Here is a 72,089-nt window from a genome sequence, read left to right as displayed (position 1 = left end):
TTTATTAACAGTTTGCAGAATTACAGTACATTTCAAGCACAAACTCAATACAAAGGCTGTTAACTGTGAGTGGACGACCCAATTAAGCATTACACTTGTTTCCAATAGGGTCCACCATGTTCAAATCATCAAAACATTTAGAGACGTACAAATAGACACTTCTATAGACAGAACAGGAATTCATCATAAAGGAGGTAAAAAGGGAAAAGAAATATATACAGTGAGGGGAAAAAGGGGGGGGGCAGTGGGGGGGATTCAGATTTTACGGGGTCCAGTTTCGAATTGCAGCCATCCGTAGGTGCCCTTTGAGAGCGGTTTTGAAGGAGTCAAGGGATTCGCATGTCTTAATGACAGTTGGTAGGGCGTTCCACATTTTGGTGGCATAGGAGCGAAAATAATTTAGTCCCTTGTTTGTGCCGAATCTGGGTTGTACATGGTTCGTTGCACTCCCTCTGGTGTTGTAGGTGTGGACTTCGTTAACATTAAGGAAGTATCTAGACAGGTACATGGGTATCTTGGTGGTGTATCGAATCTTGTGGACCAGACCCATTGCAAGATGCTGTACTCTGTCGTCGACCCTAAGCCATTCCAGCCTGTCGAAGTGGGCAGGGGTGAGGTGGGTTCGGGGGGCTAGATCAAGTAGGAGCCTGACCAGTTTGTTTTGGGAAGTCTGGAGCCTGGTTTTAAGGGCTTTTGAGGTGCTGTGGTACCAGGAGGTGCATGCATAGTCAAAGAAACCCTGTACAAGGGCTCCTGTTAAGGTCTTCAAGGTGTTTTTGTTGACCAGTGAGGAGATCCTGTAGAGGAATCTTGTTCTATGGTTGACTTTTTTGATTACGTTGGTGGCCATTTTATCACCGGAAAGATTAGCCTCCAGGATGGAACCTAGGTAGGTAATTTCATCTTTACGTGTGATAACATTGTCACCCACTCTAACCAAGAAGCCATTTGCCTTGCTGAGATTACTAATAGAGCCAAAGAGAATTGATTCAGTTTTTCCCAGGTGTAAAGATAGTTTGTTATCAGCGAGCCAGGTGCAGATTCTACCGAGTTCAGAGCTGAGGGCATTTTCAACCTTCAGTTTGTCCCTGTCCGAGACCAGCAGTGCTGAGTCATCTGCGAACAGGAACAAGTTGCAGTCACAAGCTGAAGTCATGTCGTTTACATATATTAGGAACAGTAGAGGCCCTAGTATGCTTCCTTGTGGACCGCCACAGCTCACTGGGAGGGGGGGGGGACAGTGTTCCGTTCACTTCCACCATCTGTTCTCTCCCCTCCAGGTAGGATTGCATCCAGCTCGCTGATGTGCTATCGAAAGCAATTGCTTTTAGCTTGTTAACCAGTATGGAGTGGTTCACGGTGTCAAAAGCCTTTTGGAGGTCCAGCATGACCATGCCGCAGTATTTGCCAGCGTCCACCTCTTGTTTGATGTGGTCGCTCAAATAGAGAAGGCATGTGTCAGTGGAGTGGGATGTTCTGAAGCCAGATTGGAACTCGTACAATAATTTATTAGTGGCAAGATACTTTTCAACCTGTTCATAGACTATTTTTTCCATCACTTTCGAGATGGAACTAAGAATAGAAATAGGGCGGTAGTTGCCGGGGTCTAAGTTACTCCCTTTCTTGTGCAAGGGGCCATGAAAAATAACACTGACATCTATGAAGTGACGAAAGCTTGCCCTGCATAGCAACAGTTGCTAAACTATTTGGATTGCCATTGGACAACCACTTTTGGGGTGGGGTTTAGCAAAGGGCTAATTGCTCCCGATGTGCAGGTGTGTTCCTTGCATGGTTTCCTCCACCATCGCTGTGTGAATGGATGAATGTAATGCACAATCCTAAAGGCGCTATATAAATGCAGCAGTTACCATTTTACCATGTCCACTCACACTTCATCCTCCTCTCCTTATGCAGGAGCTGAACTTCCATCACAAGACTCGACTAACAAGGCTAACGAGGGTGAGTCATGAAACAATCTGGACGGAGCCTTTTGTAAATTAGGACCTACGGTGCAAGACTTATAAGGCGAAATGTAAAGTGGGCTGTTATAGCGCCACCATGAGGCCGACTGATGTAATAATTATTTACATTCATTTTAATAATTATTATGAACCTCCCCTCCAAGTGTTGTAACTGTAGCTCCAGCGGTTTTTGAGAGAAAAATACTTGATGTGAGGTTTCGCATTTTCCCAAGTAAGTGGGTGGGAATTTTTAATTCACTAATAAATTATTTATTAATCAACAATTTGTTAAATTGAAAAGGGGGCTTCGTTAAGACCTCCGTAATATTATGGTCAATGTCTGTGTGAGAAGTCGGAGCGATTGGTGCAGGCAGTGAGGAGCTACGACAGTGTTTCAGACAGACAGGCAGACAGAATTATAATATGATGATGATATGATGATGTGTGTGTGTGAATGGCTGAATGTAATGCACGGTCTATGAAAAGGGCCTTGGATATAGGCGCTATATAAATGCAGCAGTTACCATTCTACCATGTCCACTCACACTTCATCCTCCTCTCCTTATGCAGGAGCTGAACTTCCATCACAAGACTCGACTAAGAAGGTTAACGAGGGTGAGTCATGAAACAATCTGGACGGAGCCTTTTGTAAATTAGTTAAACAGTAAGGAGAAAGGATGGATGGATTATTTCTGTATTTACTCCAGCAGTAAATGAGTTAAGGATCTATAACATAAAGGACACATGTCTTCTAAATCTAGTCAACCAGGCCTGCAGTAGGCTATGCACTGGACACATGTCTTCTAAATCTAGTCAACCAGGCCTGCACTAGGCTATGCACTGGACACATGTCTTCTAAATCTAGTCAACCAGGTCTGCAGTAGGCTATGCAATGGACACATGTCTTCTAAATCTAGTGGACCAGGCCTGCAGTAGACTATGCACTGGACACATGTCTTCTAAATCTAGTCAACCAGGCCTGCAGTAGGTTATTCACTGGACACATGTCTTCTAAATCTAGTCTACCAGGCCTGCAGTAGGCTATGCACTGGACACATGTCTTCTAAATCTAGTGGACCAGGCCTGCAGTAGACTATGCACTGGACACATGTCTTCTAAATCTAGTGGACCAGGCCTGCAGTAGACTATGCACTGGACTTATGTCTTCTAAATCTAGTCTACCAGGCCTGCAGTAGGCTATGCACTGGACACATGTCTTCTAAATCTAGTGGACCAGGCCTGCAGTAGACTATGCACTGGACACATGTCTTCTAAATCTAGTCTACCAGGCATACAGTAGGCTAAGCACTGGACACATGTCTTCTAAATCTAGTCTACCAGGCCTGCAGTAGGATATGCACTGGATACATGTCTTCTAAATCTAGTCGACCAGGCCTGCACTAGGCTATGCACTGGATACATGTCTTCTAAATCTAGTCAACCAGGCCTGCACTAGGCTATGCACTGGACACATGTCTTCTAAATCTAGTCAACCAGGCTTGCAGTAGGCTATGCACTGGACACATGTCTTCTAAATCTAGTGGACCAGGCCTGCAGTAGACTATGCACTGGACACATGTCTTCTAAATCTAGTCTACCAGGCCTGCAGTAGGCTATGCACTGGACACATGTCTTCTAAATCTAGTCTACCAGGCCTGCAGTAGGATATGCACTGGATACATGTCTTCTAAATCTAGTCTACCAGGCCTGCAGTAGGCTATGCACTGGACACCTGTCTTCTAAATCTAGTGGACCAGGCCTGCAGTAGACTATGCACTGGACACATGTCTTCTAAATCTAGTCTACCAGGCCTGCAGTAGGCTTTGCACTGGACACATGTCTTCTAAATCTAGTCTACCAGGCCTGCAGTAGGATATGCACTGGATACATGTCTTCTAAATCTAGTCGACCAGGCCTGCACTAGGCTATGCACTGGATACATGTCTTCTAAATCTAGTCAACCAGGCCTGCAGTAGACTATGCAATGGACACATGTCTTCTAAATCTAGTCTACCAGGTTTGCAGTAGGATATGCACTGGATACATGTCTTCTAAATCTAGTCGACCAGGCCTGCACTAGGCTATGCACTGGATACATGTCTTCTAAATCTAGTCAACCAGGCCTGCAGTAGGCTATGCACTGGACACATGTCTTCTAAATCTAGTGGACCAGGCCTGCAGTAGACTATGCACTGGACACATGTCTTCTAAATCTAGTCTACCAGGCCTGCAGTAGGCTATGCACTGGACACATGTCTTCTAAATCTAGTCTACCAGGCCTGCAGTAGGATATGCACTGGATACATGTCTTCTAAATCTAGTCTACCAGGCCTGCAGTAGGCTATGCACTGGACACCTGTCTTCTAAATCTAGTGGACCAGGCCTGCAGTAGACTATGCACTGGACACATGTCTTCTAAATCTAGTCTACCAGGCCTGCAGTAGGCTTTGCACTGGACACATGTCTTCTAAATCTAGTCTACCAGGCCTGCAGTAGGATATGCACTGGATACATGTCTTCTAAATCTAGTCGACCAGGCCTGCACTAGGCTATGCACTGGATACATGTCTTCTAAATCTAGTCAACCAGGCCTGCAGTAGACTATGCAATGGACACATGTCTTCTAAATCTAGTCTACCAGGTTTGCAGTAGGATATGCACTGGATACATGTCTTCTAAATCTAGTCGACCAGGCCTGCACTAGGCTATGCACTGGATACATGTCTTCTAAATGTAGTCAACCAGGCCTGCAGTAGGCTATGCACTGGACACATGTCTTCTAAATCTAGTCTACCAGGCCTGCAGTAGGCTATGCACTCGACACCTGTCTTCTAAATCTAGTCTACCAGGCCTGCAGTAGGCTATGCACTGGACACATGTCTTCTAAATCTAGTCTACCAGGCGTGCAGTAGGATATGCACTGGATACATGTCTTCTAAATCTAGTCTACCAGGCCTGCAGTAGGCTATGCACTGGACACCTGTCTTCTAAATCTAGTCAACCAGGTCTGCAGTAGGCTATGCACTGGACACATGTCTTCTAAATCTAGTCTGCCAGGCCTGCAGTAGGCTATGCACTGGACACATGTCTTCTAAATCTAGTCTACCAGGCCTGCAGTAGGATATGCACTGGATACATGTCTTCTAAATCTAGTCGACCAGGCCTGCACTAGGCTATGCACTGGATATGTCTTCTAAATCTAGTCAACCAGGCCTGCAGTAGACTATGCACTGGACACATGTCTTCTAAATCTAGTGGACCAGGCCTGCAGTAGACTATGCACTGGACACATGTCTTCTAAATCTAGTCTACCAGGCCTGCAGTAGGCTATGCACTGGACACATGTCTTCTAAATCTAGTCTACCAGGCCTGCAGTAGGCTATGCACTGGACACATGTCTTCTAAATCTAGTCTACCAGGTCTGCAGTAGGCTTTGCACTGGACACATGTCTTCTAAATCTAGTCTACCAGGCCTGCAGTAGGATATGCACTGGATACATGTCTTCTAAATCTAGTCGACCAGGCCTGCACTAGGCTATGCACTGGATACATGTCTTCTAAATCTAGTCAACCAGGCCTACAGTAGGCTATGCAATGGACACATGTCTTCTAAATCTAGTCTACCAGGCCTGCAGTAGGATATGCACTGGATACATGTCTTCTAAATCTAGTCGACCAGGCCTGCACTAGGCTATGCACTGGATACATGTCTTCTAAATCTAGTGGACCAGGCCTGCAGTAGACTATGCACTGGACACATGTCTTCTAAATCTAGTCTACCAGGCCTGCAGTAGGCTATGCACTGGACACATGTCTTCTAAATCTAGTGGACCAGGCCTGCAGTAGACTATGCACTGGACACATGTCTTCTAAATCTAGTCTACCAGGCCTGCAGTAGGCTATGCACTGGACACATGTCTTCTAAATCTAGTGGACCAGGCCTGCAGTAGACTATGCACTGGACACATGTCTTCTAAATCTAGTCAACCAGGCCTGCAGTAGGTTATTCACTGGACACATGTCTTCTAAATCTAGTCTACCAGGCCTGCAGTAGGCTATGCACTGGACACATGTCTTCTAAATCTAGTGGACCAGGCCTGCAGTAGACTATGCACTGGACACATGTCTTCTAAATCTAGTGGACCAGGCCTGCAGTAGACTATGCACTGGACTTATGTCTTCTAAATCTAGTCTACCAGGCCTGCAGTAGGCTATGCACTGGACACATGTCTTCTAAATCTAGTGGACCAGGCCTGCAGTAGACTATGCACTGGACACATGTCTTCTAAATCTAGTCTACCAGGCCTACAGTAGGCTAAGCACTGGACACATGTCTTCTAAATCTAGTCTACCAGGCCTGCAGTAGGATATGCACTGGATACATGTCTTCTAAATCTAGTCGACCAGGCCTGCACTAGGCTATGCACTGGATACATGTCTTCTAAATCTAGTCAACCATGCCTGCACTAGGCTATGCACTGGACACATGTCTCCTAAATCTAGTCGACCAGGCTTGCAGTAGGCTATGCACTGGACACATGTCTTCTAAATCTAGTGGACCAGGCCTGCAGTAGACTATGCACTGGACACATGTCTTCTAAATCTAGTCTACCAGGCCTGCAGTAGGCTATGCACTGGACACATGTCTTCTAAATCTAGTCTACCAGGCCTGCAGTAGGATATGCACTGGATACATGTCTTCTAAATCTAGTCTACCAGGCCTGCAGTAGGCTATGCACTGGACACCTGTCTTCTAAATGTAGTGGACCAGGCCTGCAGTAGACTATGCACTGGACACATGTCTTCTAAATCTAGTCTACCAGGCCTGCAGTAGGCTTTGCACTGGACACATGTCTTCTAAATCTATTCTACCAGGCCTGCAGTAGGATATGCACTGGATACATGTCTTCTAAATCTAGTCAACCAGGCCTGCAGTAGACTATGCAATGGACACATGTCTTCTAAATCTAGTCTACCAGGTTTGCAGTAGGATATGCACTGGATACATGTCTTCTAAATCTAGTCGACCAGGCCTGCACTAGGCTATGCACTGGATACATGTCTTCTAAATCTAGTGGACCAGGCCTGCAGTAGACTATGCACTGGACACATGTCTTCTAAATCTAGTCTACCAGGCCTGCAGTAGGCTATGCACTGGACACATGTCTTCTAAATCTAGTGGACCAGGCCTGCAGTAGACTATGCACTGGACACATGTCTTCTAAATCTAGTCTACCAGGCCTGCAGTAGGCTATGCACTGGACACATGTCTTCTAAATCTAGTGGACCAGGCCTGCAGTAGACTATGCACTGGACACATGTCTTCTAAATCTAGTCAACCAGGCCTGCAGTAGGTTATTCACTGGACACATGTCTTCTAAATCTAGTCTACCAGGCCTGCAGTAGGCTATGCACTGGACACATGTCTTCTAAATCTAGTGGACCAGGCCTGCAGTAGACTATGCACTGGATACATGTCTTCTAAATCTAGTGGACCAGGCCTGCAGTAGACTATGCACTGGACACATGTCTTCTAAATCTAGTCTACCAGGCCTGCAGTAGGCTATGCACTGGACACATGTCTTCTAAATCTAGTGGACCAGGCCTGCAGTAGACTATGCACTGGACACATGTCTTCTAAATCTAGTCTACCAGGCCTGCAGTAGGCTATGCACTGGACACATGTCTTCTAAATCTAGTGGACCAGGCCTGCAGTAGACTATGCACTGGACACATGTCTTCTAAATCTAGTCAACCAGGCCTGCAGTAGGTTATTCACTGGACACATGTCTTCTAAATCTAGTCTACCAGGCCTGCAGTAGGCTATGCACTGGACACATGTCTTCTAAATCTAGTGGACCAGGCCTGCAGTAGACTATGCACTGGACACATGTCTTCTAAATCTAGTGGACCAGGCCTGCAGTAGACTATGCACTGGACTTATGTCTTCTAAATCTAGTCTACCAGGCCTGCAGTAGGCTATGCACTGGACACATGTCTTCTAAATCTAGTGGACCAGGCCTGCAGTAGACTATGCACTGGACACATGTCTTCTAAATCTAGTCTACCAGGCCTACAGTAGGCTAAGCACTGGACACATGTCTTCTAAATCTAGTCTACCAGGCCTGCAGTAGGATATGCACTGGATACATGTCTTCTAAATCTAGTCGACCAGGCCTGCACTAGGCTATGCACTGGATACATGTCTTCTAAATCTAGTCAACCAGGCCTGCACTAGGCTATGCACTGGACACATGTCTCCTAAATCTAGTCAACCAGGCTTGCAGTAGGCTATGCACTGGACACATGTCTTCTAAATCTAGTGGACCAGGCCTGCAGTAGACTATGCACTGGACACATGTCTTCTAAATCTAGTCTACCAGGCCTGCAGTAGGCTATGCACTGGACACATGTCTTCTAAATCTAGTCTACCAGGCCTGCAGTAGGATATGCACTGGATACATGTCTTCTAAATCTAGTCTACCAGGCCTGCAGTAGGCTATGCACTGGACACCTGTCTTCTAAATCTAGTGGACCAGGCCTGCAGTAGACTATGCACTGGACACATGTCTTCTAAATCTAGTCTACCAGGCCTGCAGTAGGCTTTGCACTGGACACATGTCTTCTAAATCTAGTCTACCAGGCCTGCAGTAGGATATGCACTGGATACATGTCTTCTAAATCTAGTCGACCAGGCCTGCACTAGGCTATGCACTGGATACATGTCTTCTAAATCTAGTCAACCAGGCCTGCAGTAGACTATGCAATGGACACATGTCTTCTAAATCTAGTCTACCAGGTTTGCAGTAGGATATGCACTGGATACATGTCTTCTAAATCTAGTCGACCAGGCCTGCACTAGGCTATGCACTGGATACATGTCTTCTAAATCTAGTCGACCAGGCCTGCAGTAGGCTATGCACTGGACACATGTCTTCTAAATCTAGTGGACCAGGCCTGCAGTAGACTATGCACTGGACACATGTCTTCTAAATCTAGTCTACCAGGCCTGCAGTAGGCTATGCACTGGACACATGTCTTCTAAATCTAGTCTACCAGGCCTGCAGTAGGATATGCACTGGATACATGTCTTCTAAATCTAGTCTACCAGGCCTGCAGTAGGCTATGCACTGGACACCTGTCTTCTAAATCTAGTGGACCAGGCCTGCAGTAGACTATGCACTGGACACATGTCTTCTAAATCTAGTCGACCAGGCCTGCACTAGGCTATGCACTGGATACATGTCTTCTAAATCTAGTCAACCAGGCCTGCAGTAGACTATGCAATGGACACATGTCTTCTAAATCTAGTCTACCAGGTTTGCAGTAGGATATGCACTGGATACATGTCTTCTAAATCTAGTCGACCAGGCCTGCACTAGGCTATGCACTGGACACCTGTCTTCTAAATCTAGTCAACCAGGTCTGCAGTAGGCTATGCACTGGACACATGTCTTCTAAATCTAGTCTGCCAGGCCTGCAGTAGGCTATGCACTGGACACATGTCTTCTAAATCTAGTCTACCAGGCCTGCAGTAGGATATGCACTGGATACATGTCTTCTAAATCTAGTCGACCAGGCCTGCACTAGGCTATGCACTGGATATGTCTTCTAAATCTAGTCAACCAGGCCTGCAGTAGACTATGCACTGGACACATGTGTATGATATTATTTCAGGAAACTAGAAATACGAGGAAGAGAAACAGTATCCAACAATCGACTTTAATGACCGTCTGATGGGAGTTTTCATGTTGCACGGTCAGACTACAGTCAATTAGTATTATTGCATCACCTGGGTGGGTCAGTCGTGTAACTTTCTGGACGTTAAGCTGTGTGTGTGTTCAACAACACAGCCATGACGTTAGGCTGTGTGTGTGTGTTCAACAACACAGCCATGACATTAAGCTGTGTATGTGTTCAACAACACAGCCATGACGTGTTCAACAACACAGCCATGACGTTAAGCTGTGTGACGTTAAGCTGTGTGTGTGTTCAACCACACAGCCATGACGTTAAGCTGTGTGTGTGTTCAACAACACAGCCATGACGTTAAGCTGTGTGTGTGTGTGTGTGTGTGTGTGTGTGTGTTCAACAACACAGCCATGACGTTAAGCTGTGTATGTGTTCAACAACACAGCCATGACGTTAAGCTGTGTGTGTGTTCAACAACACAGCCATGAAAAATAACACTGACAGCTATGAAGTGACGGAAGCTTGCCCTGCATAGCAACAGTTGCTAAACTATTTGGATTGCCATTGGACAACCACTTTTGGGGTGGGGTTTAGCAAAGGGCTAATTGCTCCCGATGAGCAGGTTGGTGCCTTGCATGGTTTCCTCCACCATCGCTGTGTGAATGGATGAATGTAATGCACAATCCTAAAGGTGCTATATAAATGCAGCAGTTACCATTCTACCATGTCCACTCACACTTCATCCTCTTCTCCTTATGCAGGAGCTGAACTTCCATCACAAGACTCGACTAAGAAGGTTAACGAGGGTGAGTCATGAAACAATCTGGATGGAGCCTTTTGTAAATGAGTTAAACAGTAAGGAGAAAGGATGGATGGATTATTTCTGTATTTACTCCAGCAGTAAATGAGTTAAGGATCTATAACATAAAGGACACATGTCTTCTAAATCTAGTCAACCAGGCCTGCACTAGGCTATGCACTGGACACATGTCTTCTAAATCTAGTCTACCAGGCCTGCAGTAGGCTATGCACTGGACACATGTCTTCTAAATCTAGTGGACCAGGCCTGCAGTAGACTATGCACTGGACACATGTCTTCTAAATCTAGTCTACCAGGCCTGCAGTAGGCTATGCACTGGACACATGTCTTCTAAATCTAGTCTACCAGGCCTGCAGTAGGCTATGCACTGGACACATGTCTTCTAAATCTAGTCTACCAGGCCTGCAGTAGGATATGCACTGGATACATGTCTTCTAAATCTAGTCTACCAGGCCTGCAGTAGGCTATGCACTGGACACCTGTCTTCTAAATCTAGTGGACCAGGCCTGCAGTAGGCTATGCACTGGACACATGTCTTCTAAATCTAGTCTACCAGGCCTGCACTAGGCTATGCACTGGATACATGTCTTCTAAATCTAGTCAACCAGGCCTGCAGTAGGCTATGCACTGGACACATGTCTTCTAAATCTAGTCTACCAGGTTTGCAGTAGGATATGCACTGGATACATGTCTTCTAAATCTAGTCGACCAGGCCTGCACTAGGCTATGCACTGGATACATGTCTTCTAAATCTAGTTGACCAGGCCTGCAGTAGACTATGCACTGGACACATGTCTTCTAAATCTAGTCTACCAGGCCTGCAGTAGGCTATGCACTGGACACATGTCTTCTAAATCTAGTGGACCAGGCCTGCAGTAGACTATGCACTGGACACATGTCTTCTAAATCTAGTCTACCAGGCCTGCAGTAGGCTATGCACTGGACACATGTCTTCTAAATCTAGTCTACCAGGCCTGCAGTAGGATATGCACTGGATACATGTCTTCTAAATCTAGTCTACCAGGCCTGCAGTAGGCTATGCACTGGACACCTGTCTTCTAAATCTAGTGGACCAGGCCTGCAGTAGGCTATGCACTGGACACATGTCTTCTAAATCTAGTCTACCAGGCCTGCACTAGGCTATGCACTGGATACATGTCTTCTAAATCTAGTCAACCAGGCCTGCAGTAGGCTATGCAATGGACACATGTCTTCTAAATCTAGTCTACCAGGTTTGCAGTAGGATATGCACTGGATACATGTCTTCTAAATCTAGTCGACCAGGCCTGCACTATGCTATGCACTGGATACATGTCTTCTAATTCTAGTCAACCAGGCCTGCAGTAGGCTATGCACTGGACACATGTCTTCTAAATCTAGTCTACCAGGCCTGCAGTAGGCTATGCACTCGACACCTGTCTTCTAAATCTAGTCTACCAGGCCTGCAGTAGGCTATGCACTGGACACATGTCTTCTAAATCTAGTCTACCAGGCGTGCAGTAGGATATGCACTGGATACATGTCTTCTAAATCTAGTCTACCAGGCCTGCAGTAGGCTATGCACTGGACACCTGTCTTCTAAATCTAGTCAACCAGGTCTGCAGTAGGCTATGCACTGGACACATGTCTTCTAAATCTAGTCTACCAGGCCTGCAGTAGACTATGCACTGGACACATGTCTTCTAAATCTAGTCTACCAGGCCTGCAGTAGGCTATGCACTGGACACATGTCTTCTAAATCTAGTGGACCAGGCCTGCAGTAGACTATGCACTGGACACATATCTTCTAAATCTAGTGGACCAGGCCTGCAGTAGACTATGCAGGTGACACATGTCTTCTAAATCTAGTCTACCAGGCCTGCAGTAGGCTATGCACTGGACACATGTCTTCTAAATCTAGTCTACCAGGCCTGCAGTAGGCTATGCACTGGACACATGTCTTCTAAATCTAGTCTACCAGGTCTGCAGTAGGCTTTGCACTGGACACATGTCTTCTAAATCTAGTCTACCAGGCCTGCAGTAGGATATGCACTGGATACATGTCTTCTAAATCTAGTCGACCAGGCCTGCACTAGGCTATGCACTGGATACATGTCTTCTAAATCTAGTCAACCAGGCCTGCAGTAGGCTATGCAATGGACACATGTCTTCTAAATCTAGTCTACCAGGTTTGCAGTAGGATATGCACTGGATACATGTCTTCTAAATCTAGTCAACCAGGCCTGCAGTAGGCTATGCACTGGACACATGTCTTCTAAATCTAGTCTACCAGGCCTGCAGTAGGCTATGCACTCGACACCTGTCTTCTAAATCTAGTCTACCAGGCCTGCAGTAGGCTATGCACTGGACACATGTCTTCTAAATCTAGTCTACCAGGCGTGCAGTAGGATATGCACTGGATACATGTCTTCTAAATCTAGTCTACCAGGCCTGCAGTAGGCTATGCACTCGACACCTGTCTTCTAAATCTAGTCTACCAGGCCTGCAGTAGGCTATGCACTGGACACATGTCTTCTAAATCTAGTCTACCAGGCCTGCAGTAGGATATGCACTGGATACATGTCTTCTAAATCTAGTCGACCAGGCCTGCACTAGGCTATGCACTGGATATGTCTTCTAAATCTAGTCAACCAGGCCTGCAGTAGACTATGCACTGGACACGTGTATGATATTATTTCAGGAAACTAGAAATACGAGGAAGAGAAACAGTATCCAACAATCGACTTTAATGACCGTCTGATGGGAGTTTTCATGTTGCACGGTCAGACTACAGTCAATTAGTATTATTGCATCACCTGGGTGGGTCAGTCGTGTAACTTTCTGGACGTTAAGCTGTGTGTGTGTTCAACAACACAGCCATGACGTTAGGCTGTGTATGTGTTCAACAACACAGCCATGACGTTAGGCTGTGTATGTGTTCAACAACACAGCCATGACGTTCAGCTGTGTATGTGTTCAACAACACAGCCATGACGTTAAGCTGTGTATGTGTTCAACAACACAGCCATGACGTTAAGCTGTGCATGTGTTCAACAACACAGCCATGACGTTAAGCTGTGCATGTGTTCAACAACACAGCCATGACGTTAAGCTGTGCATGTGTTCAACAACACAGCCATGACGTTAAGCTGTGTGTGTGTTCAACAACACAGCCATGACGTTAAGCTGTGCATGTGTTCAACAACACAGCCATGACGTTAAGCTGTGTGTGTGTTCAACAACACAGCCATGACGTTAAGCTGTGTGACGTTAAGCTGTGTGTGTGTTCAACAACACAGCCATGACGTTAAGCTGTGTGTGTGTGTTCAACAACACAGCCATGACGTTAAGCTGTGTGTGTGTTCAACAACACAGCCATGACGTTAAGCTGTGTATGTGTTCAACAACACAGCCATGACGTTAAGCTGTGTATGTGTGTTCAACAACACAGCCATGACGTTAAGCTGTGTGTGTTTTCAACAACACAGCCATGATGTTAAGCTGTGTGTGTGTTCAACAACACAGCCATGACGTTAAGCTGTGTATGTGTTCAACAACACAGCCATGACGTTAAGCTGTGTATGTGTTCAACAACACAGCCATGACGTTAAGCTGTGTATGTGTTCAACAACACAGCCATGACGTTAAGCTGTGTATGTGTGTTCAACAACACAGCCATGACGTTAAGATGTGTGACGTTAAGCTGTGTGTGTGTTCAACAACACAGCCATGATGTTAAGCTGTGTGTGTGTGTTCAACATCACAGCCATGATGTTACGCTGTGTGTGTGTGTTCAACAACACAGCCATGATGTTAAGCTGTGTATGTGTTCAACAACACATCCATGACGTTAAGCTGTGTATGTGTTCAACAACACAGCCATGACGTTAAGCTGTGTATGTGTTCAACAACACAGCCATGACGTTAAGCTGTGTATGTGTTCAACAACACAGCCATGACGTTAAGATGTGTGACGTTAAGCTGTGTATGTGTGTTCAACAACACAGCCATGGAAAATAACACTGACAGCTATGAAGTGACGGAAGCTTGCCCTGCATAGCAACAGTTGCTAAACTATTTGGATTGCCATTGGACAACCACTTTTGGGGTGGGGTTTAGCGAAGGGCTAATTGCTCCCGATGAGCAGGTTGGTGCCTTGCATGGTTTCCTCCACCATCGCTGTGTGAATGGATGAATGTAATGCACAATCCTAAAGGTGCTATATAAATGCAGCAGTTACCATTATACCATGTCCACTCACACTTCATCCTCCTCTCCTTATGCAGGAGCTGAACTTCCATCACAAGACTCGACTAACAAGGTTAACGAGGGTGAGTCATGAAACAATCTGGACGGAGCCTTTTGTAAAAAACAGTAAGGAGAAAGGATGGATGGATTATTTCTGTATTTACTCCAGCAGTAAATGAGTTAAGGACCTATAACATAAAATTCAACTTTTGAAAATAAAATAAAAAAAGTGTCTATTGGGCTCCTCTATGTATTTTACTATCCCCACAAAATACGCAATTTGGAACAATCAGGCTTTCTCATCATATTGGGGTTACTCTCAAGAACAGCTCAACTGATTTGGTCATATGCGTGATGTCATCAGTAGCACCCTACTTTATATAATTCCTCCACCTCTTCAGTCTTCAGTTCCACTTTGTTTACATTGTTGATTTTCCAAGCTGGCAGGGAATGAAAACAAGCCTAGGTTTATCTAGCGTCAGTATTATAATGACTCAAAGATTGTTGCATATCAGCGCCCCCTCCACCTCAGGACATTGTGGTACTGCAGCTAAAACAGCTGGTCAGCCTGCAATGACATGCATAAGATCTGGTCATCCCAGCTTAGTAAGATGTTAAAAGTAAAAATATTTAGGACGACGTTGAGCCGATTCTACTCTATGGCTCCGAGACATGGACACTTTCAAAGAAATTAGAGAAACGGTTGGATGGCACTTACACCCGCCTTCTAATGGGAGCGCAAAATCTGTCTTGGAAGAGCCACCCATCGACTAATCTAATCTATACGGCAACCTTCCCCGTGTTTCTACACTAGTCCACCCATCGACTAATCTAATCTATACGGCAACCTTCCCCGTGTCTCTACACTAGTCCGATCCAGAAGAACACAGTTTGCCGGCCACTGCTACAGAGCTGACAATGAGGTTATATCTTCCCTTCTTCTCTGGAGTCCTGCCTCAGGGCGGACCAGAGGTAGAAAACTGTCATTCCCTGATGTCATCACTAGGGACACATGCATCAGTAAGCAGGAACTGGGGATGGCAATGAAGGACCGGAAAGTCTGGCGTGGCGTTGTGACATCCATGATCTCGACCGCGGTCGAAAAATTATGATAAACAGCTTCAGAAGCAAAAAAAAAGAAAAAAGAAGATGGACTGGTTCTATCAGAGTTAAACAGTAGGGGGCAGTATCATACTGGTTCTATCAGAGTTAAACAGTAGGGGGCAGTATCGTACTGGTTCTATCAGAGTTAAACAGTAGGGGGCAGTATCGTACTGGTTCTATCAGAGTTAAACAGTAGGGGGCAGTATCGTACTGGTTCTATCAGAGTTAAACAGTAGGGGGCAGTATCGTACTGGTTCTGTCAGAGTTAAACAGTAGGGGGCAGTATCGTACTGGTTCTGTCAGAGTTAAACAGTAGGGGGCAGTATCGTACTGGTTCTGTCAGAGTTAAGCAGTAGGGGGCAGTATCGTACTGGTTCTATCAGAGTTAAACAGTAGGGGGCAGTATCGTACTGGTTCTATCAGAGTAAACAGTAGGGGGCAGTATCGTACTGGTTCTATCAGAGTTAAACAGTAGGGGGCAGTATTGTACTGGTTCTATCAGAGTTAAACAGTAGGGGGCAGTATCGTACTGGTTATATCAGAGTTAAACAGTAGGGGGCAGTATCGTACTGGTTCTATCAGAGTTAAACAGTAGGGGGCAGTATCGTACTGGTTCTATCAGAGTTAAACAGTAGGGGGCAGTATCGTACTGGTTATATCAGAGTTAAACAGTAGTTGTGAATATGTGTGTAGCAGCTAAGGGTGTGCCGTCAGGGCCAGCACGGCCTTCTCTGCTGGCCCTGCACTTGCCTGATGCAGAAATTTATATTTTATAATACGTTTTTTCTTTGGGGGCTTGGCTATAGGTTAATTGTACTGCATTGGGACCACTGACCCCCCCCCCCCCCCCCCCTTCTCTCTCTCTCTGTCTCTCTCTCTCTCTCTCCCTCTCTCTCTCAGCCTCCCACCATGACATCACTCCTCCACAAATGGCCCAGACTCCTTCAGTGGACCTGGCTGAGACCAGAGGTCTGTCTGTCTGTCTGTCTGTCTGTCTGTCTGTCTGTCTGTCTGTCTCCCCCCCACACACACACCATGTCTATATAGTAATTCGTACTGTCTTCCATTCACAGCTCGGCTCAGGCTCGAGAAATCACGGGACAGAAAGAGGCGTCTCAGAGGTAACGAGTCAAATATGTGCTGTTGTCCTCAGCCAACATGGTGTGTGTGTGTGTGTGTGTGTGTGTGTGTGTGTGTGTGTGTGTGTGTGTGTGTGTGTGTGTGTGTGTGTGTGTGTGTGTGTGTGTGTGTGTGTGTGTGTGTGTGTGTGTGTGTGTGTGTGTGTGTGTGTGTGTGTGTGTGTGTGTGTGTGTAAACACATTCACACTCCACCGTCTTCATTTCTCAGCTCAGCAGAAGCTGCAGAAACAGCAGAACGTGACACAGACACAGTCCTTGGAGACGGCTGAGGACGAAGGTAAGGACTCATGTTCCACCATTAATAACTTAACACCTTAATTGCCCGGGGTCATTTAATCCATTACATTATAGCGCCCAGTCGATTTAGAAACACGGAGCACTTTTACAGACGGACCGGATGTTGTTGTGAATGTGTGTGTAGCAGCTAACGGTGTTCCGTCAGGGCCAGCAAGGCCTTCTCTGCTGGCCCTGCACTTGCCTGATGCAGAAATGTATATTTTATAATAAGTTCTTCTTTTTAACAAATATTATATCTTGTATTTATTTGGCTGCCACTGCACTGTTTCTCACTCAGACAGGCTGGATGCTCTGCTTCCATTCTGTTAGGGTTAGGGTTGGGGTTAGGGTTTCTCACTCAGACAGGCTGGATGCTCTGCTTCCATTCTGTTAGGGTTAGGGTTGGGGTTAGGGTTTCTCACTCAGACAGGCTGGATGCTCTGCTTCCATTCTGTTAGGGTTGGGGTTAGGGTTTCTCACTCAGACAGGCTGGATGCTCTGCTTCCATTCTGTGCAGGTACAACAGACCTTGTTTTGTTTTTAACCAATGACATTATTTCCTTGTGTTGTCTCCGGGTAAAATTCTCTACCGTGAGGCCTGCAGAAAATCCAGTGAATCCCCTTGCTGTTGAAATGAATGGGAGCAATATAGAGATTGACAGGTTCCTTAGCCAATCAGATTTCGAGTTTGCCCTGCTGGGCGTTTTCTTTCAAGTGCCAGGGCCAGCTAGCTGGCCTTTGGTGACGTTAAAGTCTTGCTTGGATCCCATCGCTGGGGGGAAATATTGTCCAATGAGAAAAGAGAACTGGGTTTTTGAGACTTTCTGTGCGAGTTCCCAACTTCCCATCTGTGGGTTGATTGAGCTCGCTAAATTAAGAGATTTAACTCACAAACAAACGCGGAAAACGGCTGAAGGAGGAGAAGAAACAGAGTAGGGGGCAGTATCGTACTGGTTATATCAGAGTTAAACAGTAGGGGGCAGTATCGTACTGGTTCTGTCAGAGTTAAACAGTATGGGGCAGTATCGTACTGGTTCTGTCAGAGTTAAACAGTAGGGGGCAGTATCGTACTGGTTCTGTCAGAGTTAACAGTAGGGGGCAGTATCGTACTGGTTCTATCAGAGGTAAACAGTGGGGGCAGTATCGTACTGGTTCTATCAGAGTTAAACAGTAGGGGGCAGTATCGTACTGGTTCTGTCAGAGTTAAACAGTAGGGGGCAGTATCGTACTGGTTCTGTCAGAGTTAAACAGTAGAGGGCAGTATCGTACTGGTTCTATTAGAGTTAAACAGTAGGGGGCAGTATCGTACAGGTTCTGTCAGAGGTAAACGGTAGGGGGCAGTATCGTACTGGTTCTATCAGAGTTAAACAGTAGGGGGCAGTATCGTACTTGTTCTGTCAGAGTTAAACAGTAGGGGGCAGTATCGTACTGGTTCTGTCAGAGTTAAACAGTAGGGGGCAGTATCGTACTGGTTCTGTCAGAGTTAAACAGTAGGGGGCAGTATCATACTGGTTCTGTCAGAGTTAAACAGTAGGGGGCAGTATTGTAGTGGTTATATCGGAGTTAAACAGTAGGGGGCTGTATCGTACTGGTTCTATCAGAGTTAAACAGTAGGGGACAGTATTGTACTGGTTCTATCAGAGTTAAACAGTAGGGGGCAGTATCGTACTGGTTCTATCAGAGGTAAACAGTGGGGGCAGTATCGTACTGGTTCTATCAGAGTTAAACAGTAGGGGGCAGTATCGTACTGGTTCTATCAGAGTTAAACAGTAGGGGGCAGTATCGTACTGGTTATATCAGAGGTAAACAGTAGGGGGCAGTATCGTACTGGTTATATCAGAGTTAAACAGTAGGGGGCAGTATCGTACTGGTTATATCAGAGGTAAACAGTAGGGGGCAGTATCGTACTGGTTATATCAGAGTTAAACAGTAGGGGGCAGTATCGTACAGGTTCTGTCAGAGGTAAACAGTAGGGGGCAGTATCGTACTGGTTCTGTCAGAGTTAAACAGTAGGGGGCAGTATTGTGCTGGTTCTATCAGAGTTAAACTGTAGGGGGCAGTATCGTACTGGTTCTATCAGAGTTAAACAGTAGGGGGCAGTATTGTACTGGTTCTATCAGAGTTAAACAGTAGGGGGCAGTATCAGGGGGCAGTATCGTACTGGTTCTATCAGAGTTAAACAGTAGGGGGCAGTATCGTACTGGTTCTGTCAGTTAACAGTAGGGGGCAGTATCGTACTGGTTCTGTCAGAGGTAAACAGTGGGGGCCGTATCGTACTGGTTCTGTCGGAGTTAAACAGTAGGGGGCAGTATCGTACTGGTTCTATCAGAGTTAAACAGTAGGGGGCAGTATCGTATTGGTTCTATCAGAGTTAAACAGTAGGGGGCAGTATCGTACTGGTTCTGTCAGAGTTAAACAGTAGGGGGCAGTATCGTACTGGTTCTATCAGAGTTAAACAGTAGGGGGCAGTATCGTATTGGTTCTATCAGAGTTAAACAGTAGGGGGCAGTATCGTACTGGTTCTGTCAGAGTTAAACAGTAGGGGGCAGTATCGTACTGGTTCTATCAGAGTTAAACAGTAGGGGGCAGTATCGTACTGGTTCTATCAGAGTTAAACAGTAGGGGACAGTATCGTACAGGTTCTGTCAGAGGTAAACAGTAGGGGGCAGTATCGTACTGGTTCTGTCAGAGTTAAACAGTAGGGGGCAGTATCGTACTGGTTCTGTCAGAGTTAAACAGTATGGGGCAGTATCGTACTGGTTCTATCAGAGTTACACAGTAGGGGGCAGTATCGTACTGGTTCTGTCAGAGTTAAACAGTAGGGGGCAGTATCGTACTGGTTCTATCAGAGTTAAACTGTAGGGGGCAGTATTGTACTGGTTCTATCAGAGTTAAACAGTATCATATTGGTTCTATCAGAGTTAAACAGTAGGGGGCAGTATTGTACTGGTTCTGTCAGAGTTAAACAGTATGGGGCAGTATCGTACTGGTTCTATCAGAGTTAAACAGTAGGGGGCAGTATCGTACTGGTTCTATCAGAGTTAAACAGTAGGGGGCAGTATCGTACTGGTTCTATCAGAGTTAAACAGTAGGGGGCAGTATCGTACTGGTTATTTTAGAGTTAAACAGTAGGGGGCAGTATCGTACTGGTTCTATCAGAGTTAAACAGTAGGGGGCAGTATCGTACTGGTTCTATCAGAGTTAAACAGTAGGGGGCAGTATCGTACTGGTTCTATCAGAGTTAAACAGTAGGGGGCAGTATCGTACTGGTTCTATCAGAGGTGATTTAGGCTCAAACCATTAGAAATAAGTTTGAGGGACATAGACAATATTCTATGAAATATAAAAAACTGTTTTAAAATGCATGTTGTAACTGCTTTAAGGTGTTATCATCATATCGCCCCCAGGCTTCTAGACAGGCCCCCAGGCTTCTAGACAGGCCCCCAGGCTTCTAGACAGCGCCCCCTGGCTGCTAGACAGCGCCCCCTGGCTGCTAGACAGGCCCCCAGGCTGCTAGACAGCGCCCCCTGGCTGCTAGACAGCGCCTACGTTCTTCCCATCGTGAGGAACAATGTGCGATCCTCCCATAAGGATCCTCTCATTGTTGTTTCTTTGCTGCTCGTTTTCTCCGAAAAATACTCCAAAGTTGTTGTTTTAGTCCAAACCGCCATTTGGAACAATCAGGCTTTCTCATCATATTGGGGTTACTCTCAGGAACAGCTCAACTGATTTGGTCATATGCGTGATGTCATCAGTAGCACCCTACTTTATATAATTCCTCCACCTCTTAAGTCTTCAGTTCCACTTTGTTTACAATGTCTGCCATTGTTGATTTTCCAAGCTGGCATGGAATGGAAACAAGCCTGGTTTTATCTAGCATCAGTATTATAATGACTCAAAGATTAAATAAGTTGCATATCAGCGCCCCCACCACCTCAGGACATTGTGGTACTGCAGCTAAAACAGCTGGTCAGCCTGCAATGACATGCATAAGATCTGGTCATCCCAGCTTAGTAAGATGTTAAAAGTACAAATATTTAGGACGACGTTGAGCCGATTCTACTCTATGGCTCCGAGACATGGACACTTTCAAAGAAATTAGAGAAACGGTTGGATGGCACTTACACCCGCCTTCTAATGAGAGCGCAAAATCTGTCTTGGAAGAGCCACCCATCGACTAATCTAATCTATACGGCAACCTTCCCCGTGTTTCTCCACTAGTCCGATCCAGAAGAACACAGTTTAGGGGGCAGTATCGTACTGGTTCTATCAGAGGTGATTGAGGCTAAAACCATTAGAAATAAGTTTGAGGGACATAGACAATATTCTATGAAATATTAAAAACTGTTTTAAAATGCATGTTGTAACTGCTTTAAGGTGCTATCATCATATTGTCAGCCAAATTTTTTTTTTAACACTCATGTCGCCAAAATGCTTAGGAACCCGTCAGATGACGGGTTAAGATTTAACCCAGAAGGTCGCCATACCCGTCAGATGGCGTGTTGTAAGGTTTATATCGATACCAAGCAGCCAAAGCTCAACACTAACCTTCCTTGCTGCCCAGGCTGCTAGACAGGCCCCCAGGCTGCTAGACACAGCGCCCCCAGGCTGCTAGACACAGCGCCCCCAGGCTGCTAGACACAGCGCCCCCAGGCTGCTAGACAGCGCCCCCAGGCTGCTAGACAGCGCCCCCTGGCTGCTAGACAGCGCACCCAGGCTGCTAGACAGTGCCCCCAGGCTGCGAGACAGCGCCCCCAGGCTTCTAGACTGCGCCCCCAGGCTTTTAGACTGCGCCCCCAGGCTGCTAGACAGCACCCCCAGGCTGCTAGACAGCACCCCCAGGCTGCTAGACAGCACCCCCAGGCTTCTAGACAGTGCCCCCAGGCTGCTAGACAGCGCCCCCAGGCTGCTAGACAGGCCCCCAGGCTTCTAGACAGGCCCCCAGGCTGCTAGACAGCGCCCCCAGGCTGCTAGACAGCGCCCCCAGGCTGCTAGACAGCGCCCCCAGGCTGCTAGACAGGCCCCCAGGCTGCTAGACAGGCCCCCAGGCTGCTAGACAACCCCCCAGGCTGCTAGACAGCGCCCCCAGGCTGCTAGACAGGCCCCCAGGCTGCTAGACAGCGCCCCCAGGCTGCTAGACACAGCGCCCCCAGCCTGCTAGACACAGTGCCCCCAGGCTGCTAGACAGCGCCCCCAGGCTGCTAGACAGGCCCCCAGGCTGCTAGACACAGCGCCCCAAGCAGCCAAAGCTCAACACTAACCTTCCTTGCTGCCCAGGCTGCTAGACAGGCCCCCAGGCTGCTAGACACAGCGCCCCCAGGCTGCTAGACACAGCGCCCCCAGGCTGCTAGACACAGCGCCCCCAGGCTGCTAGACAGCGCCCCCAGGCTGCTAGACAGCGCCCCCTGGCTGCTAGACAGCGCACCCAGGCTGCTAGACAGTGCCCCCAGGCTGCGAGACAGCGCCCCCAGGCTTCTAGACTGCGCCCCCAGGCTTTTAGACTGCGCCCCCAGGCTGCTAGACAGCACCCCCAGGCTGCTAGACAGCACCCCCAGGCTGCTAGACAGCACCCCCAGGCTGCTAGACAGGCCCCCAGGCTTCTAGACAGGCCCCCAGGCTGCTAGACAGCGCCCCCAGGCTGCTAGACAGCGCCCCCAGGCTGCTAGACAGCGCCCCCAGGCTGCTAGACAGGCCCCCAGGCTGCTAGACAGGCCCCCAGGCTGCTAGACAACCCCCCAGGCTGCTAGACAGCGCCCCCAGGCTGCTAGACAGGCCCCCAGGCTGCTAGACAGCGCCCCCAGGCTGCTAGACACAGCGCCCCCAGCCTGCTAGACACAGTGCCCCCAGGCTGCTAGACAGCGCCCCCAGGCTGCTAGACAGGCCCCCAGGCTGCTAGACACAGCGCCCCCAGGCTGCTAGACACAGCGCCCCCAGGCTGCTAGACACAGCGCCCCCAGGCTGCTAGACACAGCGCCCCCAGGCTGCTAGACACAGCGCCCCCAGGCTGCTAGACACAGCGTCCCCAGGCTTCTAGACAGGCCCCCAGGCTGCTAGACACAGCGCCCCCAGGCTGCTAGACACAGCGTCCCCAGGCTTCTAGACAGGCCCCCAGGCTGCTAGACAGCGCCCCCAGGCGGCTGCTAGACAGGCCCCCAGGCTGCTAGACAGGCCCCCAGGCTGCTAGACAGCGCCCCCAGGCTGCTAGACAGCGCCTACGTTCTTCCCATCGTGAGGAACAATGCGCGCGCCTCCCATAAGGATCCTCTCATTGTTGTTTATTTGCTGCTCGTTTTCTCTGAAAAATACTCCAAAGTTGTTGTTTTAGTCCAAACCGCCTGACGTTCAGATGTAAACAGTGATTTCTGATCGCATCGTGCCAGCCATATTACCGCTTATGTGAAACCTAACACATGTCGGCTGCTGCTCGTAAAACGTTTTGCTCCTCTCGTTGTATTGGGCTGTGTGGGCCGGAAGTGGTTGGTGCAAATTCACAGATATTGCCTGGCTGCCTGCGGTAATTTGTAACACTAATATGTTTCTTTTTATTGTGCAGCTTCTCCAGTGCCCCCTGCTGGAGCCTCTCCTTATGCAGGAGCTGAACTTCCATCACAAGACTCGACTAACAAGGCTAACGAGGGTGAGTCATGAAACAATCTGGACGGAGCCTTTTGTAAATTAGGACCTACGGTGCAAGACTTATAAGGCGAAATGTAAAGTGGGCTGTTATAGCGCCACCATGAGGCCGACTGATGTAATAATTCTTTACATTCATTTTAATAATTATTATGAACCTCCCCTCCAAGTGTTGTAACTGTAGCTCCAGCGGTTTTTGAGAGAAAAATACTTGATGTGAGTTTTCGCATTTTCCCAAGTAATTGGGCGGGAATTTTTAATTCACTAATAAATGATGTATTAATCAACAATTTGTTAAATTGAAAAGGGGGCTTCGTTAAGACCTCCGTAATATTATGGTCAATGCCTGTGTGAGAAGTCCGATCGATTGGTGCAGGCAGTGAGGAGCTACGACAGTGTTTCAGACAGACAGACAGACAGACAGACAGACATTGAGTGAATTATAATATGATGATATGATGATGTGTGTGTGAATGGCTGAATGTAATGCACAGTCTATGAAAAGGGCCTTGGATAAAGGCGCTATATAAATGCAGCAGTTACCATTTTACCATGTCCACTCACACTTCATCCTCCTCTCCTTATGCAGGAGCTGAACTTCCATCACAACACTCGACTAACAAGGCTAACGAGGGTGAGTCATGAAACAATCTGGACGGAGCCTTTTGTAAATTAGGACCTACGGTGCAAGACTTATAAGGCGAAATGTAAAGTGGGCTGTTATAGCGCCACCATGAGGCCGACTGATGTAATAATTCTTTACATTCATTTTAATAATTATTATGAACCTCCCCTCCAAGTGTTGTAACTGTAGCTCCAGCGGTTTTTGAGAGAAAAATACTTGATGTGAGTTTTCGCATTTTCCCAAGTAATTGGGCGGGAATTTTTAATTCACTAATAAATGATGTATTAATCAACAATTTGTTAAATTGAAAAGGGGGCTTCGTTAAGACCTCCGTAATATTATGGTCAATGCCTGTGTGAGAAGTCCGATCGATTGGTGCAGGCAGTGAGGAGCTACGACAGTGTTTCAGACAGACAGACAGACAGACAGACAGACATTGAGTGAATTATAATATGATGATATGATGATGTGTGTGTGAATGGCTGAATGTAATGCACAGTCTATGAAAAGGGCCTTGGATAAAGGCGCTATATAAATGCAGCAGTTACCATTTTACCATGTCCACTCACACTTCATCCTCCTCTCCTTATGCAGGAGCTGAACTTCCATCACAAGACTCGACTAACAAGGTTAACGAGGGTGAGTCATGAAACAATCTGGACGGAGCCTTTTGTAAAAAACAGTAAGGAGAAAGGATGGATGGATTATTTCTGTATTTACTCCAGCAGTAAATGAGTTAAGGATCTATAACATAAAATTCAACTTTTGAAAATAAAATAAAAAAAGTGTCTATTGGGCTCCTCTATGTATTTTACTATCCCCACAAAATACGCAATTTGGAACAATCAGGCTTTCTCATCATATTGGGGTTACTCTCAGGAACAGCTCAACTGATTTGGTCATATGCGTGATGTCATCAGTAGCACCCTACTTCATATAATTCCTCCACCTCTTCATTCTTCAGTTCCACTTTGTTTACAATGTCTGCCATTGTTGATTTTCCAAGCTGGCATGGAATGGAAACAAGCCTGGTTTTATCTAGCATCAGTATTATAATGACTCAAAGATTAAATAAGTTGCATATCAGCGCCCAAACCACCTCAGGACATTGTGGTACTGCAGCTAAAACAGCTGGTCAGCCTGCAATGACATGCATAAGATCTGGTCATCCCAGCTTAGTAAGATGTTAAAAGTACAAATATTTAGGACGACGTTGAGCCGATTCTACTCTATGGCTCCGAGACATGGACACTTTCAAAGAAATTAGAGAAACGGTTGGATGGCACTTACACCCGCCTTCTAATGAGAGCGCAAAATCTGTCTTGGAAGAGCCACCCATCGACTAATCTAATCTATACGGCAACCTTCCCCGTGTTTCTCCACTAGTCCGATCCAGAAGAACACAGTTTAGGGGGCAGTATCGTACTGGTTCTATCAGAGGTGATTGAGGCTAAAACCATTAGAAATAAGTTTGAGGGACATAGACAATATTCTATGAAATATTAAAAACTGTTTTAAAATGCATGTTGTAACTGCTTTAAGGTGCTATCATCATATTGTCAGCCAAATTTTTTTTTTAACACTCATGTCGCCAAAATGCTTAGGAACCCGTCAGATGACGGGTTAAGATTTAACCCAGAAGGTCGCCATACCCGTCAGATGGCGTGTTGTAAGGTTTATATCGATACCAAGCAGCCAAAGCTCAACACTAACCTTCCTTGCTGCCCAGGCTGCTAGACAGGCCCCCAGGCTGCTAGACACAGCGCCCCCAGGCTGCTAGACACAGCGCCCCCAGGCTGCTAGACAGCGCCCCCAGGCTGCTAGACAGCGCCCCCTGGCTGCTAGACAGCGCACCCAGGCTGCTAGACAGTGCCCCCAGGCTGCGAGACAGCGCCCCCAGGCTTCTAGACTGCGCCCCCAGGCTTTTAGACTGCGCCCCCAGGCTGCTAGACAGCACCCCCAGGCTGCTAGACAGCACCCCCAGGCTGCTAGACAGCACCCCCAGGCTTCTAGACAGTGCCCCCAGGCTGCTAGACAGCGCCCCCAGGCTGCTAGACAGGCCCCCAGGCTTCTAGACAGGCCCCCAGGCTGCTAGACAGCGCCCCCAGGCTGCTAGACAGCGCCCCCAGGCTGCTAGACAGCGCCCCCAGGCTGCTAGACAGGCCCCCAGGCTGCTAGACAGGCCCCCAGGCTGCTAGACAACCCCCCAGGCTGCTAGACAGCGCCCCCAGGCTGCTAGACAGGCCCCCAGGCTGCTAGACAGCGCCCCCAGGCTGCTAGACACAGCGCCCCCAGCCTGCTAGACACAGTGCCCCCAGGCTGCTAGACAGCGCCCCCAGGCTGCTAGACAGGCCCCCAGGCTGCTAGACACAGCGCCCCCAGGCTGCTAGACACAGCGCCCCCAGGCTGCTAGACACAGCGCCCCCAGGCTGCTAGACACAGCGCCCCCAGGCTGCTAGACACAGCGTCCCCAGGCTTCTAGACAGGCCCCCAGGCTGCTAGACACAGCGCCCCCAGGCTGCTAGACACAGCGTCCCCAGGCTTCTAGACAGGCCCCCAGGCTGCTAGACAGCGCCCCCAGGCGGCTGCTAGACAGGCCCCCAGGCTGCTAGACAGGCCCCCAGGCTGCTAGACAGCGCCCCCAGGCTGCTAGACAGCGCCTACGTTCTTCCCATCGTGAGGAACAATGCGCGTGCCTCCCATAAGGATCCTCTCATTGTTGTTTATTTGCTGCTCGTTTTCTCTGAAAAATACTCCAAAGTTGTTGTTTTAGTCCAAACCGCCTGACGTTCAGATGTAAACAGTGATTTCTGATCGCATCGTGCCAGCCATATTACCGCTTATGTGAAACCTAACGCATGTCGGCTGCTGCTCGTAAAACGTTTTGCTCCTCTCGTTGTATTGGGCTGTGTGGGCCGGAAGTGGTTGGTGCAAATTCACAGATATTGCCTGGCTGCCTGCGGTAATTTGTAACACTAATATGTTTCTTTTTATTGTGCAGCTTCTCCAGTGCCCCCTGCTGGAGCCTCTCCTTATGCAGGAGCTGAACGTCCATCACAACACTCGACTAACAAGGCTAACGAGGGTGAGTCATGAAACAATCTGGACGGAGCCTTTTGTAAATTAGGACCTACGGTGCAAGACTTATAAGGCGAAATGTAAAGTGGGCTGTTATAGCGCCACCATGAGGCCGACTGATGTAATAATTCTTTACATTCATTTTAATAATTATTATGAACCTCCCCTCCAAGTGTTGTAACTGTAGCTCCAGCGGTTTTTGAGAGAAAAATACTTGATGTGAGTTTTCGCATTTTCCCAAGTAATTGGGCGGGAATTTTTAATTCACTAATAAATGATGTATTAATCAACAATTTGTTAAATTGAAAAGGGGGCTTCGTTAAGACCTCCGTAATATTATGGTCAATGCCTGTGTGAGAAGTCCGATCGATTGGTGCAGGCAGTGAGGAGCTACGACAGTGTTTCAGACAGACAGACAGACAGACAGACAGACATTGAGTGAATTATAATATGATGATATGATGATGTGTGTGTGAATGGCTGAATGTAATGCACAGTCTATGAAAAGGGCCTTGGATAAAGGCGCTATATAAATGCAGCAGTTACCATTTTACCATGTCCACTCACACTTCATCCTCCTCTCCTTATGCAGGAGCTGAACTTCCATCACAAGACTCGACTAACAAGGTTAACGAGGGTGAGTCATGAAACAATCTGGACGGAGCCTTTTGTAAAAAACAGTAAGGAGAAAGGATGGATGGATTATTTCTGTATTTACTCCAGCAGTAAATGAGTTAAGGATCTATAACATAAAATTCAACTTTTGAAAATAAAATAAAAAAAGTGTCTATTGGGCTCCTCTATGTATTTTACTATCCCCACAAAATACGCAATTTGGAACAATCAGGCTTTCTCATCATATTGGGGTTACTCTCAGGAACAGCTCAACTGATTTGGTCATATGCGTGATGTCATCAGTAGCACCCTACTTCATATAATTCCTCCACCTCTTCAGTCTTCAGTTCCACTTTGTTTACAATGTCTGCCATTGTTGATTTTCCAAGCTGGCATGGAATGGAAACAAGCCTGGTTTTATCTAGCATCAGTATTATAATGACTCAAAGATTAAATAAGTTGCATATCAGCGCCCAAACCACCTCAGGACATTGTGGTACTGCAGCTAAAACAGCTGGTCAGCCTGCAATGACATGCATAAGATCTGGTCATCCCAGCTTAGTAAGATGTTAAAAGTAAAAATATTTAGGACGACGTTGAGCCGATTCTACTCTATGGCTCCGAGACATGGACACTTTCAAAGAAATTAGAGAAACGGTTGGATGGCACTTACACCCGCCTTCTAATGGGAGCGCAAAATCTGTCTTGGAAGAGCCACCCATCGACTAATCTAATCTATACGGCAACCTTCCCCGTGTCTCTACACTAGTCCGATCCAGAAGAACACAGTTTGCCGGCCACTGGTACAGAGCTGACAATGAGGTTATATCTTCCCTTCTTCTCTGGAGTCCTGCCTCAGGGCGGACCAGAGGTAGAAAACTGTCATTCCCTGATGTCATCACTAGGGACACATGCATCAGTAAGCAGGAACTGGGGATGGCAATGAAGGACCGGAAAGTCTGGCGCGGCGTTGTGACATCCATGATCTCGACCGCGGTCGAAAAATTATGATAAACAGCTTCAGAAGCAAAAAAAAAAAAAAGATGGACTGGTTCTATCAGAGTTAAACAGTAGGGGGCAGTATTGTACTGGTTATATCAGAGTTAAACAGTAGGGGGCAGTATCGTACTGGTTCTATCAGAGTTAAACAGTAGGGGGCAGTATTGTACTGGTTATATCAGAGTTAAACAGTAGGGGGCAGTATCGTACTGGTTCTATCAGAGTTAAACAGTAGGGGGCAGTATCGTACTGGTTCTGTCAGAGTTAAACAGTAGGGGGCAGTATCGTACTGGTTCTGTCAGAGTTAACAGTAGAGGGCAGTATTGTACTGGTTCTGTCAGAGGTAAACAGTAGGGGGCAGTATCGTACTGGTTCTGTCAGAGGTAAACAGTAGGGGGCAGTATCGTACTGGTTCTGTCAGTTAAACAGTAGGGGGCAGTATCGTACTGGTTCTATCAGAGTTAAACAGTAGGGGGCAGTATCGTACTGGTTCTATCAGAGTTAAACAGTAGGGGGCAGTATCGTACTGGTTCTATCAGAGTTAAACAGTAGGGGGCAGTATCGTACTGGTTCTATCAGAGTTAAACAGTATCGTACTGGTTATATCAGAGTTAAACAGTAGGGGGCAGTATCGTACTGGTTATATCAGAGTTAAACAGTAGGGGGGAGTATCGTACTGGTTATATAAGAGTTAAACAGTAGGGGGCAGTATCGTACAGGTTCTGTCAGAGGTAAACAGTAGGGGGCAGTATCGTACTGGTTCTGTCAGAGTTAAACAGTAGGGGGCAGTATCGTACTGGTTCTATCAGAGTTAAACAGTAGGGGGCAGTATTGTACTGGTTCTATCAGTGTTAAACAGTAGTGGGCAGTATCAGAGTTAAACAGTAGGGGGCAGTATCGTACTGGTTATATCAGAGTTAAACAGTAGGGGGCAGTATCGTACTGGTTATATCAGAGGTAAACAGTAGGGGGCAGTATCGTACTCGTTCTATCAGAGTTAAACAGTAGGGGGCAGTATCGTACTGGTTCTGTCAGAGTTAAACAGTAGGGGGCAGTATCGTACTGGTTCTATCAGAGTTAAACAGTAGGGGGCAGTATCGTACTGGTTCTATCAGAGTTAAACAGTAGGGGGCAGTATCCTACTGGTTCTGTCAGAGTTAAACAGTAGGGGGCAGTATCGTACTGGTTATGTCAGAGTTAAACAGTAGGGGGCAGTATCGTACTGGTTCTGTCAGAGTTAAACAGTAGGGGGCAGTATCGTACTGGTTATGTCAGAGTTAAACAGTAGGGGGCAGTATCGTACTGGTTATATAAGAGTTAAACAGTAGGGGGCAGTATCGTACAGGTTCTGTCAGAGGTAAACAGTAGGGGGCAGTATCGTACTGGTTCTGTCAGAGTTAAACAGTAGGGGGCAGTATCGTACTGGTTATATCAGAGTTAAACAGTAGGGGGCAGTATCGTACTGGTTCTATCAGAGTTAAACAGTAGGGGGCAGTATCGTACTGGTTCTATCAGAGTTAAACAGTAGGGGGCAGTATCGTACTGGTTCTATCAGAGTTAAACAGTAGGGGGCAGTATCGTACTGGTTCTATCAGAGTTAAACAGTAGGGGGCAGTATCGTACTGGTTCTATCAGAGTTAAACAGTAGGGGGCAGTATCGTACTGGTTCTATCAGAGTTAAACAGTAGGGGGCAGTATCGTACTGGTTCTATCAGAGTTAAACAGTGGGGGTCAGTATCGTACTGGTTCTATCAGAGTTAAACAGTAGAGGGCAGTATCGTACTGGTTCTATCAGAGTTAAACAGTAGGGGGCAGTATCGTACTGGTTATATCAGAGTTAAACAGTAGGGGGCAGTATCGAACTGGTTCTGTCAGAGTTAAACAGTAGGGGGCAGTATCGTACTGGTTCTGTCAGAGTTAAACAGTAAGGGGCAGTATCGTACTGGTTCTGTCAGAGTTAAACAGTAGGGGGCAGTATCGTACTGGTTCTGTCAGAGTTAACAGTAGGGGGCAGTATGCCAGTATCATACTGGTTATATCAGAGTTAAACAGTAGGGGGCAGTATCGTACTGGTTCTATCAGAGGTGATTGAGGCTCAAACCATTAGAACTAAGTTTGAGGGACATAGACAATATTCTATGAAATATTAAAAACTGTTTTAAAATGCATGTTGTAACTGCTTTAAGGTGTTATCATGAGTTTTAACACTCATGTCGCCAAAACGCTTCGGAACCCGTCAGATGACGGGTTAAGATTTAACCCCGAAGGTTGCCATACCCGTCAGATGGCGTGTTGTAAGGTTTATATCAATACCAAGCAGCCAAAGCTCAACACTAACCTTCCTTGCTGTCCAGGCTGCTAGACAGGCCCCCAGGCTGCTAGACAGCGCCCCCAGGCTGCTAGACAGCGCCCCCAGGCTGCTAGACAGGCCCCCAGGCTGCTAGACAGGCTGCTAGACAGGCCCCCAGGCTGCTAGACAGGCCCCCAGGCTGCTAGACAGGCCCCCAGGCTGCTAGACAGCGCCCCCAGGCTGCTAGACAGGCCCCCAGGCTGCTAGACAGCGCCCCCAGGCTGCTAGACAGCGCACCCAGGCTGCTAGACAGCGCCCCCAGGCTGCCAGGCTGCTAGACAGGCCCCCAGGCTGCTAGACAGCGCCCCCAGGCTGCTAGACAGCGCCCCCAGGCTGCTAGACAGGCCCCCAGGCTGCTAGACACAGTGCCCCCAGGCTGCTAAACAGCGCCCCCAGGCTGATAGACAGGCCCCCAGGCTGCTAGACAGGCCTCCAGGCTGCTAGACAGGCCTCCAGGCTGCTAGACAGCGCCCCCAGGCTGCTAGACAGGCCCCCAGGCTTCTAGACAGGCCCCCAGGCTGCTAGACAGCGCCCCCAGGCTGCTAGACAGGCCCCCAGGCTGCTAGACACAGCGCCCCCCAGGATGCTAGACACAGCGCCCCCAGGCTGCTAGACAGCGCCCCCAGGCTGCTAGACAGCGCCCCCAGGCTTCTAGACAGCGCCCCCAGGCTGCTAGACAGGCCCCCAGGCTGCTAGACAGCACCCCCAGGCTGCTAGACAGGCCCCCAGGCTTCTAGACAGGCCCCCAGGCTGCTAGACAGCGCCCCCAGGCTGCTAGACAGCAATTTACAATTTAGGCATTTAGCAGACGCTCTTAATCCAGAGCGACTTACATTAAGCAAGAACAAAAGCATGGGAATACATCACATATATAAAAAGCATTTATCAAGAAACATGCGTAAGCTAAGAACGTAGCTAGAACATATCTATATAATGACAGTGCCTACGTTCTTCCCATCGTGAGGAACAATGCGCGAGCCTCCCATAAGGATCCTCTCAATGTCGTTTCTTTGCTGCTCGTTTTCTCAGAAAAATACTCCAAAGTTGTTGTTTTAGTCCAAACCGCCTGACGTTCAGATGTAAACAGTGATTTCTGATCGCATCGTGCCAGCCATATTACCGCTTATCGTACTGGTTCTATCAGAGTTAAACAGTAGGGCGCAGTATCGTACTGGTTCTTTCAGAGTTAAACAGTAGGGGGCAGTATCGTACTGGTTCTTTCAGAGTTAAACAGTAGAGGGCAGTATCGTACTGGTTCTATCAGAGTTAAACAGTAGAGGGCAGTATTGTACTGGTTCTATCAGAGTTAAACAGTAGAGGGCAGTATCGTACAGGTTCTATCAGAGGTGATTGAAGCTCAAACCATTAGAAATAATTTTGAGGGACAATATTCTATGAAATATTAAAATGCATGTTGTAATTGCTTTAAGGTGTTATCATCATATTGCCAGCCAAAAAAATGTTTTAACACTCATGTCGCCAAAACGCTTCGGAGCCCGTCAGATGACGGGTTAAGATTTAACCCCGAAGGTCGCCATACCCGTCAGATGGCGGGTTGTAAGGTTTATATCGATACCAAGCAGCCAAAGCTCAACACTAACCTTCCTTGCTGCCCAGGCTGCTAGACAGTGCCCCCAGGCTGCTAGACAGCGCCCCCAGGCTGCTAGACAGTGCCCCCAGGCTTTTAGACAGCGCCCCCAGGCTGCTAGACAGCGCCACCAGGCTTCTAGGCAGGCCCCCAGGCTGCTAGACAGCGCCCCCAGGCTGCTAGACAGGCCCCCAGGCTGCTAGACAGGCCCCCAGGCTGCTAGACAGCGCCCCCAGGCTGCTAGACAGCGCCCCCAGGCTTCTAGACAGGCCCCCAGGCTGCTAGACAGGCCCCCAGGCTGCTAGACAGCACCCCCAGGCTGCTAGACAGGCCCCCAGGCTTCTAGACAGGCCCCCAGGCTGCTAGACAGCGCCCCCAGGCTGCTAGACAGCAATTTACAATTTAGGCATTTAGCAGACGCTCTTAATCCAGAGCGACTTACATTAAGCAAGAACAAAAGCATGGGAATACATCACATATATAAAAAGCATTTATCAAGAAACATGCGTAAGCTAAGAACGTAGCTAGAACATATCTATATAATGACAGTGCCTACGTTCTTCCCATCGTGAGGAACAATGCGCGCGCCTCCCATAAGGATCCTCTCATTGTCGTTTCTTTGCTGCTCGTTTTCTCAGAAAAATACTCCAAAGTTGTTGTTTTAGTCCAAACCGCCTGACGTTCAGATGTAAACAGTGATTTCTGATCGCATCGTGCCAGCCATATTACCGCTTATGTGAAACCTAACACATGTCGGCTGCTGCTCGTAAAACGTTTTGCTCCTCTCGTTGTATTGGGCTGTGTGGGCCGGAAGTGGTTGGTGCAAATTCACAGATATTGCCTGGCTGCCTGCGGTAATTTGTAACACTAATATGTTTCTTTTTATTGTGCAGCTTCTCCAGTGCCCCCTGCTGGAGCCTCTCCTTATGCAGGAGCTGAACTTCCATCACAAGACTCGACTAACAAGGCTAACGAGGGTGAGTCATGAAACAATCTGGACTGAGCGTTTTGTAAATTAGGACCTACGGTGCAAGACTTATAAGGTGAAATGTAAAGTGGGCTGTTATAGCGCCACCATGAGGCCGACTGATGTAATAATTCTTTACATTCATTTTAATAATTATTATGAACCTCCCCTCCAAGTGTTGTAACTGTAGCTCCAGCGGTTTTTGAGAGAAAAATACCCAAATAAGTGGGCGGGAATTTTTAATTCACTAATAAATTATGTATTAATCAACAATTTGTTAAATTGAAAAGGGGGCTTCGTTAAGACCTCCGTAATATTATGGTCAATGCCTGTGTGAGAAGTCAGAGCGATTGGTGCAGGCAGTGAGGAGCTACGACAGTGTTTCAGACAGACAGACAGACAGACAGACAGACAGACAGACAGACAGAATTATAATATGATGATGATATGATGATGTGTGTGTGTGAATGGCTGAATGTAATGCACAGTCTATGAAAAGGGCCTTGGATAAAGGCGCTATATAAATGCAGCAGTTACCATTCTACCATGTCCACTCACACTTCATCCTCCTCTCCTTATGCAGGAGCTGAACTTCCATCACAAGACTCGACTAAGAAGGTTAACGAGGGTGAGTCATGAAACAATCTGGACGGAGCCTTTTGTAAATTAGTAACCTAACAGTAAGGAGAAAGGATGGATGGATTATTTCTGTATTTACTCCAACGAGTTAAGGATCTATAACATACAATTCAACTTTTTTGGGGGAAAAAAAAAAAGTGTCTATTGGGCTCCATGTATTTTACTATCCCCACAAAATACGCAATTTGGAATAATCAGGCTTTCTCATCATATTGGGGTTACTCTCAAGAACAGCTCAACTGATTTGGTCATATGCGTGATGTCATCAGTAGCACCCTACTTCATATAATTCCTCCACCTCTTCAGTCTTCAGTTCCACTTTGTTTACAATGTCTGCCATTGTTGATTTTCCAAGCTGGCATGGAATGGAAACAAGCCTGGTTTTATCTAGCATCAGTATTATAATGACTCAAAGATTAAATAAGTTGCATATCAGCGCCCCCACCACCTCAGGACATTGTGGTACTGCAGCTAAAACAGCTGGTCAGCCTGCAATGACATGCATAAGATCTGGTCATCCCAGCTTAGTAAGATGTTAAAAGTACAAATATTTAGGACGACGTTGAGCCGATTCTACTCTATGGCTCCGAGACATGGACACTTTCAAAGAAATTAGAGAAACGGTTGGATGGCACTTACACCCGCCTTCTAATGGGAGCGCAACATCTGTCTTGGAAGAGCCACCCATCGACTAATCTAATCTATACGGCAACCTTCCCCGTGTTTCTACACTAGTCCACCCATCGACTAATCTAATCTATACGGCAACCTTCCCCGTGTTTCTACACTAGTCCACCCATCGACTAATCTAATATACGGCAACCTTCCCCGTGTTTCTACACTAGTCCACCCATCGACTAATCTAATATACGGCAACCTTCCCCGTGTTTCTACACTAGTCCACCCATCGACTAATCTAATATACGGCAACCTTCCCTGTGTTTCTTCACTAGTCCGATCCAGAAGAACACAGTTTGCCGGCCACTGCTACAGAGCTGACAATGAGGTTATATCTTCCCTTCTTCTCTGGAGTCCTGCCTCAGGGCGGACCAGAGGTAGAAAACTGTCATTCCCTGATGTCATCACTAGGGACACATGCATCAGTAAGCAGGAACTGGGGATGGCAATGAAGGACCGGAAAGTCTGGCGCGGCGTTGTGACATCCATGATCTCGACCGCGGTCGAAAAATGATGATGAAAACAGCTTCAGAAGCAAAACAAAAAAGAAGAAGATGGACTGGTTATATCAGAGTTAAACAGTAGGGGGCAGTATCGTGCTGGTTCTATCGGAGTTAAACAGTAGGGGGCAGTATCGTACTGGTTCTATCAGAGGTAGGGAATTCCCGTCAGAAAAAAAAGAAAAAAAGTGCCCACCAAAATGCATATGTATACTTCATATGTTCAATAGAATAGTGATATTTTTTGGTTTAACACTCCCAACGCGGATCGCGTATCAATACGTTATCAATTAATCAAACGTCGGGTGCGGATCACGTATCAATACGTTTCAATCACTTTTTTATAGAATACTTTCATTCATCTTTTTACCCACCCGGACAATGAAGAACCATCGCCCTATCATTGCTGCTTACTCCCGCTCACGTGATCAGAAAAAAAAACAAAAAACAAAAACCCCCCTCCCCTCCTGAAAACAGGAGGGCTGGCCGCTTTACGTGTAGAAGCCAGTTGAACGCTGAACGGAACGCTGCCTATTGCCTAAACACATATGCACCAGATCGGCATTGCAATGCATAACATCTGCAACACACATGGACAGATGCATGTTTCCTTCTTCATACTGTAGCGACCAAACGATCCCCGAGCCTACAATACTACGAACTAACCACAGTATCGAGGGGCTGCCACGACAAGACAGTGTTCCGTTGGTGGATCACGTATCGCCATGCAGAGCCGTCATAATCGGAGATCGCTCAGACGTGTGATTGTAACGCTTTTTTATTCATTATAATTGTAGTGATAAGACCGCAATGAACGCGTCGGGGACGTAATCGACCCGGGTGTAATGTATAACGAACTTTTCCGCGACCTAAACCGTGGTGTTGTCATCTGTGGAAGTCATTTTTTCCTTCTCGTCGACATCACAGCCGGGTGACGCTTTTTTCCCCCTCCATCGCCCCCAAGCTGCATGCCCATAGCCTGGCTTGGCCAGCCTCATAGCGGGGATTCACTGAAGATTCTTCCCCGGAGGAAACATCAGTGAACCCTCGCTATGAGTCTGGCCGTGCCAGGCTAGCATGCCCAGGCATGTTCCCCTACACTAGCTTGAAAAACAAAATCAGCTGATGACAAGGCGTCTCACCGTTATACTATAGTTCTGAACCGAACGGTGGAATGGGACTTTTTATAGCCGTACGGATCAAGACTTTTGCTGCCCAATGTGCCCATGACCCCCCCCCCCAATGTTACTGCGATCAAAACAATGAAAGCAGTGAGATAGATTAGGCGAGGCGGCAATCATCATCAAAAAGAAAGCATAGTTATGAAGGTTTATAGTCAGACATTGACAGGCAGATATAACAATAAACACAATAAATATGCTATACATCCTATACATCGAATGAAAGCCCTGAATGTGTACTTTTACGAGGAAAATAGTAAACATTGATCCCATGTACAGTTTGTCATAAATTGGATACTGGGTGGATGCACATTGCGCCCACCAGATATAACTGCAGAGAAGACATGGACCCGAACTCAATATTCACAAAATAAGGCCTATAGCGACATATAAATACTATATACCGTATGAAACAGAAGACTCTCTGCTTTCATAAGGAAAAAAATTGTACTGTAATAATAAAAAAATCACACCCCTGTGAAGTGAGCAGTGCAACTCTACTTCTCTACTTATTCACTACAGCTCGCTATATACGGACTGAGGCAGAAAGTCATGTAAACCTTTTATTTACAGTTTGGTCTGTAAACTTCTACTGTAATAATAAAAATCACACCCCTGTGAAGTGAGCGTTGCAACTGTTCTGTACTTATTCACTACAGCTCGCTATATACGGACTGAGACAGAAAGTCATGTAAACCTTTTATTTACAGTTTGGTCTGTAAACTTCTACTGTAATAATAAAAATCACACCCCTGTGAAGTGAGCGGTGCAACTGTTCTCTACAGTTGCACCGCCTGCAGTAGGCTATGCACTGGACACATGTCTTCTAAATCTAGTCTACCAGGTTTGCAGTAGGATATGCACTGGATACATGTCTTCTAAATCTAGTCGACCAGGCCTGCACTAGGCTATGCACTGGATACATGTCTTCTAAATCTAGTCAACCAGGCCTGCAGTAGGCTATGCACTGGACACATGTCTTCTAAATCTAGTCTACCAGGTTTGCAGTAGGATATGCACTGGATGCATGTCTTCTAAATCTAGTCGACCAGGCCTGCACTAGGCTATGCACTGGATACATGTCTTCTAAATCTAGTCAACCAGGCCTGCAGTAGGCTATGCACTGGACACATGTCTTCTAAATCTAGTCTACCAGGCCTGCAGTAGGCTATGCACTCGACACCTGTCTTCTAAATCTAGTCTACCAGGCCTGCAGTAGGCTATGCACTGGACACATGTCTTCTAAATCTAGTCTACCAGGCCTGCAGTAGGATATGCACTGGATACATGTCTTCTAAATCTAGTCTACCAGGCCTGCAGTAGGCTATGCACTGGACACCTGTCTTCTAAATCTAGTCAACCAGGCCTGCAGTAGGCTATGCACTGGACACATGTCTTCTAAATCCAGTCTACCAGGCCTGCAGTAGGCTATGCACTGGACACATATCTTCTAAATCTAGTCTACCAGGCCTGCAGTAGGATATGCACTGAACACATGTCTTCTAAATCTAGTCAACCAGGCCTGCAGTAGGCTATGCACTGGACACATGTCTTCTAAATCTAGTCTACCAGGCCTGCAGTAGGCTATGCACTGGACACATGTCTTCTAAATCTAGTCAACCAGGCCTGCAGTAGGTTATGCACTGGACACATGTCTTCTAAATCTAGTCTACCAGGCCTGCAGTAGGCTATGCACTGGACACATGTCTTCTAAATCTAGTGGACCAGGCCTGCAGTAGACTATGCACTGGACACATGTCTTCTAAATCTAGTCTACCAGGCCTGCAGTAGGCTATGCACTGGACACATGTCTTCTAAATCTAGTGGACCAGGCCTGCAGTAGACTATGCACTGGACACATGTCTTCTAAATCTAGTGGACCAGGCCTGCAGTAGACTATGCACTGGACACATGTCTTCTAAATCTAGTCTTCCAGGCCTGCGGTAGGCTATGCACTGGACACATGTCTTCTAAATCTAGTCTTCCAGGCCTGCAGTAGACTATGCACTGGACACATGTCTTCTAAATCTAGTCTACCAGGCCTGCAGTAGGCTATGCACTGGACACATGTCTTCTAAATCTAGTCAACCAGGCCTGCACTAGGCTATGCACTGGATACATGTCTTCTAAGTCTAGTCAACCAGGCCTGCAGTAGGCTATGCACTGGACACATGCCTTCTAAATCTAGTCTACCAGGTTTGCAGTAGGATATGCACTGGATACATGTCTTCTAAATCTAGTCGACCAGGCCTGCAGTAGGCTATGCACTGGATACATGTCTTCTAAATCTAGTCAACCAGGCCTGCAGTAGGCTATGCACTGGACACATGTCTTCTAAATCTAGTCTACCAGGTTTGCAGTAGGATATGCACTGGATACATGTCTTCTAAATCTAGTCGACCAGGCCTACAGTAGGCTATGCACTGGATACATGTCTTCTAAATCTAGTCAACCAGGCCTGCAGTAGGCTATGCACTGGACACATGTCTTCTAAATCTAGTCTACCAGGCCTGCAGTAGGCTATGCACTCGACACCTGTCTTCTAAATCTAGTCTACCAGGCCTGCAGTAGGCTATGCACAATTTACAATTTAGGCATTTAGCAGACGCTCCTAATCCAGAGCGACTTACATTAGGCAGGAACAAAATAGCACTGGACACATGCACTGGACACATGCACAAAATGCACTGGACACATGTCTTCTAAATCTAGTCTACCAGGCCTGCAGTAGGATATGCACTGGATACATGTCTTCTAAATCTAGTCTACCAGGCCTGCAGTAGGCTATGCACTGGACACCTGTCTTCTAAATCGAGTCAACCAGGCCTGCAGTAGGCTATGCACTGGACACATGTATTTTAAATCTAGTCTACCAGGCCTGCAGTAGGCTATGCACTGGACACATGTCTTCTAAATCTAGTCTACCAGGCCTGTAGTAGGCTATGCACTGGACACATGTCTTCTAAATCTAGTCAACCAGGCCTGCAGTAGGCTATGCACTGGATACATGTCTTCTAAATTTAGTCTACCAGGCCTGCAGTAGACTATGCACTGGACACCTTTCTTCTAAATCTAGTCAACCAGGCCTGCAGTAGACTATGCACTGGACACATATCTTCTAAATCTAGTCTACCAGGCCTGCAGTAGGATATGCACTGGACACATGTCTTCTAAATCTAGTCGACCAGGCCTGCAGTAGGCTATGCACTGGACACATGTCTTCTAAATCTAGTGGACCAGGCCTGCAGTAGACTATGCACTGGACACATGTCTTCTAAATCTAGTGGACCAGGCCTGCAGTAGACTATGCACTGGACACATGTCTTCTAAATCTAGTCTACCAGGCCTGCAGTAGGCTATGCACTGGACACATGTCTTCTAAATCTAGTGGACCAGGCCTGCAGTAGACTATGCACTGGACGCATGTATTCTAAATCTTGTCTACCAGGCCTGCAGTAGGCTATGCACTGGACACATGTCTTCTAAATCTAGTCTACCAGGCCTGCAGTAGGCTATGCACTGGACACATGTCTTCTAAATCTAGTCTACCAGGCCTGCAGTAGGATATGCACTGAACACATGTCTTCTAAATCTAGTCAACCAGGCCTGCACTAGGCTATGCACTGGATACATGTCTTCTAAATCTAGTCAACCAGGCCTGCAGTAGGCTATGCACTGGACACATGTCTTCTAAATCTAGTCAACCAGGCCTGCAGTAGGTTATGCACTGGACACATGTCTTCTAAATCTAGTCTACCAGGCCTGCAGTAGGATATGCACTGAACACATGTCTTCTAAATCTAGTCTTCCAGGCCTGCAGTAGGCTATGCACAATTTACAATTTAGGCATTTAGCAGACGCTCCTAATCCAGAGCGACTTACATTAGGCAGGAACAAAATAGCACTGGACACATGCACTGGACACATGCACAAAATGCACTGGACACATGTCTTCTAAATCTAGTCTACCAGGCCTGCAGTAGGATATGCACTGGATACATGTCTTCTAAATCTAGTCTACCAGGCCTGCAGTAGGCTATGCACTGGACACCTGTCTTCTAAATCGAGTCAACCAGGCCTGCAGTAGGCTATGCACTGGACACATGTATTTTAAATCTAGTCTACCAGGCCTGCAGTAGGCTATGCACTGGACACATGTCTTCTAAATCTAGTCTACCAGGCCTGTAGTAGGCTATGCACTGGACACATGTCTTCTAAATCTAGTCAACCAGGCCTGCAGTAGGCTATGCACTGGATACATGTCTTCTAAATTTAGTCTACCAGGCCTGCAGTATACTATGCACTGGACACCTTTCTTCTAAATCTAGTCAACCAGGCCTGCAGTAGACTATGCACTGGACACATATCTTCTAAATCTAGTCTACCAGGCCTGCAGTAGGATATGCACTGGACACATGTCTTCTAAATCTAGTCGACCAGGCCTGCAGTAGGCTATGCACTGGACACATGTCTTCTAAATCTAGTGGACCAGGCCTGCAGTAGACTATGCACTGGACACATGTCTTCTAAATCTAGTCTACCAGGCCTGCAGTAGGATATGCACTGAACACATGTCTTCTAAATCTAGTCTTCCAGGCCTGCAGTAGGCTATGCACAATTTACAATTTAGGCATTTAGCAGACGCTCCTAATCCAGAGCGACTTACATTAGGCAGGAACAAAATAGCACTGGACACATGCACTGGACACATGCACAAAATGCACTGGACACATGTCTTCTAAATCTAGTCTACCAGGCCTGCAGTAGGATATGCACTGGATACATGTCTTCTAAATCTAGTCTACCAGGCCTGCAGTAGGCTATGCACTGGACACCTGTCTTCTAAATCGAGTCAACCAGGCCTGCAGTAGGCTATGCACTGGACACATGTATTTTAAATCTAGTCTACCAGGCCTGCAGTAGGCTATGGACACATGTCTTCTAAATCTAGTCTACCAGGCCTGCAGTAGGCTATGCACTGGACACTAAATCTAGTCTACCAGGCCTGCAGTAGGATATGCACTGGATACATGTCTTCTAAATCTAGTCGACCAGGCCTGCAGTAGGCTATGCACTGGACACATGTCTTCTAAATCTAGTCTACCAGGTTTGCAGTAGGATATGCACTGGATACATGTCTTCTAAATCTAGTCGACCAGGCCTGCACTAGGCTATGCACTGGATACATGTCTTCTAAATCTAGTCAACCAGGCCTGCAGTAGGCTATGCACTGGACACATGTCTTCTAAATCTAGTCTACCAGGCCTGCAGTAGGCTATGCACTCGACACCTGTCTTCTAAATCTAGTCTACCAGGCCTGCAGTAGGCTATGCACTGGACACATGTCTTCTAAATCTAGTCTACCAGGCCTGCAGTAGGATATGCACTGGATACATGTCTTCTAAATCTAGTCTACCAGGCCTGCAGTAGGCTATGCACTGGACACCTGTCTTCTAAATCTAGTCAACCAGGCCTGCAGTAGGCTATGCACTGGACACATGTCTTCTAAATCCAGTCTACCAGGCCTGCAGTAGGCTATGCACTGGACACATATCTTCTAAATCTAGTCTACCAGGCCTGCAGTAGGATATGCACTGAACACATGTCTTCTAAATCTAGTCAACCAGGCCTGCAGTAGGCTATGCACTGGACACATGTCTTCTAAATCTAGTCTACCAGGCCTGCAGTAGGCTATGCACTGGACACATGTCTTCTAAATCTAGTCAACCAGGCCTGCAGTAGGTTATGCACTGGACACATGTCTTCTAAATCTAGTCTACCAGGCCTGCAGTAGGCTATGCACTGGACACATGTCTTCTAAATCTAGTGGACCAGGCCTGCAGTAGACTATGCACTGGACACATGTCTTCTAAATCTAGTCTACCAGGCCTGCAGTAGGCTATGCACTGGACACATGTCTTCTAAATCTAGTGGACCAGGCCTGCAGTAGACTATGCACTGGACACATGTCTTCTAAATCTAGTGGACCAGGCCTGCAGTAGACTATGCACTGGACACATGTCTTCTAAATCTAGTCTTCCAGGCCTGCGGTAGGCTATGCACTGGACACATGTCTTCTAAATCTAGTCTTCCAGGCCTGCAGTAGACTATGCACTGGACACATGTCTTCTAAATCTAGTCTACCAGGCCTGCAGTAGGCTATGCACTGGACACATGTCTTCTAAATCTAGTCAACCAGGCCTGCACTAGGCTATGCACTGGATACATGTCTTCTAAATCTAGTCAACCAGGCCTGCAGTAGGCTATGCACTGGACACATGCCTTCTAAATCTAGTCTACCAGGTTTGCAGTAGGATATGCACTGGATACATGTCTTCTAAATCTAGTCGACCAGGCCTGCAGTAGGCTATGCACTGGATACATGTCTTCTAAATCTAGTCGACCAGGCCTGCACTAGGCTATGCACTGGATACATGTCTTCTAAATCTAGTCAACCAGGCCTGCAGTAGGCTATGCACTGGACACATGTCTTCTAAATCTAGTCTACCAGGTTTGCAGTAGGATAAGCACTGGATACATGTCTTCTAAATCTAGTCGACCAGGCCTACAGTAGGCTATGCACTGGATACATGTCTTCTAAATCTAGTCAACCAGGCCTGCAGTAGGCTATGCACTGGACACATGTCTTCTAAATCTAGTCTACCAGGCCTGCAGTAGGCTATGCACTCGACACCTGTCTTCTAAATCTAGTCTACCAGGCCTGCAGTAGGCTATGCACAATTTACAATTTAGGCATTTAGCAGACGCTCTTAATCCAGAGCGACTTACATTAGGCAGGAACAAAATAGCACTGGACATATGCACTGGACACATGCACAAAATGCACTGGACACATGTCTTCTAAATCTAGTCTATCAGGCCTGCAGTAGGATATGCACTGGATACATGTCTTCTAAATCTAGTCTACCAGGCCTGCAGTAGGCTATGCACTGGACACCTGTCTTCTAAATCTAGTCAACCAGGCCTGCAGTAGGCTATGCACTGGACACATGTCTTCTAAATCTAGTCTACCAGGCCTGCAGTAGGCTATGCACTGGACACATGTCTTCTAAATCTAGTCTACCAGGCCTGTAGTAGGCTATGCACTGGACACATGTCTTCTAAATCTAGTCAACCAGGCCTGCAGTAGGCTATGCACTGGATACATGTCTTCTAAATTTAGTCTACCAGGCCTGCAGTAGACTATGCACTGGACACCTTTCTTCTAAATCTAGTCAACCAGGCCTGCAGTAGACTATGCACTGGACACATGTCTTCTAAATCTAGTCAACCAGGCCTGCAGTAGGATATGCACTGGACACATGTCTTCTAAATCTAGTCAACCAGGCCTGCAGTAGGCTATGCACTGGATACATGTCTTCTAAATTTAGTCTACCAGGCCTGCAGTAGGCTATGCACTGGATACATGTCTTCTAAATCTAGTCGACCAGGCCTGCACTAGGCTATGCACTGGATACATGTCTTCTAAATCTAGTCAACCAGGCCTGCAGTAGGCTATGCACTGGACACATGTCTTCTAAATCTAGTCTACTGCAGACCAGGCCTGCAGTAGACTATGCACTGGACGCATGTCTTCTAAATCTAGTCTACCAGGCCTGCAGTAGGCTATGCACTGGACACATGTCTTCTAAATCTAGTCTACCAGGCCTGCAGTAGGCTATGCACTGGACACATGTCTTCTAAATCTAGTCTACCAGGCCTGCAGTAGGATATGCACTGGATACATGTCTTCTAAATCTAGTCGACCAGGCCTGCACTAGGCTATTCACTGGATACATGTCTTCTAAATCTAGTCAACCAGGCCTGCAGTAGGCTATGCACTGGACACATGTCTTCTAAATCTAGTCTACCAGGCCTGCAGTAGGCTATGCACTCGACACCTGTCTTCTAAATCTAGTCTACCAGGCCTGCAGTAGGATATGCACTGGACAATGTCTTCTAAATCTAGTCTACCAGGCCTGCAGTAGGATATGCACTGGATACATGTCTTCTAAATCTAGTCTACCAGGCCTGCAGTAGACTATGCACTGGACACCTGTCTTCTAAATCTAGTCTACCAGGCCTGCCGTAGGCTATGCACTGGACACCTGTCTTCTAAATCTAGTCAACCAGGCCTGCAGTAGGCTATGCACTGGACACATGTCTTCTAAATCCAGTCTACCAGGCCTGCAGTAGGCTATGCACTGGACACATATCTTCTAAATCTAGTCTACCAGGCCTGCAGTAGGATATGTACTGAACACATGTCTTCTAAATCTAGTCAACCAGGCCTGCAGTAGGCTATGCACTGGACACATGTCTTCTAAATCTAGTCTACCAGGCCTGCAGTAGGCTATGCACTGGACACATGTCTTCTAAATCTAGTCTACCAGGCCTGCAGTAGGCTATGCACTGGACACATGTCTTCTAAATCTCGTCAACCAGGCCTGCAGTAGGTTATGCACTGGACACATGTCTTCTAAATCTAGTCTACCAGGCCTGCAGTAGGCTATGCACTGGACACATGTCTTCTAAATCTAGTGGACCAGGCCTGCAGTAGACTATGCACTGGACACATGTCTTCTAAATCTAGTCTACCAGGCCTGCAGTAGGATATGCACTGAACACATGTCTTCTAAATCTAGTCTTCCAGGCCTGCAGTAGACTATGCACTGGACACATGTCTTCTAAATCTAGTCTACCAGGCCTGCAGTAGGATATGCACTGGACACATGTCTTCTAAATCTAGTCAACCAGGCCTGCACTAGGCTATGCACTGGATACATGTCTTCTAAATCTAGTCAACCAGGCCTGCAGTAGGCTATGCACTGGACACATGTCTTCTAAATCTAGTCAACCAGGCCTGCAGTAGGTTATGCACTGGACACATGTCTTCTAAATCTAGTCTACCAGGCCTGCAGTAGGCTATGCACTGGACACATGTCTTCTAAATCTAGTGGACCAGGCCTGCAGTAGACTATGCACTGGACACATGTCTTCTAAATCTAGTCTACCAGGCCTGCAGTAGGATATGCACTGAACACATGTCTTCTAAATCTAGTCTTCCAGGCCTGCAGTAGACTATGCACTGGACACATATCTTCTAAATCTAGTCTACCAGGCCTGCAGTAGGCTATGCACTGGACACATGTCTTCTAAATCTAGTCAACCAGGCCTGCACTAGGCTATGCACTGGATACATGTCTTCTAAATCTAGTCAACCAGGCCTGCAGTAGGCTATGCACTGGACACATGTCTTCTAAATCTAGTCAACCAGGCCTGCAGTAGGTTATGCACTGGACACATGTCTTCTAAATCTAGTCTACCAGGCCTGCAGTAGGCTATGCACTGGACACATGTCTTCTAAATCTAGTGGACCAGGCCTGCAGTAGACTATGCACTGGACACATGTCTTCTAAATCTAGTCTACCAGGCCTGCAGTAGGATATGCACTGAACACATGTCTTCTAAATCTAGTCTTCCAGGCCTGCAGTAGACTATGCACTGGACACATGTCTTCTAAATCTAGTCTACCAGGCCTGCAGTAGGCTATGCACTGGACACATGTCTTCTAAATCTAGTCAACCAGGCCTGCACTAGGCTATGCACTGGATACATGTCTTCTAAATCTAGTCTACCAGGCCTGCAGTAGGCTATGCACTGGACACATGTCTTATACATCTAGTGGACCAGGCCTGCAGTAGACTATGCACTGGACACTTGTCTTCTAAATCTAGTCGACCAGGCCTGCAGTAGGCTATGCACTGGACACATGTCTTCTAAATCTAGTCGACCAGGCCTGCACTAGGCTATGCACTGGATATGTCTTCTAAATCTAGTCAACCAGGCCTGCAGTAGGCTATGCACTGGACACATGTCTTCTAAATCTAGTCTACCAGGTTTGCAGTAGACTATGCACTGGACACATGTGTATGATATTATTTCAGGAAACTAGAAATACGAGGAAGAGAAACAGTATCCAACAATCGACTTTAACGACCGTCTGATAGGAGTTGTCATGTTGCACGGTCAGACTACAGTCAATTAGTATTATTGCATCACCTGGGTGGGTCAGTCGTGTAACTTTCTGGACGTTAAGCTGTGTGTGTGTTCAACAACACAGCCATGACGTTAGGCTGTGTGTGTGTTCAACAACACAGCCATGACGTTAAGCTGTGTATGTGTTCAACAACACAGCCATGACGTTAGGCTGTGTATGTGTTCAACAACACAGCCATGACGTTAAGCTGTGTATGTGTTCAACAACACAGCCATGACGTTAAGCTGTGTATGTGTTCAACAACACAGCCATGACGTTAAGCTGTGCATGTGTTCAACAACACAGCCATGACGTGTTCAACAACACAGCCATGACGTTAAGCTGTGTGACGTTAAGCTGTGTGTGTGTTCAACAACACAGCCATGACGTTAAGCTGTGTGTGTGTTCAACAACACAGCCATGACGTTAAGCTGTGTGTGTGTTCAACAACACAGCCATGACGTTAAGCTGTGTGTGTGTTCAACAACACAGCCATGATGTTAAGCTGTGTGTGTGTGTTCAACAACACAGCCATGACGTTAAGCTGTGTGTGTGTGTGTGTTCAACAACACAGCCATGACGTTAAGCTGTGTATGTGTTCAACAACACAGCCATGACGTTAAGCTGTGTGTGTGTTCAACAACACAGCCATGAAAAATAAGTAAATAACACTGACAGCTATGAAGTGACGGAAGCTTGCCCTGCATAGCAACAGTTGCTAAACTATTTGGATTGCCATTGGACAACCACTTTTGGGGTGGGGTTTAGCAAAGGGCTAATTGCTCCCGATGAGCAGGTTGGTGCCTTGCATGGTTTCCTCCACCATCGCTGTGTGAATGGATGAATGTAATGCACAATCCTAAAGGTGCTATATAAATGCAGCAGTTACCATTCTACCATGTCCACTCACACTTCATCCTCTTCTCCTTATGCAGGAGCTGAACTTCCATCACAAGACTCGACTAAGAAGGTTAACGAGGGTGAGTCATGAAACAATCTGGACGGAGCCTTTTGTAAATTAGTTAAACAGTAAGGAGAAAGGATGGATGGATTATTTCTGTATTTACTCCAGCAGTAAATTAGTTAAGGATCTATAACATAAAGGACACATGTCTTCTAAATCTAGTCAACCAGGCCTGCAGTAGGCTATGCACTGGATACATGTCTTCTAAATCTAGTCAACCAGGCCTGCACTAGGCTATGCACTGGACACATGTCTTCTAAATCTAGTCAACCAGGCCTGCACTAGGCTATGCACTGGATACATGTCTTCTAAATCTAGTCAACCATGCCTGCAGTAGGTTATGCACTGGACACATGTCTTCTAAAGCTAGTCTACCAGGCCTGCAGTAGGCTATGCACTGGACACATGTCTTCTAAATCTAGTGGACCAGGCCTGCAGTAGACTATGCACTGGACACATGTCTTCTAAATCTAGTCTACCAGGCCTGCAGTAGGCTATGCACTGGACACATGTCTTCTAAATCTAGTGGACCAGGCCTGCAGTAGACTATGCACTGGACGCATGTCTTCTAAATCTAGTCAACCAGGCCTGCAGTAGGCTATGCACTGGACACTAAATCTAGTCTACCAGGCCTGCAGTAGGATATGCACTGGATACATGTCTTCTAAATCTAGTCGACCAGGCCTGCAGTAGGCTATGCACTGGACACATGTCTTCTAAATCTAGTCTACCAGGTTTGCAGTAGGATATGCACTGGATACATGTCTTCTAAATCTAGTCGACCAGGCCTGCACTAGGCTATGCACTGGATACATGTCTTCTAAATCTAGTCGACCAGGCCTGCAGTAGGCTATGCACTGGACACATGTCTTCTAAATCTAGTCTACCAGGCCTGCAGTAGGCTATGCACTCGACACCTGTCTTCTAAATCTAGTCTACCAGGCCTGCAGTAGGCTATGCACTGGACACATGTCTTCTAAATCTAGTCTACCAGGCCTGCAGTAGGATATGCACTGGATACATGTCTTCTAAATCTAGTCTACCAGGCCTGCAGTAGGCTATGCACTGGACACCTGTCTTCTAAATCTAGTCAACCAGGCCTGCAGTAGGCTATGCACTGGACACATGTCTTCTAAATCCAGTCTACCAGGCCTGCAGTAGGCTATGCACTGGACACATATCTTCTAAATCTAGTCTACCAGGCCTGCAGTAGGATATGCACTGAACACATGTCTTCTAAATCTAGTCAACCAGGCCTGCAGTAGGCTATGCACTGGACACATGTCTTCTAAATCTAGTCTACCAGGCCTGCAGTAGGCTATGCACTGGACACATGTCTTCTAAATCAAGTCAACCAGGCCTGCAGTAGGTTATGCACTGGACACATGTCTTCTAAATCTAGTCTACCAGACCTGCAGTAGGCTATGCACTGGACACATGTCTTCTAAATCTAGTGGACCAGGCCTGCAGTAGACTATGCACTGGACACATGTCTTCTAAATCTAGTCTACCAGGCCTGCAGTAGGCTATGCACTGGACACATGTCTTCTAAATCTAGTGGACCAGGCCTGCAGTAGACTATGCACTGGACACATGTCTTCTAAATCTAGTCTTCCAGGCCTGCAGTAGGCTATGCACTGGACACATGTCTTCTAAATCTAGTCAACCAGGCCTGCACTAGGCTATGCACTGGATACATGTCTTCTAAATCTAGTCAACCAGGCCTGCAGTAGGCTATGCACTGGACACATGCCTTCTAAATCTAGTCTACCAGGTTTGCAGTAGGATATGCACTGGATACATGTCTTCTAAATCTAGTCGACCAGGCCTGCAGTAGGCTATGCACTGGATACATGTCTTCTAAATCTAGTCGACCAGGCCTGCACTAGGCTATGCACTGGATACATGTCTTCTAAATCTAGTCAACCAGGCCTGCAGTAGGCTATGCACTGGACACATGTCTTCTAAATCTAGTCTACCAGGTTTGCAGTAGGATAAGCACTGGATACATGTCTTCTAAATCTAGTCGACCAGGCCTACAGTAGGCTATGCACTGGATACATGTCTTCTAAATCTAGTCAACCAGGCCTGCAGTAGGCTATGCACTGGACACATGTCTTCTAAATCTAGTCTACCAGGCCTGCAGTAAGCTATGCACTGGACACATGTCTTCTAAATCTAGTCAACCAGGCCTGCAGTAGGATATGCACTGGACACATGTCTTCTAAATCTAGTGGACCAGGCCTGCAGTAGACTATGCACTGGACGCATGTCTTCTAAATCTAGTCTACCAGGCCTGCAGTAGGCTATGCACTGGACACATGTCTTCTAAATCTAGTCTACCAGGCCTGCAGTAGGCTATGCACTGGACACATGTCTTCTAAATCTAGTCTACCAGGCCTGCAGTAGGATATGCACTGGATACATGTCTTCTAAATCTAGTCGACCAGGCCTGCACTAGGCTATTCACTGGATACATGTCTTCTAAATCTAGTCAACCAGGCCTGCAGTAGGCTATGCACTGGACACATGTCTTCTAAATCTAGTCTACCAGGCCTGCAGTAGGATATGCACTGGACAATGTCTTCTAAATCTAGTCTACCAGGCCTGCAGTAGGATATGCACTGGATACATGTCTTCTAAATCTAGTCTACCAGGCCTGCAGTAGACTATGCACTGGACACCTGTCTTCTAAATCTAGTCTACCAGGCCTGCAGTAGGCTATGCACTGGACACCTGTCTTCTAAATCTAGTCAACCAGGCCTGCAGTAGGCTATGCACTGGACACATGTCTTCTAAATCCAGTCTACCAGGCCTGCAGTAGGCTATGCACTGGACACATATCTTCTAAATCTAGTCTACCAGGCCTGCAGTAGGATATGCACTGAACACATGTCTTCTAAATCTAGTCAAACAGGCCTGCAGTAGGCTATGCACTGGACACATGTCTTCTAAATCTAGTCTACCAGGCCTGCAGTAGGCTATGCACTGGACACATGTCTTCTAAATCTAGTATAACAGGCCTGCAGTAGGCTATGCACTGGACACATGTCTTCTAAATCTAGTCAACCAGGCCTGCAGTAGGTTATGCACTGGACACATGTCTTCTAAATCTAGTCTACCAGGCCTGCAGTAGGCTATGCACTGGACACATGTCTTCTAAATCTAGTCAACCAGGCCTGCACTAGGCTATGCACTGGATACATGTCTTCTAAATCTAGTCAACCAGGCCTGCAGTAGGTTATGCACTGGACACATGTCTTCTTAATCTAGTCTACCAGGCCTGCAGTAGGCTATGCACTGGACACATGTCTTCTAAATCTAGTGGACCAGGCCTGCAGTAGACTATGCACTGGACACATGTCTTCTAAATCTAGTCTACCAGGCCTGCAGTAGGATATGCACTGAACACATGTATTCTAAATCTAGTCTTCCAGGCGTGCAGTAGACTATGCACTGGACACATGTCTTCTAAATCTAGTCTACCAGGCCTGCAGTAGGCTATGCACTGGACACATGTCTTCTAAATCTAGTCAACCAGGCCTGCACTAGGCTATGCACTAGACACATGTCTTCTAAATCTAGTCAACCAGGCCTGCAGTAGGTTATGCACTGGACACATGTCTTCTAAATCTAGTCGACCAGGCCTGCAGTAGGCTATGCACTGGACACATGTCTTCTAAATCTAGTCTACCAGGCCTGCAGTAGGTTATGCACTGGACACATGTCTTCTAAATCTAGTCTACCAGGCCTGCAGTAGGCTATGCACTGGACACATGTCTTCTAAATCTAGTGGACCAGGCCTGCAGTAGACTATGCACTGGACACATGTCTTCTAAATCTAGTCTACCAGGCCTGCAGTAGGCTATGCACTGGACACATGTCTTCTAAATCTAGTCTACCAGGCGTGCAGTAGGATATGCACTGGATACATGTCTTCTAAATCTAGTCTACCAGGCCTGCAGTAGGCTATGCACTCGACACCTGTCTTCTAAATCTAGTCTACCAGGCCTGCAGTAGGATATGCACTGGATACATGTCTTCTAAATCTAGTCGACCAGGCCTGCACTAGGCTATGCACTGGATATGTCTTCTAAATCTAGTCAACCAGGCCTGCAGTAGACTATGCACTGGACACATGTGTATGATATTATTTCAGGAAACTAGAAATACGAGGAAGAGAAACAGTATCCAACAATCGACTTTAATGACCGTCTGATGGGAGTTTTCATGTTGCACGGTCAGACTACAGTCAATTAGTATTATTGCATCACCTGGGTGGGTCAGTCGTGTAACTTTCTGGACGTTAAGCTGTGTGTGTGTTCAACAACACAGCCATGACGTTAGGCTGTGTATGTGTTCAACAACACAGCCATGACGTTAAGCTGTGTATGTGTTCAACAACACAGCCATGACGTTAAGCTGTGTATGTGTTCAACAACACAGCCATGACGTTAAGCTGTGCATGTGTTCAACAACACAGCCATGACGTTAAGCTGTGCATGTGTTCAACAACACAGCCATGACGTTAAGCTGTGCATGTGTTCAACAACACAGCCATGACGTTAAGCTGTGTGTGTGTTCAACAACACAGCCATGACGTTAAGCTGTGCATGTGTTCAACAACACAGCCATGACGTTAAGCTGTGTGTGTGTTCAACAACACAGCCATGACGTTAAGCTGTGTGACGTTAAGCTGTGTGTGTGTTCAACAACACAGCCATGACGTTAAGCTGTGTGTGTGTGTTCAACAACACAGCCATGACGTTAAGCTGTGTGTGTGTTCAACAACACAGCCATGACGTTAAGCTGTGTATGTGTTCAACAACACAGCCATGACGTTAAGCTGTGTATGTGTTCAACAACACAGCCATGACGTTAAGCTGTGTATGTGTTCAACAACACAGCCATGACGTTAAGCTGTGTGTGTGTTCAACAACACAGCCATGACGTTAAGCTGTGTGTTTGTGTTCAACAACACAGCCATGACGTTAAGCTGTGTATGTGTTCAACAACACAGCCATGACGTTAAGCTGTGTGTGTGTTCAACAACACAGCCATGACGTTAAGCTGTGCATGTGTTCAACAACACAGCCATGACGTTAAGCTGTGTGTGTGTTCAACAACACAGCCATGACGTTAAGCTGTGTGTGTGTTCAACAACACAGCCATGACGTTAAGCTGTGTGTATGTTCAACAACACAGCCATGACGTTAAGCTGTGTATGTGTTCAACAACACAGCCATGACGTTAAGCTGTGTGTGTGTTCAACAACACAGCCATGACGTTAAGCTGTGTGTGTGTTCAACAACACAGCCATGACGTTAAGCTGTGTGTGTGTTCAACAACACGGCCATGACGTTAAGCTGTGTGACGTTAAGCTGTGTGTGTGTTCAACAACACAGCCATGACGTTAAGCTGTGTGTGTGTTCAACAACACAGCCATGATGTTAAGCTGTGTGTGTGTTCAACAACACAGCCATGACGTTAAGCTGTGTATGTGTTCAACAACACAGCCATGACGTTAAGCTGTGTATGTGTTCAACAACACAGCCATGACGTTAAGCTGTGTATGTGTTCAACAACACAGCCATGACGTTAAGCTGTGTATGTGTGTTCAACAACACAGCCATGACGTTAAGATGTGTGACGTTAAGCTGTGTGTGTGTTCAACAACACAGCCATGTTGTTAAGCTGTGTGTGTGTGTGTTCAACATCACAGCCATGATGTTACGCTGTGTGTGTGTGTTCAACAACACAGCCATGACGTTAAGCTGTGTATGTGTTCAACAACACATCCATGACGTTAAGCTGTGTATGTGTTCAACAACACAGCCATGACGTTAAGCTGTGTATGTGTTCAACAACACAGCCATGACATTAAGCTGTGTATGTGTGTTCAACAACACATCCATGACGTTAAGATGTGTGACGTTAAGCTGTGTATGTGTGTTCAACAACACAGCCATGGAAAATAACACTGACAGCTATGAAGTGACGGAAGCTTGCCCTGCATAGCAACAGTTGCTAAACTATTTGGATTGCCATTGGACAACCACTTTTGGGGTGGGGTTTAGCGAAGGGCTAATTGCTCCCGATGAGCAGGTTGGTGCCTTGCATGGTTTCCTCCACCATCGCTGTGTGAATGGATGAATGTAATGCACAATCCTAAAGGTGCTATATAAATGCAGCAGTTACCATTCTACCATGTCCACTCACGCTTCATCCTCCTCTCCTTATGCAGGAGCTGAACTTCCATCACAAGACTCGACTAACAAGGGTAACGAGGGTGAGTCATGAAACAATCTGGACGGAGCCTTTTGTAAATTAGGACCTACGGTGCAAGACTTATAAGGCGAAATGTAAAGTGGGCTGTTATAGCGCCACCATGAGGCCGACCTATGTAATAATTCTTTACATTAATTTTAATCATTTTTATGAACCTCCCCTCCAAGTGTTGTAACTGTAGCTCCAGCGGTTTTTGAGAGAAAAATACTTGATGTGAGTTTTCACATTTTTCCATGTAAGTGGATGGGAATTTTTTATGGTCTATTGGGCTCCCCTATGTATTTTACTATCCCCACAAAATACGCAATTTGGAACAATCAGGCTTTCTCATCATATTGGGGTTACTCTCAAGAACAGCTCAACTGATTTGGTCATATGCGTGATGTCATCAGTAGCACCCTACTTTATATAATTCCTCCACCTCTTCAGTCTTCAGTTCCACTTTGTTTACATTGTTGATTTTCCAAGCTGGCAGGGAATGAAAACAAGCCTAGGTTTATCTAGCGTCAGTATTATAACTAGAAAGGTCGCAATTTTAAAAAATTGCAAAGTGTGGTTGCCGCAGTGGCTTACATATGCCCCTCCCACTGATATTGCCAGCCAATTGCAATGTCGCGTCACCCCTGCGATCATGCGTAAGTAATTCGGAGGGGATGTATCCCCCCAAAAATCATGTTTTTGCGACAAACGGTTACATTTCTCGCATTTGCGGCGCCCCCTATGGATGAAAATAGAATTGCTTTTGGTACTTGGTTGATTCAACCACCCGCGACATGTGATTCAAATTTGGGATGGATTGGACATTCCGTTCGTGATTTATGGCATTTTTTGTGATATAGGCCCCTCCTACTAACTTCGGACGACGATTACGGCCGAACGATACGCACTACCAAAATTCTGCAGTTGGTGTTTTAATCGGATAGGTCTGGAGATCATGTGTGCCGATTTTTGTGAGATTTGGACAAAATCTTTAGGAGAAGGAGCCAAAAGTGTGCTTTGGAGAAAATTCAAAATGGCGGAAAATCTATCATGACGCAAATGGGCGTGGCCTATATAGTGAGATGCGTCATGACCCAGGGAATCCAGGGAAAAAATAATTTTGATTTTACGACCTACGGTTCAAGAGTTATAAGCCAAAACGTAAAGTGGGCTGTTATAGCGCCACCATGAGGCCGACCGATAACATTATAAGTTAATTAATTTTAGTAATTATTATGAACCTCCCCTCCAAGTTTTGTAACTATAGCCCTTACAGTCTCCGAGGAAAAAATACTTGAATGTTATTTTTCGCACTTTCCCATTCATGTCAATGGGGAAATTTAAATCACTAATAAATTCATATCAATTAAACTATACAACATTTCTCTTAACAAAATACAAGCTATCGATTCCCGATGAAGCCGGTCAATTTGAGATATGGCTCAAGTGCGTACAGTCAAAACTGTGGGAGGAGTAGTAGTTTGAAATTTAGGGTTACTATAGAAAGAATAAAGTGTTCCAACTAGAAAGCAGTTCCTGTAGAAACTGCGTGGGCTCGCTAAAAACGCAATGTATAAAGTTATAGCTGTGTCTGTGGGACCAACCACCAAGTTTGAAACCTGGGGACCGGAGTACAAAAAGTTGTATAACAATTTGTAAAAAAAATAATATACCGTAAGCAGTAAAGTATGTGGAAGTAGTATGATGCCCAAAATGTGGCAGAATAAAGTAAGTAAAGTTATAACTGTGTCTACTAATGATTTGTAATGTATGAATAATGCTTTACAATGTATTATTGATTAATTAAGAAAAGGTAAAAAGAAAAAAATACAACATCAATGGATATGAAAGCATTAATGAGCAGAAATTGTATTAAATAGCATACGTTTACATGTAAAAAAAGGGTCAAATAGCATATAGGCCTATCTTTAAAAGCATAAACACAATGATTATTGACAATGGTCTAAGACTTTTCTTTCATTTTTGTGTTTTTAAGTTTTTTTAAGTTTTTGTTTTAAGTTTATTTTTTTTAAGTTTATTTTTTAAGTTCATTTGTTTTAAGTTTTTTTTAAGTATTTAAGTTTTTTTTAAGTTTTTCTTTAAATGTTTTTTTTAAGTTCTTTTTTAAAAGTTTTTTTTTCTTTTAAGTTTTTTTTAAGTTTTTCATTTTTAAGTTTTCTTTTTTAAGTTTTTTATTTTTAAGTTTTTAAAAAAAGTTTTTAAAAAAAAAAAGTTTTTAAAAAAAAAAGTTAAAAAAAAAAAGTTAAAAAAAAAAAAGTTTAAAAAAAAAAAAAGTTTAAAAAAAAAAAGTTTAAAAAAAAAAAAGTTAAAAAAAAAAAAAAAGTTTTTAATTAAAAAAAAATATATATTATAGTGTTCCTATTGGTGGTGTAAGTCCATAAACAAATTTTCAGGACTGTATCATGCTGCAAACAAAAGTTAGAGCTGTGTAAAGGCCAGCCAATGGGAAGACAGAAGGGCGGGGCTTAAGCAATTAATTAAGTACAGCGTGCTCCTATTGGTGGTCTAAGCCCATGGAGCAAATTGCAAGACTGTAGCATGCTGCAAGCAAAAGACAGGGTTTTTGTGTGTGTGTGTGTGTGTGTGTGTGTGTGTGTGTGTGTGTGTGTGTGTGTGTGTGTGTGTGTGTGTGTGTGTGTGTGTGTGTGTGTGTGTGTGTGTGTGTGTGTGTGTGTGTGTGTGTGTGTGTGTGTGTGTGTGTGTGTGTGTGTGTGTGTGTGTGTGTGTGTGTGTGTGTGTGTGTGTGTGTGTGTGTGTGTGTGTGTGTGTGCGCGTGTGCGTGCGCGTGCGCGTGCGCGTGCGCGTGCGCGTGCGTGTGCGTGTGCGTGTGCGCGTGCGTGTGCGTGTGCGCGTGCGTGCGTGCGTGCGTGCGTGCGTGCGTGCGTGTGTGTGTGTGTGTGTGTGTGTGCGTGCGTGTGCGTGTGCATGCATGCGTGTGTCTGTGACTCTGTGTGTAGAGCCTAATTGCACAAATAGCAAATCTACAAGCTGCGTGCGTGCGTGCGTGCGTATGCATGCGTGTGTCTGTGACTGCACAAATAGCAGACTTACAAGCTCACAAGGTTTCGCAGAGCAACTCATTGAGATCTTGTAACTCTAATGTCAGCCCTGTAATTAAGCCCTTATATGTCTCAGCTGTGGGAGAGTAAAACAGTGCTTCACTATGACTGGGAGATTTCAATGGGCCTGAATAGGGAAAAACCTATGCCCGAACAAATTGCTCTATCGCAAAAAGTAAAAGTCGAATGCAAATATTGTTTTCACTTTGAGTGGCCTGAGCCATTGAGGTACAACATGTGCGATGGTGGTGTTGGTACGATCGAAAATGTGGTTATAAGAGCGAGTTAAGAATTGTCTTCACGATACTTTCCTCGTAAGAATTATACAATGGAGGTCAATGGGCAGCTTGACTGTATTTGTGTCACTTAAAAGGCCGTAGTTCACATTCTGTATGTATCTGTGCTTTGGTGGTTACATTGTGTGAAAGAGGACATGTGTGGCTACAAAATGACCAAAGAACATCCATGTAAAGTGAATATTTTGGCCGGGACGACAATTTGTTTGGTAAATTTCCAAGGAAAGAATTTCAGTTTCCACACTCTACTCAAGGAGGCCCCACACTCTAAGGGGACACTGATTACGCGAAACGGCCTGCGATTGAACTGCGATTTCGGAAAAACCGTGTAACATATTCGAATACGGTTTGAACCACGAAAAAGTCCACAGTCGTGTGAGCTAGCTAAAGTTTAAATCACGTTTCTACGACAAAGTATGCCAGAGTAATGAGGCTGCAAAAGTGAGGTTGATTTAGAGATAAAATCCCATACATTGTCTATGAGAGAAACATTTTATAAATAAAGTTAAATATTTTAAAAAGTATAAACTTTTTCAAAAAAACTTTTTCACCAATGAAAATTCAAAGATTGATGAACATTTTAAAGTTTGAATGGAGTTTCAAAGTGAAAGTATGACAGAGTAATAAGAGCACAAAAAAGTCAACTGTGAAAAATGGGACGTTTCTCCCATCGACTCTCATTATAAAGAATGTAAAAAAAAGTTTAAAAGTTTAAAAGTTAAAAAAGTATAAACAATTGTAAAAATAAAAATGCAAGCATAAATAACTGCAGAGAGCTGAACAGTTTGAAGTTTGAACTAAATTTCTAGCATAAAGTGTGTGAAAGTAGTAGGAGGACGAAAAAAGGGCGGAAATTGGAATAAAGAAGAAGTATAAATATAAACTGGCAATAACTAGTGTGTGCTCGCTGTTGCGAGCCCACAATTACAATAGTCTGGTTGCCCTTTAGGGCAACCACACTAAGAGTCTGGTTGCCCTTTAGGGCAACCACACTAAAAAGTGTTCCAATTACAATAGTCTGGTTGCCCTGTTAGGGCAACCACACTAATAAAAGGTAAGGGGAACAATAGTATGGTTGCCCATAGGCAACCACACTAATAAAGTGTTACAATTACAATAGTCTGGTTGCCCTTTGGGCAACCACAAGCTGACATGTTAACATTGTGTGTTTGTAACAGAATCCACCATGGGGACACTTAAGCAGCGCATGTTGGATACTCTGGATCATCTGCTTCACGATGAGTTTGACAGGTTCAAGTGGCATCTACAACAGCCTGAAAATGTTGAAGGTCTCAAGCCGCTCACAAAGAGTGTTCTGGAGAACGCCAAGAGGATAGACACAGTGGACCTGATCGTGCAGAGCTACCATGGTAGAGAAACTCAGATCATGCTGAATGTTCTGACAAAGATACCCAGGATTGATCTAGTGGAGGGGTTTAAAACCACACCAACAGGTAGGTGAAGAGAGGATAGAGATTTTAAGTTTATAAATGAATACTAGAAAGGTCGCAATTTTAAAAAATTGCAAAGTGTGGTTGCCGCAGTGGCTTACATATGCCCCTCCCACTGATATTGCCAGCCAATTGCAATGTCGCGTCACCCCTGCGATCATGCGTAAGTAATTCGGAGGGGATTTATCCCCCCAAAAATCATGTTTTTGCGACAAACGGTTACATTTCTCGCATTTGCGGCGCCCCCTATGGATGAAAATAGAATTGCTTTTGGTACTTGGTTGATTGAACCACCCGCGACATGTGATTCAAATTTGGGATGGATTGGACATTTCGTTCGTGATTTATGGCATTTTTTGTGATATAGGCCCCTCCTACTAACTTCGGACGACGATTACGGCCGAACGATATGCACTACCAAAATTCTGCTAGTTGGTGTTTTAATCGGATGGGTCCGGGATCATGTGTGCCGATTTTTGTGAGATTTGGACAACATATGTAGGAGGAGGAGCAAAAAGTGTGTTTTGGAGAAAATTCAAATTTGCAGGATTTTTTTCCCTGACGAAAATGGGCGTGGCCTATATCTGGAAATGCATCATGACCCAAGGAATCCATGGAAAATGAAATTTAGATTTTACGACTTACGGTTCAAGAGTCATAGGGAAAAACGCAAAGTGGGATGTTATAGCGCCACCATGAGGCCGACTGATGTAATCATTCATTACATTAATTTTAATAATTATTATGAACCTCCCCTTCGAGTGTTGTAACTGTAGCACTTACGATCTACAATCAAAAAATACTTGAATGGTAGTCTTTGCATTTTCCTATTATTAATCAATGTTAAATACATAATTAACTAATAAATTAATATCAATTAAACTATACAACATTTCTCTTAACAAAATACAAGCACACCATTCCCGATGAAGCCGGTCGATTTGAAATATGGCTTGAGTATGTTCCGCAAAAACTGTGGGAGGAGTAGTGTGTCAAAGTTTTATTGTACAGGTACAATTAAACACTAGAAAGCAGTTCCTGTAGAAACTGCGTGGGCTCGCTAAAAACGCAATGTATAAAGTTATAGCTGTGTCTGTGGGACCACCCACCAAGTCTGAACACTGGTTTTTCATTTTTAAGTTTTCTTTTTTAAGTTTTTTTAAAGTTTTAAAAAAAAAAGTTTTTAAAAAAAAAGAAGTTAAAAAAAAAGAAGTTTAAAAAAAAAAAAGTTTTTAAAAAAAAAGTTTTTTTAAAAAAAAGTTTTTTTAAAAAAAAGTTTTTTTAAAAAAAAGTTAAAAAAAAAAAGTTTTAAAAAAAAAAAGTTTAAAAAATTTTTTTTAAAAAAAAGTTTTTAAAAAAAAAAGTTTTTAAAAAAAAAAGTTTAAAAAAAAAAAAGTTTTTAAAAAAAAAAGTGTTTAAAAAAAAAAGTTTAAAAAAAAAAAAGTTAAAAAAAAAAAATAATAATAATTTTTTTTTTAAAATTATTATAGTGTTCCTATTGGTGGTGTAAGTCCATAAACAAATTTTCAGGACTGTATCATGCTGCAAACAAAAGTTAGAGCTGTGTAAAGGCCAGCCAATGGGAAGACAGAAGGGCGGGGCTTAAGCAATTAATTAAGTACAGCGTGCTCCTATTGGTGGTCTAAGCCCATGGAGCAAATTGCAAGACTGTAGCATGCTGCAAGCAAAAGACAGGGTTTTTGTGTGTGTGTGTGTGCGTGCGTGTGCGTGCGTGTGCGTGCACGTGCGTGCGTGTGCGTGTGCATGCATGCGTGTGTCTGTGACTGTGTGTAGAGCCTAATTGCACAAATAGCAGACCTACAAGCTCACAAGGTTTCACAGAGCAACTCATTGAGATCTTGTAACTCTAATGTCAGCCCTGTAATTAAGCCCTTATATGTCTCAGCTGTGGGAGAGTAAAACAGTGCTTCACTATGACTGGGAGATTTCAATGGGCCTGAATAGGGAAAAACCTATGCCCGAACAAATTGCTCTATCGCAAAAAGTAAAAGTCGAATGCAAATATCTTTTTCACTTTGAGTGGCCTGAGACATTGAGGTACAACATGTGCGATGGTGGTGTTGGTACGATCGAAAATGTGGTTATAAGAGCGAGTTAAGAATTGTCTTCACGATACTTTCCTCGTAAGAATTATACAATGGAGGTCAATGGGCAGCTTGACTGTATTTGTGTCACTTAAAAGGCCGTAGTTCACATTCTGTATGTATCTGTGCTTTGGTGGTTACATTGTGTGAAAGAGGACATGTGTGGCTACAAAATGACCAAAGAACATCCGTGTAAAGTGAATATTTTGGCCGGGACGACAATTTGTTTGGTAAATTTCCAAGGAAAGCATTTCAGTTTCCACACTCTACTCAAGGAGGCCCCGCACTCTAAGGGGACACTGATTAGGCGAAACGGCCTGCGATTGAACTGCGATTTCGGAAAAACCGTGTAACATATTCGAATACGGTTTGAACCACGAAAAAGTCCACAGCCGTGTGAGCTAGCTAAAGTTTAAATCACGTTTCTACGACAAAGTATGCCAGAGTAATGAGGCTGCAAAAGTGAGGTCGATTTAGAGATAAAATCCAATACATTGTCTATGAGAGAAAGATTTTATAAATAAAGTTAAATATTTTAAAAAGTATAAACTTTTTCAAAAAAACTTTTTCACCAATGAAAATTCAAAGATTGATGAACATTTTAAAGTTTGAATGGAGTTTCAAAGTGAAAGTATGACAGAGTAATAAGAGCACAAAAAAGTCAACTGTGAAAAATGGGACGTTTCTCCCATCGACTCTCATTATAAATAATGTAAAAAAAAGTTAAAAAGTTAAACAGTTAAAAAAGTATAAACAATTGTAAAAATAAAAATACAAGCACACATAACTGCAAAGAGCTGAACAGTTTGAAGTTTGAACTACATTTCTAGCATAAAATGTGTGAAAGTAGTAGGAGTGCGAAAAAAGTGGCGGAATAAATAGGAATAATAAATATAAACTGGCAATAACTAGTGTGTGCTCGCTGTTGCGAGCCCACAACTAGAAAAGCAGTTCCTGGTGAAACTGCGTGGGCTCGCCAAAAAACTCAATGTATGATGTACAGTAAATGTATTAAAGCTGAAGGGAAAAAAAATACAAAAAGTTAAAAAGTATAAAAATTTGTAAAAAGAATAGTATAAGCATAAGTAACTGCATAAAGCGGAGTAAAGTATGTGGAAGTAGTATGATGCCCAATAAGTGGCAGAATAAAGTAAGTAAAGTTATAACTGTGTCTACTAATGATTTGTATTGCATTCTTGATTAATTAAGAAAAGGTAAAAAGAAAAAAATACAACATCAATGGATATAAAAGCATTAATGAGCAGAAATTGTATTAAATAGCATACGTTTACATGTAAAAAAAGGGTCAAATAGCATATAGGCCTATCTTTAAAAGCATAAACACAATGAGTATTGACAATGGTCTAAGATTTTTCTTTCATTTAAGTTTTTTTAAAGTTTTTCTTTAAATGTTTTTTTTAAGTTCTTTTTTTTTTTTTTTTAATTTAAGTTTTTTTTAAGTTTTTCATTTTTAAGTTTTTTTTAAGTTTTTCATTTTAAGTTTTTTTTAAGTTTAAAAAAAAAAGTTTTAAAAAAAAAGTTTTAAAAAAAAAAAGTTTAAAAAAAAAAAAGTTTAAAAAAAAAGAAGTTTAAAAAAAAAAAAGTTTTAAAAAAAAAAAGTTTTAAAAAAAAAAGTAAAAAAAAAAAGTAAAAAAAAAAAAAGTAAAAAATTTTTTTTTTTAAAAAACAATATTTTTTAAGTTTATATTAGTGTGCCTATTGGTGGTGTAAGTCCATAAACAAATTTTCAGGACTGTATCATGCTGCAAACAAAAGTTAGAGCTGTGTAAAGGCCAGCCAATGGGAAGACAGAAGGGCGGGGCTTAAGCAATTAATTAAGTACAGCGTGCTCCTATTGGTGGTCTAAGCCCATGTAATGGAGCAAATTGCAAGACTGTAGCATGCTGCAAGCAAAAGACAGGGTTTTTGTGTGTGTGTGTGTGTGTGTGTGTGCATGTGTGTGTGTGTGTGTGTGTGTGTGTGTGTGTGTGTGTGTGCGTGCGTGCGTGTGCACGTGCGTGCACGTGCGTGCGTGTGCATGCATGCGTGTGTCTGTAACTCTGTGTGTAGAGCCTAATTGCACAAATAGCAAATCTACAAGCTGCGTGCGTGCGTGCGTGCGTGCGTATGCATGCGTGTGTCTGTGACTGCACAAATAGCAGACCTACAAGCTCACAAGGTTTCACAGAGCAACTCATTGAGATCTTGTAACTCTAATGTCAGCCCTGTAATTAAGCCCTTATATGTCTCAGCTGTGGGAGAGTAAAACAGTGCTTCACTATGACTGGGAGATTTCAATGGGCCTGAATAGGGAAAAACCTATGCCCGAACAAATTGCTCTATCGCAAAAAGTAAAAGTCGAATGCAAATATCTTTTTCACTTTGAGTGGCCTGAGACATTGAGGTACAACATGTGCGATGGTGGTGTTGGTACGATCGAAAATGTGGTTATAAGAGCGAGTTAAGAATTGTCTTCACGATACTTTCCTCGTAAGAATTATACAATGGAGGTCAATGGGCAGCTTGACTGTATTTGTGTCACTTAAAAGGCCGTAGTTCACATTCTGTATGTATCTGTGCTTTGGTGGTTACATTGTGTGAAAGAGGACATGTGTGGCTACAAAATGACCAAAGAACATCTGTGTAAAGTGAATATTTTGGCCGGGACGACAATTTGTTTGGTAAATTTCCAAGGAAAGAATTTCAGTTTCCACACTCTACTCAAGGAGGCCCCGCACTCTAAGGGGACACTGATTGGGCGAAACGGCCTGCGATTGAACTGCGATTTCGGAAAAACCGTGTAACATATTCGAATACGGTTTGAACCACGACAAAGTCCACAGTCGTGTGAGCTAGCTAAAGTTTAAATCACGTTTCTACGACAAAGTATGCCAGAGTAATGAGGCTGCAAAAGTGAGATCGATTTAGAGATAAAATCCAATACATTGTCTATGAGAGAAAGATTTTATAAATAAAGTTAAATATTTTAAAAAGTATAAACTTTTTCAAAAAAACTTTTTCACCAATGAAAATTCAAAGATTGATGAACATTTTAAAGTTTGAATGGAGTTTCAAAGTGAAAGTATGACAGAGTAATAAGAGCACAAAAAAGTCAACTGTGAAAAATGGGACGTTTCTCCCATCGACTCTCATTATAAATAATGTAAAAAAAAGTTAAAAAGTTAAACAGTTAAAAAAGTATAAACAATTGTAAAAATAAAAATACAAGCACACATAACTGCAAAGAGCTGAACAGTTTGAAGTTTGAACTACATTTCTAGCATAAAATGTGTGAAAGTAGTAGGAGTGCGAAAAAAGTGGCGGAATAAATAGGAATAATAAATATAAACTGGCAATAACTAGTGTGTGCTCGCTGTTGCGAGCCCACAACTAGAAAAGCAGTTCCTGGTGAAACTGCGTGGGCTCGCCAAAAAACTCAATGTATGATGTACAGTAAATGTATTAAAGCTGAAGGGAAAAAAAATACAAAAAGTTAAAAAGTATAAAAATTTGTAAAAAGAATAGTATAAGCATAAGTAACTGCATAAAGCGGAGTAAAGTATGTGGAAGTAGTATGATGCCCAATAAGTGGCAGAATAAAGTAAGTAAAGTTATAACTGTGTCTACTAATGATTTGTATTGCATTCTTGATTAATTAAGAAAAGGTAAAAAGAAAAAAATACAACATCAATGGATATAAAAGCATTAATGAGCAGAAATTGTATTAAATAGCATACGTTTACATGTAAAAAAAGGGTCAAATAGCATATAGGCCTATCTTTAAAAGCATAAACACAATGAGTATTGACAATGGTCTAAGATTTTTCTTTCATTTAAGTTTTTTTAAAGTTTTTCTTTAAATGTTTTTTTTAAGTTCTTTTTTTTTTTTTTTTAATTTAAGTTTTTTTTAAGTTTTTCATTTTTAAGTTTTTTTTAAGTTTTTCATTTTAAGTTTTTTTTAAGTTTAAAAAAAAAAGTTTTAAAAAAAAAGTTTTAAAAAAAAAAAGTTTAAAAAAAAAAAAGTTTAAAAAAAAAGAAGTTTAAAAAAAAAAAAGTTTAAAAAAAAAAAAGTTTTAAAAAAAAAAGTAAAAAAAAAAGTAAAAAAAAAAAAAGTAAAAAAAAATTTTTTTTAAAAAACAATATTTTTTAAGTTTATATTAGTGTGCCTATTGGTGGTGTAAGTCCATAAACAAATTTTCAGGACTGTATCATGCTGCAAACAAAAGTTAGAGCTGTGTAAAGGCCAGCCAATGGGAAGACAGAAGGGCGGGGCTTAAGCAATTAATTAAGTACAGCGTGCTCCTATTGGTGGTCTAAGCCCATGTAATGGAGCAAATTGCAAGACTGTAGCATGCTGCAAGCAAAAGACAGGGTTTTTGTGTGTGTGTGTGTGTGTGTGTGTGCATGTGTGTGTGTGTGTGTGTGTGTGTGTGTGTGTGTGTGCGTGCGTGCGTGTGCACGTGCGTGCACGTGCGTGCGTGTGCATGCATGCGTGTGTCTGTAACTCTGTGTGTAGAGCCTAATTGCACAAATAGCAAATCTACAAGCTGCGTGCGTGCGTGCGTGCGTGCGTATGCATGCGTGTGTCTGTGACTGCACAAATAGCAGACCTACAAGCTCACAAGGTTTCACAGAGCAACTCATTGAGATCTTGTAACTCTAATGTCAGCCCTGTAATTAAGCCCTTATATGTCTCAGCTGTGGGAGAGTAAAACAGTGCTTCACTATGACTGGGAGATTTCAATGGGCCTGAATAGGGAAAAACCTATGCCCGAACAAATTGCTCTATCGCAAAAAGTAAAAGTCGAATGCAAATATCTTTTTCACTTTGAGTGGCCTGAGACATTGAGGTACAACATGTGCGATGGTGGTGTTGGTACGATCGAAAATGTGGTTATAAGAGCGAGTTAAGAATTGTCTTCACGATACTTTCCTCGTAAGAATTATACAATGGAGGTCAATGGGCAGCTTGACTGTATTTGTGTCACTTAAAAGGCCGTAGTTCACATTCTGTATGTATCTGTGCTTTGGTGGTTACATTGTGTGAAAGAGGACATGTGTGGCTACAAAATGACCAAAGAACATCTGTGTAAAGTGAATATTTTGGCCGGGACGACAATTTGTTTGGTAAATTTCCAAGGAAAGAATTTCAGTTTCCACACTCTACTCAAGGAGGCCCCGCACTCTAAGGGGACACTGATTGGGCGAAACGGCCTGCGATTGAACTGCGATTTCGGAAAAACCGTGTAACATATTCGAATACGGTTTGAACCACGACAAAGTCCACAGTCGTGTGAGCTAGCTAAAGTTTAAATCACGTTTCTACGACAAAGTATGCCAGAGTAATGAGGCTGCAAAAGTGAGGTTGATTTAGAGATAAAATCCCATACATTGTCTATGAGAGAAAGATTTTATAAATAAAGTTAAATATTTTAAAAAGTATAAACTTTTTCAAAAAACCTTTTTCACCAATGAAAATCCAAAGATTGATGAACATTTTAAAGTTTGAATGGAGTTTCAAAGTGAAAGTATGACAGAGTAATAAGAGCACAAAAAAGTCAACTGTGAAAAATGGGACGTTTCTCCCATCGACTCTCATTATAAAGAATGTAAAAAAAAGTTTAAAAGTTTAAAAGTTAAAAAAGTATAAACAATTGTAAAAATAAAAATGCAAGCATAAATAACTGCAAAGAGCTGAACAGTTTGAAGTTTGAACTAAATTACTAGCATAAAGTGTGTGAAAGTAGTAGGAGGACGAAAAAAGGGCGGAAATTGGAAGTATAAATATAAACTGGCAAGAACTAGTGTGTGCTCGCTGTTGCGAGCCCACAACTAGAAAGCAGTTCCTGTAGAAACTGCGTGGGCTCGCTAAAAACACAATGTATAAAGTTATAGCTGTGTCTGTCGGACCACCCACCAAGTCTGAACACTGGTTTTTCATTTTTAAGTTTTCTTTTTTAAGTTTGTTTAAGTTTTAAAAAAAAAAGTTTTTAAAAAAAAAAGTTTAAAAAAAAAAAAGTTTAGAAAAAAAAGAAGTTTAAAAAAAAAAAAGTTTTAAAAAAAAAAGTTTAAAAAAAAAATAGTTTAAAAAAAAAAAAGTTTAAAAAAAATAAAGTTTAAAAAAACAATATTTTTTAAGTTTATATTAGTGTTCCTATTGGTGGTGTAAGTCCATAAACAAATTTTCAGGACTGTATCATGCTGCAAACAAAAGTTAGAGCTGTGTAAAGGCCAGCCAATGGGAAGACAGAAGGGCGGGGCTTAAGCAATTAATTAAGTACAGCGTGCTCCTATTATTGGTGGTCTAAGCCCATGGAGCAAATTGCAAGACTGTAGCATGCTGCAAGCAAAAGACAGGGTTTTTGTGTGTGCGTGTGTGCGCGTGCACGTGCGTGTGCACGTGCGTGCGTGTGCATGCATGCGTGTTTCTGTGACTCTGTGTGTAGAGCCTAATTGCACAAATAGCAGACCTACAAGCTGTGTGCGTGCGTGCGTGCGTGCGTGCTTGCGTATGCATGCGTGTGTCTGTGACTGCACATATAGCAGACCTACAAGCTCACAAGGTTTCGCAGAGCAACTCATTGAGATCTTGTAACTCTAATGTCAGCCCTGTAATTAAGCCCTTATATGTCTCAGCTGTGGGAGAGTAAAACAGTGCTTCACTATGACTGGGAGATTTCAATGGGCCTGAATAGGGAAAAACCTATGCCCGAACAAATTGCTCTATCGCAAAAAGTAAAAGTCGAATGCAAATATTGTTTTCACTTTGAGTGGCCTGAGCCATTGAGGTACAACATGTGCGATGGTGGTGTTGGTACGATCGAAAATGTGGTTATAAGAGCGAGTTAAGAATTGTCTTCACGATACTTTCCTCGTAAGAATTATACAATGGAGGTCAATGGGCAGCTTGACTGTATTTGTGTCACTTAAAAGGCTGTAGTTCACATTCTGTATGTATCTGTGCTTTGGTGGTTACATTGTGTGAAAGAGGACATGTGTGGCTACAAAATGACCAAAGAACATCTGTGTAAAGTGAATATTTTGGCCGGGACGACAATTTGTTTGGTACATTTCCAAGGAAAGAATTTCAGTTTCCACACTCTACTCAAGGAGGCCCCACACTCTAAGGGGACACTGATTACGCGAAACGGCCTGCGATTGAACTGCGATTTCGGAAAAAACGTGTAACATATTCGAATACGGTTTGAACCACGAAAAAGTCCACAGTCGTGTGAGCTAGCTAAAGTTTAAATCACGTTTCTACGACAAAGTATGCCAGAGTAATGAGGCTGCAAAAGTGAGGTTGATTTAGAGATAAAATCCCATACATTGTCTATGAGAGAAACATTTTATAAATAAAGTTAAATATTTTAAAAAGTATAAACTTTTTCAAAAAAACTTTTTCACCAATGAAAATTCAAAGATTGATGAACATTTTAAAGTTTGAATGGAGTTTCAAAGTGAAAGTATGACAGAGTAATAAGAGCACAAAAAAGTCAACTGTGAAAAATGGGACGTTTCTCCCATCGACTCTCATTTTAAAGAATGTAAAAGAAAGTTAAAAAGTTAAACAGTTAAAAAAGTATAAACAATTGTAAAAATAAAAATACAAGCACACATAACTACAAAGAGCTGAACAGTTTGAAGTTTGAACTAAATTTCTAGCATAAAGTGTGTGAAAGTAGTAGGAGTGCGAAGAAAGTGGCGGAATAAATAGGAATAATAACTAGAAAGCAGTTCCTGTAGAAACTGCGTGGGCTCGCTAAAAACGCAATGTATAAAGTTATAGCTGTGTCTGTGGGACCACCCACCAAGTCTGAACACTGGTTTTTCATTTTTAAGTTTTCTTTTAAGTTTTTTTTTTAAGTTTAAAAAAAAAAAAGTAAAAAAAAAAAAGTTTAGAAAAAAAAGTTTAAAAAAAAAGAAGTTTAAAAAAAAAAAGTTTAAAAAAAAAAAAGTTTAAAAAAAAAAAGTTTAAAAAAAAAAAAGTTTAAAAAAAAAAAAGTTTTTTAAAAAAAAAAGTAAAAAAAAAAAGATAAAAAAAAAAAAGTTTTTAAAAAAAAAGTAAAAAAAAAAAAAGTAAAAAAAAAAAAAGTAAAAAAAAAAAAAAGTTTAAAAGAAAAATATTTTTTAAGTTTATATTAGTGTTCCTATTGGTGGTGTAAGTCCATAAACAAATTTTCAGGACTGTATCATGCTGCAAACAAAAGTTAGAGCTGTGTAAAGGCCAGCCAATGGGAAGACAGAAGGGCGGGGCTTAAGCAATTAATTAAGTACAGCGTGCTCCTATTGGTGGTCTAAGCCCATGGAGCAAATTGCAAGACTGTAGCATGCTGCAAGCAAAAGACAGGGTTTTTGTGTGTGTGTGTGTGTGTGTGTGTGCGTGTGTGCGTGTGCGTGTGTGTGCGTGCGCGTGCACGTGCGTGTGCACGTGCGTGCGTGTGCATGCATGCGTGTGTCTGTGACTCTGTGTGTATGTGTAGAGCCTAATTGCACAAATAGCAGACCTACAAGCTGTGTGCGTGCGTGCGTGCGTGCGTGCGTGCTTGCGTATGCATGCGTGTGTCTGTGACTGCACAAATAGCAGACCTACAAGCTCACAAGGTTTCGCAGAGCAACTCATTGAGATCTTGTAACTCTAATGTCAGCCCTGTAATTAAGCCCTTATATGTCTCAGCTGTGGGAGAGTAAAACAGTGCTTCACTATGACTGGGAGATTTCAATGGGCCTGAATAGGGAAAAACCTATGCCCGAACAAATTGCTCTATCGCAAAAAGTAAAAGTCGAATGCAAATATTGTTTTCACTTTGAGTGGCCTGAGCCATTGAGGTACAACATGTGCGATGGTGGTGTTGGTACGATCGAAAATGTGGTTATAAGAGCGAGTTAAGAATTGTCTTCACGATACTTTCCTCGTAAGAATTATACAATGGAGGTCAATGGGCAGCTTGACTGTATTTGTGTCACTTAAAAGGCCGTAGTTCACATTCTGTATGTATCTGTGCTTTGGTGGTTACATTGTGTGAAAGAGGACATGTGTGGCTACAAAATGACCAAAGAACATCCATGTAAAGTGAATATTTTGGCCGGGACGACAATTTGTTTGGTAAATTTCCAAGGAAAGAATTTCAGTTTCCACACTCTACTCAAGGAGGCCCCACACTCTAAGGGGACACTGATTACGCGAAACGGCCTGCGATTGAACTGCGATTTCGGAAAAACCGTGTAACATATTCGAATACGGTTTGAACCACGAAAAAGTCCACAGTCGTGTGAGCTAGCTAAAGTTTAAATCACGTTTCTACGACAAAGTATGCCAGAGTAATGAGGCTGCAAAAGTGAGGTGGATTTAGAGATTGCATCCCATACATTGTCTATGAGAGAAACATTTTATAAATAAAGTTAAATATTTTAAAAAGTATAAACATTTTCAAAAAAACGTTTTCACCAATGAAAATTCAAAGATAGATGAACATTTTAAAGTTTGAATGGAGTTTCAAAGTGAAAGTATGACAGAGTAATAAGAGCACAAAAAAGTCAACTGTGAAAAATGGGACGTTTCTCCCATCGACTCTCATTATAAAGAATGTAAAAAAAAGTTTAAAAGTTTAAAAGTTAAAAAAGTATAAACAATTGTAAAAATAAAAATACAAGCATAAATAACTGCAGAGAGCTGAACAGTTTGAAGTTTGAACTAAATTTCTAGCATAAAGTGTGTGAAAGTAGTAGGAGGACGAAAAAAGGGCGGAAATTGGAATAAAGAAGTATAACTAGAAAGCAGTTCCTGTAGAAACTGCGTGGGCTCGCTAAAAACGCAATGTATAAAGTTATAGCTGTGTCTGTGGGACCACCCACCAAGTCTGAACACTGGTTTTTCATTTTTAAGTTTTCTTTTAAGTTTTTTTTTTAAGTTTAAAAAAAAAAAAAAAGTTTAGAAAAAAAAGTTTAAAAAAAAAGAAGTTTAAAAAAAAAAAGTTTTTAAAAAAAAAAGTTTAAAAAAAAAAAGTTTAAAAAAAAAAAAGTTTTAAAAAAAAAAAAGTTTTTTAAAAAAAAAGTAAAAAAAAAAAGATTAAAAAAAAAAAGTTTAAAAAAAAAAGTAAAAAAAAAAAAAAGTTTAAAAAAAAAATATTTTTTAAGTTTATATTAGTGTTCCTATTGGTGGTGTAAGTCCATAAACAAATTTTCAGGACTGTATCATGCTGCAAACAAAAGTTAGAGCTGTGTAAAGGCCAGCCAATGGGAAGACAGAAGGGCGGGGCTTAAGCAATTAATTAAGTACAGCGTGCTCCTATTGGTGGTCTAAGCCCATGGAGCAAATTGCAAGACTGTAGCATGCTGCAAGCAAAATACAGGGTTTTTGTGTGTGTGTGTGTGTGTGTGCGTGTGTGCGTGTGCGTGTGTGTGCGTGCGCGTGCACGTGCGTGTGCACGTGCGTGCGTGTGCATGCATGCGTGTGTCTGTGACTCTGTGTGTATGTGTAGAGCCTAATTGCACAAATAGCAGACCTACAAGCTGTGTGCGTGCGTGCGTGCGTGCGCATGCGTGTGTCTGTGACTGCACAAATAGCAGACCTACAAGCTCACAAGGTTTCGCAGAGCAACTCATTGAGATCTTGTAACTCTAATGTCAGCCCTGTAATTAAGCCCTTATATGTCTCAGCTGTGGGAGAGTAAAACAGTGCTTCACTATGACTGGGAGATTTCAATGGGCCTGAATAGGGAAAAACCTATGCCCGAACAAATTGCTCTATCGCAAAAAGTAAAAGTCGAATGCAAATATTGTTTTCACTTTGAGTGGCCTGAGCCATTGAGGTA

This window comes from Electrona antarctica (genome assembly GCF_951216825.1).
Source record: "Electrona antarctica genome assembly, contig: scaffold_156, whole genome shotgun sequence".
NCBI classification, from domain to species: Eukaryota; Metazoa; Chordata; class Actinopteri; order Myctophiformes; family Myctophidae; genus Electrona; species Electrona antarctica.
Note: the sequence above shows the minus strand (reverse complement) of the source record.